Source organism: Lithobates pipiens, unplaced genomic scaffold (assembly GCF_037356315.1).
Source record: "Lithobates pipiens isolate NorthernLeopardFrog02 unplaced genomic scaffold, aLitPip1_a1.2 Scaffold_87, whole genome shotgun sequence".
Taxonomy (NCBI): domain Eukaryota; kingdom Metazoa; phylum Chordata; class Amphibia; order Anura; family Ranidae; genus Lithobates; species Lithobates pipiens.
In genome coordinates, this window is record NW_027507911.1 from 886264 (window position 1) to 958352 (window position 72089).

A 72089-nucleotide genomic window follows, 5' to 3' on the forward strand; every position below is an offset into this window, starting at 1 on the left:
CTGTCCAGAAAAGACACCGTCCTTGCTGAGGAGGAGGGCCTGGAGTTGGTGCGTGCGATTGTATACTTACCCAGAGCGTTTTCAGACTTATGTTGGACCATAATCTGGGGCCTGTTATCCGTCACTGGTGTATGCAAGCTAGTTGGTTGCAGGAGGAATATGTCAAGATAAAATGTACACAGGCTATCAGTCTCTTTTGGGTTGAAAATTGGGCCACTGAGTCTACTCTCCTTCAGTGGAGGCTTTTAAAGTGTGTGTAAACCCTTACAACCAACATTGACCTACAGGTAAACCTAGATTAAGGCTTACCTGTAGGTCCAAGAAATATCTCCTAAACCTACACGGTTTAGGAGATATTTGCTGAAAGACAGGCACTACTGTCTACGGCGCATGCACCGTAGACAGCGGCGCGCAGGCGCACTGAGCGTGTTGCGGTCAATGGCGATATGCCGCGAGTGGTGGCTCCCGCACGCATGCCATCGGCGGAGCAGCGAGACCCACTGAGAAGATGGATGCGCCGGACTACAGGGGACAGCGGTGACTTCACGGGCTCCTGTGTCAGGTAAGTGACACATAATGGACTACTATGCGATGCGATGCATAGTAGTCCATTATGCTTTACCTTTGCAGGGAATGAAAGAGGAAGTAAACTCATCAGGGTTTACTTCCTCTTTAAAGCTACTTTGAGAGAGTGTTTATGTCAGAGGTCAGTGGGTTCAAAAGGCAGCTGCCCTCTTTGGTGAAGGACAAGGAGACAGAGTTGTCTTTGGCAAGGGCAGCATATGTTAGGGATCCGACTCTGGATGGACTACTGCCATTGCAGGAGAAAACTCGGGGCTACCGCTCTATTTTGACTGACCAGACTACTAAACTTAGGCTTGCACAAAGGAGACATATATCTGAGTTTGGTGATAAGAATAGCCGGATTCTGGTATATTTTGGCCAGGCTGGAATATGTCACTGTGTATATAAAGAGTATCTATAACAAGTACAACACTGAGGTTACTGACTCGGTGGAAATATATCAAGTCTTTACTCGGTTTTATAGCGAGCTTTGTGCCTCTAAGTCATCCCTTTTTCCCATAGATTAAAATGTGATAGTTTCTGAAGATTGCCCCATTCCATTGTCTGGCTCTTTCAGTTATTTTGAGATACTAGAGCAGCTTCCCATTTCTACGTTTTTGGGGGTTAATTTGGCACCGATCATAGGGTCCTTTCGGGAAAAGATACAAAAATGTCAGACTCTACCACTCACGGTGATGTGTCCAATAGACATGTGCACACTGAAATATTTTGTTTCGGAATTTTGTTTTTCGTCCGAAAAATACATTTATTTAGTTACTCCCGAAATTCATTTTTATTTATTTTGTTTTTCGTTAAAAAATGCATTCGTCCGAAAAATCCAAATGAATTCAGGTCGAATCTGTCATTGAAGGCTTATGGTGTCTGTCGAATGTTCAAAGAAGAACAAAAAATGTGTTGCACTAAGGCTTGTGACAACCATATAGATCAGAAGATGAACAATACAGTGTAATGTGCAAATGAAAGTCCAATGACTAGTAAAAACTAGAAAATGTAAGTCAATGTGAGGAACTGGATCAAGATGTGAATCAACTGTGGTGTCTCAGAAGAGATAACTGCACAAGGGAGTGGTGCAAATGACACGGAGAACATCAATATTGTGGATACTTAATGAGGTACTCTTACCAGCAGAGGCGGAAAGAACATGGAGAAGAAATACCACTGAGGAAAACCACTTTAACTACAAAGGTCTCACAGAGAAATATCGGAAAGCAATCTTCAAAGCCAAAAAGGACCACTTCTCATATACAATCTCAACGGCCGCAAACCAACCACGGGAACTGTTTAAACTGGTTAATCAATCAATAAATCCGGTGTGCCTAGAACCCCCAGAAAGTGAATCCCAGGATTACTGTGACAGACTGTCGGATTTTTTCATCGATAAAGTCAAAACCATCAGGGAAACAATTTGTCAGAAGAAAACATCCGACCTCAGCCAGCAAATACATAAAGAGGATGTCTGCACCAACATTCCGCAACCGCCAAAATTTTCACTATCCCCAATTACCGTAGACACCGCAAAAAACATCATTAATAAACTGCGTGACAGTACCTCACCTATTGACATCATCCCCACAAAACTACTGAAAGAATGCTCCGACATCGTGGCTCCAACCATAACCCACCTCATAAACCGATCATTCATCGAAGGGATTGTTCCCAGCATCCTCAAACAAGGCATCGTCAAACCTCTACTGAAGAAACCAAACCTGGACCCTCAGGATCCAAACAACCGTAGGCCAATTACAAGCCTCAACACCATTTCAAAGATCATGGAGAAAGCTGTAGTACATCAGCTACAACTCCACCTGGATACTCACAAACTCCTGGACCCGCTGCAATCAGGCTTCCGCCCGGGTCATGGAACAAAAACAGCTCTCCTCAAGATTTGGGACGACGCCCTCGAAGCAGCAGATGACGGAGAGCCGTGTCACCTCGTACTGCTAGACCTAAGTGCAGCGTTTGATACAGTAGATCACAATACTCTACTCGTCCGCCTCACAGAAGTAGCCGGAGTCCAAGACATAGATCTCCAATGGTTCGCATCCTTCCTAGGAAATCGGTCACAGACAGTGAAACTAGGAAAATTCCTCTCCGAAACTCGGGCAGTCACCTGTGGAGTCCCTCAAGGCTCTCCTTTGTCACCCGTTCTCTTCAAAACTTACATTCGCCCACTCCTTCAAATCATCAGATTCTCAGATCTCTGCTTCCACTCTTACGCTGACGACACGCAACTTTATTTCCGGATGAATGGAAAAAAAGAACACCAACAACAACTTGAAAACTGCCTCAAATCAATAGAGGACTGGATGACCACCAACTCCCTCCAACTCAACGAATCAAAGACAGAGCTTCTTATCTTACACCCAGATCATAAACCCGCAACCAAAACCTCCTGGTCTCCACCCACCGTCTTTGGGCAGACTATCTCCCCAAAGACCAAAGCCAAGAGTCTCGGGGTTATTTTAGACGCACAAATGTCAATGGATGCGCAAATAGGAGCAGTAGTCAGTGGATCTCACCATCTGATGCGCATGCTTTGCAGACTCATCCCTTTTTTCCCAAAGAATGAGAAAGCAGTGGTAGTTGGAACAATCATTAATTCACGACTGGACTACGCAAACTCGCTTTACATAGGATTACCACAATATCAACTTGCACGACTACAACTGATCCAAAACACGGTGGCAAGGCTGATAACAGGGAAAAAACTGGGAATCCATCTCCTTTGCTGAGGAGCTTACATTGGCTAACCGTAAAAAATCGGATCACGTTCAAGACCCTTTGCCTCGCCCACAAATGCGTGCATAGAGAAGCTCCGCAATACCTAATGGAGAAAATAAATCATTACACACCAAACCGCAGTCTTCCATCAGCCAACAAAAACCTCCTCCTCGTGCCCAAAGCCCGGTATAAATCCAACGGGGATCGGAGATTCGCTGTCCAAGGGCCTCGGCTATGGAATGCTCTACCAATCAACATCCGCCTGGAAGAAAATCACCTGGCTTTTAGGAAAAAAACTCAAGACTTTCCTCTTCTAGCTGATGATTGAAGCTCGCCACAGCGCCTAGAGGCGATTCAGTTCGCATTGTGCGCTATACAAGTATTTAATTCATTCATGAGCACAGTCATAATAACATAGCCACCAATATCCTGTCTATAATCATCCCATCAGATAGATGATCTATATTTACCAATATCAGCTTTTTATAATAACACAGAATGAGTTGTATTCCCTGAAATGTAGAAATAATAAAGCGGACTCATCATACACACATACCTGGACAGCGGGGGGATTTGGGGTGTCTCTGTCTGGTCTCGGTTGGGATTACATTGAAGTAGACGTTCTGCTCAGCCATGGCGTCAGTGTGTCAGTTGGTTGCTTCTTATTCAGTGTTGGAACTCCAGGGTTCTTTCTCTTCTGTAAGTAGGTTGGCTATGAGCCAGTTCTGAGACAAACCAAAGACAGATCTGTATAGTTTAAGCCGGATGACCTTTTACCACTAACCACAGTATGTAGATGGAGGACGTCCGAGGGCTGCTAAGATGAGCTTTCTGTAAGATGCTCACACGCAATGCTGGACCTTAAATGGTGACTCTGTAGGTAACTAACTAAAAATTGAGTTCATGTACACAGTAATGTGGCTCTAACCCCAGGGCTACAAGCCACCCTTTAGCAATTACTGTGTGATCCTTTGGGCCCTTACCTGTTTTTAGTGCTTACTCAAGCCAGAGAAAGAAATTATTCTTTAGCCCTAAGTGCCATTTTAAGTTAAAGGGTTGAGTATTGAGGTAAGGAGTTAAAATATATCTAAAGCCAACATTTCAGATTAGCGTTGTAGCCCTTTAACTACCATGGTGAGCACAGGTTTAATACAAGCTCACAGCCGCTATTACACCCAGAACTTATTTTTAAAATCAAACTGCAGGGCTGTGGGCTTTGATGTAGAAGTAATCTGGGTGGTTGAACTATCTGATCCCTTCCACAGCCCCCAAATGGTGCTTCTCAGATTCTTCTGCTTCTGTTTTAGAGCTCAGGATCACTACTAACCATGTCAGGATGCAGAGGCGTAGCTTGCAGCTTGTGGGCCCCCGGTGCAAAAGTTGACCTGTCTGTCCCCCCACTACCACCTGCCAGGATCCTGCGTGCCAGAACACTCCAAGTGCCTAATGTTATCATCAAATCAAATAAGTGCAATGCAGCAAAAAAAGATGAATGAATAAAAAAAAAAAAAAAAAACACATACATACAGCACAAAGATTCAATGTATAAAAAGGATGAATAACCCTCCTGGGTTGGGTGCCCAGATCAACAGTGCTGTAACAAAAGAAAAAAAGTAACGTGTCAATAATTAATCAATAAATGGTTAATAGAAAAACACAGAAAAAAGGCAAGTAATTAAATCAATGAAGGCAGCAATAAAATATCAATAAGACATAAAAATAAATAACCCTACTGGGTAGTAAAACCCAGATCCCTGGTGCTACAAAACAAAAAAATAAAATGTGCTTAACACACTAACAAAAATTGTGCAAACAAGCAAGATATAAATACCAATTTCATATATTATATGGACACTTATCTGTCTAGGGGTCCCGCAATGGCAGCACCCCAGCTGAATTTTTCCATTGGCTGCCGGGTGCTGCCGTTGCTACTGCTTCTAATGCCCTGTACAACAAACAAAATCCATGGGATTTTTTCCGAAGGATGTCGGTTCAAAATGTCTTGTTGCATACACGCGGTCACACAAATGTTGTCGGTAATTCCTAACGTCGAGAACACGGATGAGGTACAACGCACACGACGAGCCGAAAAAAAATTAAGTTCAATAGCCAGTGCGGCTCTTCTGCTTGATTCCGAGCGTGTGTGGCACTTTGTGCGTCGGAATTGTGTGCACACGATCGGAATTTACTAGGATGGATTTTGTTGTCGGAAAATTTGAGATCCAGCTCTCAAACTTTGTGTGTCGGAAATTCCGATGGAAAATGTCCGATGGAGCCCCCACACGGTCGGAATTTCCAACAGCAAGCTTCCATCGAACATTTGTTGTCAGAAATTCCGACCGTGTGTACGTGGCATAAGAAAAACTGTCAGTTAAACCCTATGGCTTCACAGCTGGTTCCCTACTGCGCATGTGCTCCCAAAAGGTTGAAAATGTGTCAGCGGATTGGGGGGGGGGGGTTAAGCGGAGCTTCCACTTTTGGGTGGAACTCCGCTTTAATAGAAGACCATAAAGGTCTGACAGTGCCTGTATTAAAAAAAAAACACTGCTCACAGCGATTCCACGGATCTCATGCACAGGATAGGGGAGATCTCACAGCACTTGATATCCAGTAATTCCTTCCAATAGATCTTTAGATATCCTCCTCTCATCAATGGTCATATGCAATAAGAACAATCCTCCTGGCGTAGTATGATATGGTAAAGACTGGAAGCTTCAGGTTTGTAGTGCCCCATTGTGATCTTCCTATGCCATTTTACATCTACTTATATGTAAGTTATTGATTATGAAAAAAAATGTTACTGCAAAGCCTGCAGAAGGATCCTCGTATTCTTCGGATCAAGGAAAGGGACCATTACTGGCTGGCCACTCTCCTTGATCCACGGTACAAGAGTATGGTTGCGGACCTTATCTTGCCATCGCAGAGGGAGCAGAGGATGAGACATCTCCGGGAGGCCTTGCAGAAAGGTCTGTGCAACGTGTTCCCAGAGACTGGGAGGTTACAAACTCCTGGTCCTGGACAACGTGTTGCTGAGGCTTGACCGATGCATTCAGACAATTTTTTAGTCCGCAGCCCCAAGGTATGATCGGTTCCAGCAACCATCGCCAGCGTTTAATTTACATGGTGCAGGAATACCTAGGGCAAGGTCAGACTTGGACACCTTTCCCACGGAAAATCCTCTGGTTTACTGGGTCTTGAGGATGGATCACTGGCCAGAGCTTGCACAGTATGCAATTGAGCTACTGGTCCATCCTGCATCCAGCGTTCTTTCGGAACGCGCCTTCAGTGCTGCTGGAGGCTTTGTAACCGATCATAGGGTGCGTCTGTCCACCAACTCAGTTGATCGACTGACCTTCATAAAGATGAATCAGTCTTGGATCACCACCAGCTACCAAGCACCTGAAGCTGATGCAACCGAATATTTTTCTTTTAAATGTCACATCCCTTCAAGACTGCCTATGCTGATGCGTGAGTGACTGTCCTGTTATGTTGACTGACTATCCTCTTCCTCCTCAATGATTCTGTTGATAGCTTGGAGGAACATTTTTGGTTCTGGGTGATGCCACCAGTGGCTAAGGCTCAATTTTTCAGCCCCTGTTTAACAGGGACACGTAATTACAATTTTTGATGCAATTCTTTGCAGCAGGGCTCATTCCTGCGCTCCAACTAGAGTATCTGGGAGAGGTTGCAGTGTCCTGGCACCAGCACCAGTGCCTAAGGCCCAATTTTTCAGCCCCTGTTTAACAGGGGCATGCAATTAGAATTTTTGATGCAATGCTTTGCAGCAGGGCTCATTCCTGCACTCCAACAAGAGTATCTGGGAGAGGTTGCAGTGTCGTGGCACCAGCACCAGTGCTTAAGGCCCAATTACTCAGCCCCTGTTTAACAGGGGCGTTTAATTACAATTCTTGATATAATATTTCAGAGAAGGGCCCGTTCCTGCGCCCACCGAGAGTAACTGTGAGGACTTATAGTGTTGTGGCACCAGCACCACAACCACCATTTTTCTACCACTGTTCAACAATGGCATGTAATTACAATTCTTGATATAATCATTTACAGCAGGGCGCTCCAGCGCCCACCAAGACTCACTTTGAGGGCTTACAGTGTTGTGGCAACACCAACACCTTAGGCCCACATTTCTGCAGAGCATATAGGGCAGGCCCCTACTTTCAAACATCCAACTTACAAACGTCTCCTACTTGCAGGGCCGCACCAAGGGGTTGGCGAGACCGGCGCATGCCGGGGGCGCAGGCGGGGGAGGGGCTCAAGTGGGCAGTGTTCTACTGGTGCCACACTAGTCCCAACTCCCGCAGAGGCTCCTGCATAGGCCGCCCGCTGCACTGGCTCCTAACTCTCAGCCAGTTGCGTAATGCATGGGTAGCTGGTGGGCTCGAGAGGTACAGAAATCGGTGCCATGCTGCCCTCTCCAGAACACCAGTGGTTCCATCCACCTGCTCCTCTTCTCCCCCATGCCCCTCCCTGGTCTCAGTGTGCAGACAGTGAGGTGACAGGCTGCTCACTAAATGTAGCTGTCCTGTAAGCTGGAAAGAGATGATCCCCACAGGTCTCTTTCCACTTCCAGCAGCAGTATCCCTTCTTATCCCGCCCCCCCCTCTCCCTGTCTGTGTGCTGCATTTGTCGGAACGTGGGGGCGGGAAGATTAAACAAGCCGTCAGCCACGAGAGAAACCTCTGACTGAGAGCATCCAAGTGAGTGAGCACTGTGACCAGACCCTGTCCCTGACTCCTCTCTCTCTCTTCTTTCTCTCTCTCTCTCCCCCTCTCCCTCCTCTCTCTCTCTCTCTCTCCCCCCTTTCTTTCTCTCCCCCCCCCTCTCTCTCTCTCTCTCTCCCTCTCTTCCCCCTCTCTCTCCCCCTCTCTCACTCTCTCCCCCCCTCTCTCTCTCCCCCCCCCTCTCTCTCTCCCCCCTCTCTCTCTCTCCCCCCTCTCTCTCTCTCTCTCCCCCTCTCTTCCCCCTCCCCCTCTCTCTCTCTCTCTTCCCCTCTCTCCCCCCTCTCTCTCTCTTCCCCTCTCTCTGTCTCTCTGCTCTCCCTCCTCTCTCTCTATCTATATCGCTCTCTCTTCTTTCTCTCTGCGCTCTCTCTTCCTCCCCCTCTGCTCTCTCTCTCTCTCCCCCTCTCTCCCCCTCTCTTCCCACTCCCCCCTCTCTCTCTCTCTCTTCCCCTCTCTCCCCCCTCTCTCTCTCTTTTCCCCTCTCTTCCCCTCTCTTTGTCTCTCTGCTCTCTCCCCTCTCTCTTTATCTATATCCCTCTCTCTTATTTCTCTCTGCGCTCTCTCTTCCTCCCCCTCTGCTCTCTCTCTGCTCTCTATCAATATAGCTCTCTCTTATCCCCCTCCCCCCTCTGCGCCCTCTCTCTCCCCCTCTGCGCTCTCTCCCTCCCCCTCTGCGCTCTCTCCCTCTCACTCAATCTGTATCGCTCTCTGCTCTCTCTCTCTGCGCTCTCTCCCCCTCCCCCTCTCTATATCTCTCTCTCTTTGTGCTCTCTCTCTCTCTCTCTTTCCCTCTCTCCCCCCCCCCTCTCTCTCTCCCTCCCCCTTCTCTCTCTCCCTCCCCCCTCTCTCTCTCTGTCTGTTTCTCTCTCTCTCTCCCCCCTCTCTCTCCCTCCCCTCTCTCTCTCTCCCTCCCCCCTCTCTCTCTCCCTCCCCTCTCTCTCTCTCTCTCTCTCTCTCTACCTCCCCCCTCTCTCTCTGTCTCTCTCTAGTCTCTCACTCTAGTCTCTTTCTCTCTCTCTGCCCCTCACTCTCTCTCTACCCCCACCTCCAAAGCAAACATTTATTTTATTGCAGCTTTACAAAGTTTAGATGTGGTGGCCGCACTTGTGTGTTTTTTTTTTTTCGATTTTTTATTTTTTCACCTGCTTATCCTGCTAAAATTTCTGATGACTGCCCTGCTCATTGGCGTAGGGAGGGGGGCCGTGGGGCCAGGCTCAACTTTTGGGGGGGGGGGGGCGACATTCCGCACCAGTGAGTGTCTCCACCCGGCTCTGTCCTCCTAATTTTGATCTGTGTCCCGCACTTTGGCCACCATGTTTAATTTCAGGCCGGTCATTGGGAGTCGTGTTGCTGGCCCAGGGGATTGAACATGGTGAGAGGGAGCAGTCAGTAAGTCTGGTCAATGTGTAGTGATCAGTGTGTGGTGGTCTGGTCAGTGTGTGGGGTGGTCTGGTCAGTGTGTGGGGTGGTGAGGTCAGTGTGTGTGGTGGTCTGGTCACTGTGTGGGGTGGTCTGGTCAGTGTGTGTGGTGGTCTGGTCAGTGTGTGTGGTGGTCTGGTCAGTGTGTGGGGTGGTCTGGTCAGTGTGTGTGGTGGTCTGGCCAGTGTGTGTGGTGGTCTGGTCAGTGTGTGGGGTGGTCTGGTCAGTGTGTGTGGTGGTCTGGTCAGTGTGTGGGGTGGGCTGGTCAGTGTGTGGGGTGGGCTGGTCAGTGTGCATTCATTGTAGCCGTGAGTAGTTTTAAATGCCTTTTTTTCCTTTAGAAATTTAATTTTGCTGTCAGACTGTTCTAAATACGGGAAACATGCGCCCCCTTTACATGCATACTATAGACACCCCCCAGGTATGAAATTTAAAGGAATATTACACTTTTATTGTTTAACTTTAATCATTATTAAAATCACTGCTCCCGAAATAACGTCCGTTTAAAAAAAACATTTTTTGCATTGATACATGTCCCCTGGGGCAGGACCCGGGTCCCCGAACACTTTTTATGACAATACAATACATATAAGCCTTTAAAATTAGCACTTTTGATTTTTCATGTTCGTGTCCCATAGACTTTAACGGTGTTTGCGTGATGTAACAAATTTTTGGCCTGTTCGCATGTTTTGGATGCGAACCCAATGGAGGGTGTTTGGCTCATCCCTAGAGTCCACATGGGAGCAGTCTCAGATACATAGGGGGGATGCTGTAGGGTAGAATTTAGTCAGCCTTGTAGGAACTAAATACCACCGTGTATAACCTTGAGGTCTGCTTTGATTAATGAAACATTTAAGATTCCTCAATAGGCCCTAGAGGTCGCCGTGTACCATTCCTCTATGGTCCATTCTTGTGAGAGGTCCCTCTCCCATTCTGTCATATAGTTGCGTTTAAAAATAACCCCAGCAAGCGACTCATAGATCACGAGATCCCCCCTCTCTGCTCCATGGCTTGAGCACACCCGTGTTCATAGGGAGTAATGTTGGAAGGGGATGGTCTTGTCTTCCTTAAAACGGAGGTCCACCCTAAAGTGGACCTTCCGCTCATTGGAATCCTCCCCCCCCTCCGGCGCCACAATTGGCACCTTTCAGGGGGGAGGGGGGTGCAGGTACCTGTACAGTACAGGTATCTGCACCCACTTCCGGCGTAGATTCTGCAGAAGGTACGCCCCCTTCTGCAGAATCTATGCCCCTTTCCGAAGGTCCCCCGCTGCCTGCTGGGAAACACACGGATCCCAGAGACAGCGGGGACCATCCTTATTGCGCAGCGCGACTCGCGCATGCGCAGTAGGGAACCAGGAGATGAAGCCGAAAGGCTCCACTTCCTGATTCCCATACCCAAGATGGTGGCGGCAGCACCCGAGAGAAGATCGAGAGATCGGCTTCGGGTGCCGACATCGCGGGCGCGCTGGGCGGGTAAGTGTCACTATTTTAAAAGTCAGCAGCTGCAGTATTTGTAGCTGCTGGCTTTTAAAAAAAATAAAAAAAGGCATACTCCCGGCGGACTCCCGCTTTAATGAGTAAAGGAAGTTGGAAATTTGGAGGAATCTAAATCTCTCAGAGGTGGGCATTTCTAGTTTGATTGTGCAATATTTAAGGGTGAGTGGTCCAGAGATATTGAAAAAGTATCCAATTCTGTACACCCCCTTGTCCAACCACCAATGAAACTCTTTAATGTTCATTGCTGGGGGTAATTGGGAGTTGTGGAAAATTAGGGCGAGAGTACGAATCTTAGAGATTAATTCCATGTGGCCTTTTAGGCCATCCCATAATGAGTGAGGAAGCTTTGGAGCCATGATTGGCTGACGAGTTTTAGGAGGGCACCACGGGAGGTAATTCAGAGTTAAGTGAGGTACTGCCTGGCATTCCATTTGCACCCAATCTGGTTTCATAGCTCTTGGGTATATTACAGACATCTGGGCCAAATGGGCTTTCTGATAGTACCAAAGAAGGTTGGGTAATACAAAACCTCATTTGTTTCAAGCTCTATGGATCACCCCTTTAGAACAACAATGTCCCTTTGAGCCCCATACAAAGGAGATCATTTTGGTTTGAAAACGCCTTAAATGATTCTTGTTAACGGGTATCGGTAGAGATCAGAAAATATACAGAATTTGTGGGATTAGAGTCATCTTGTTTGAGTGGATCCGCCCTAGCCATGAGAGATTGAGCTCAAACCAATGACTAAGGTCAGACTCCAATTTTTTTAATTTGTGGAAGGTAGTTAGCTAAATACCTGTTTAATTGGCGGCACTGGTGGCCACTGATAGGCGGCATGGATATGCGGTACTGATGGGTACTGATGGGCATTGATGGGTGGCACTGAAGGGTATTGATGGGCAGCACTGATAAGCGGCACTGATTGCCAGCACTGACTGGCATCACTAATGGCCACTGATTGGTCCCAGAGCGAGAGCCACATTTCTTCGCCGTCATTTGACGGTGGGCGGACGGCCACCAGTTTAAGGGGTTGTAAAAGTTCAGTTTAAAAAAAAAAAACAAGAAAAAAATATGTCGTACTTACCTCCACTTCGGTGGTGGATGGTGGAGATCGTTATGAAGAGTTACTTTCACATCACTTGTGGACTGATTTTCATCATTTCTTTTCACATTGATGTCACATTATTTGTGGAGTGTTCGAATCATCCCATGTGTTTTTATATATGATTGAATAGCATGACCTATATATATTTTATGTTTCATGATCTATTCAGTGACATCCGTGTGTATGACTGTGGTTGGAGATACCGAAAAGTGACTGATGTCATTACTCGAAAGATTTAGATACAATGATACAGCCAGTGTTGAGTCATTAAAATATCTCTATTATGAAACCCCCTTAAACAGTTTGCTGTCTTATTCTTCATCAATTCTAAAAATATGTAATTTAAGAAAAACAGGAAAGAAGAAGAATTACTACCACAGTTCAACATTTTTTTTACTTCTTTCGTTTTATTTAGGACTAGACTTTATAGAAATGACAGAACATGTCTCTTAGCAGTCAATCTATAAAAGATCCAATGATATACTCTATGTTACCAAAAGTATTGGGGCACCTGCCTTTACAGGCACATGCACTTTAATGGCATCCCAGTCTTAGTCCGTAGAGTTCAATATTGAGTTGGCCCCACCCGTTGCAGCTATAACAGCTTCAACTCTTCTGGGAAGGCCATCCACAAGGTTTAGGAGGGTGTCTATGGGAATGTTTGAGCATTCTTCCAGAAGTGCATTTGTGAGGTCAGGCACTGATGTTGGATGAAAAGGCATGGCTTGCAGTCTCTAATTCATCCCAAAGGTGTTCTATGGGGGGTTGAGGTAGGCCAGTCACGTTACTCCACCACAAACTCACTCATCCATGTCTTTATGGACCTTACTTGGTCTAAATAATTTGGTGGAGGGGGGATTATGGCATCAGGTTTTTTTTTTTTTTTTTTTTTCAGGGGTTGGGCTTGGCCTCATAGTTCCAGTTAAGGGAACTCTTAAGGCGTAAGCATACCAAGACATTTTGGACAATTTTCATGCTCCCAAGTTTGTGGGAACAGTTTGGGGACGGCCCCTTCCTGTTCCAACATGACTGCCCACCAGTGCACAAAGCAAGGTCCATAAAGACATGGATGAGCGAGTTTGTGGTGGAGGAACTTGACTGTCCTGACCTCAACCCGATAGAACACAAATTAGAGTGAATTAGAGCGGAGACTGCGAGCCAGGCCTTCTCATGCAACATTGGTGCCTGACCTCACAAATGTGCTTCTGGAAAAATGGTCAAATATTCCCAGAGACACACTCCTAAACCTTGTGGACGGCCTTCCTAGAAGAGTGGAAGCTGTTATAGCTGCAAAGGGTGGGTAATCTTAATATTGAACCCTACGGACTAAGACTGGGATGCCATTAGTGTGTAATGGCAGGCGTCCCAATATTTTTGGTAAGATAGTGAATGTTTATTACAACTTTATGGGTTGAAAATGTAATAATATAAAAAATAAAACAAATTGGAAAACAATCCTGATCAGAAATGAAAGCCAGCAAGCTCACTGTGCAAATTTTCCTGGACACATTCTTGTTTAGCAGTCCTTGGCTCTTATCAGTATGTTGGATTTCTTGAGTCTTAACTCACAGATCCAGGGATTTTGTTCTTTGCATGAGGATGAGGTCAGTTGAAGTTGTTGATCCAGTTTGGCGCAATGCCCAGGCTGAGCATCCGGGACAAACATCCTGGAGAACACACCACACCTCTATTAATATTAAAGGAAACACCAAGGTACGCCTTAACTATCTCCTAAATCAAAGAAGCTTAAACTAAAAAAAATATGCTCAATAAAGTGTAGAACTGACAATAAGGGCCTGATGGTAAAATAATAAAGCAATGGAGGCAGAACAAGGTGCTCCTGACTAGTGATGGGCTTCGGCTCAAGACAAACATGAGATACACATTAATTTTATAAACAAATCCAAATTGCATAAATAATACCGCTTTTTCAACATGTTTTGCTCATTTGAGCTTCTTCAGGAGACACTTTCAATGTGGCATCTAGTATACTATAAGTCATAAAGATATATACTGGTTATTGAAAACTCATGCTATATAAATTCAAATTAATCTAAAGTAGATATTTCATACATGATTCAAAATATAAATATCAAAAACAAACTATATATATATATATATATATATATATATATATATATATATATATATATATATATATATATATATATATATATATATATATATACATACACACGTAAATGTTATCAAAATAAATATTTTATTCGTGAAAAAAAAACATTTGTCAAAAATTCTTACCCAAGAACATGTATCTCAAATACATCTAAAATCCAAATGGAAATCCTCAAAGTGCATTAAAAATGACATTTATTATCGGCTCATCCCTTTTCAGGGTATATATAATTAAAAAATATATAGAGGGCGTGGCCTAACCTCGGGACGGAATGGACGCTTGAGAGCTGAGCTCCCGCCGCGATCAGGTCCTCTAGCTGTTAAGGAAGCTTAACTGAGCTCTTAAAAACCTTGGAGATTATGGGAACTGCTTCGAGAACATCGTCCGCCTCTCGTTCACGATCCCCGAGGCGACAGCGCGGCAGCATTAGCCAAACTCTTCCGGAGCTGTTCCGCTCACAGAGAGACAATATGGCGTCTTCCCGCCACACTCCATCACAGGCCCCAGCCTCCACACAACCAACCGCGCCATCCAGTGTAGCCGTTCCAGACCAGGAGGTTTTACTTCACGCCCTCCAACAACACCGGAGTCTTATGGACTTAAGATCGGTGGCGACAGACATCAAGGAGACCCTGACTGCCGCTATAGCGGATCTCCGGCTGGATTTGCGCGCCATTGCCGACAGAGTGGTGGACGTGGAGCACCGCACGACACACCATGAAGCGGTCCTTCGCAAGGTTACCCATAAAATAGACACTCACACGCTACAATTGAGGGATCTCCAGCGTCACCAGGAAGATCTGGACAACAGAGGGAGACGCCACAATATTCGGGTACGAGGCCTCCCTGAGTCGGTAGATTCAGACCAACTTGAGACGACAGTCATGGATCTATTTAACGATCTTTTGGACAGACCGGCTCGTACGCCGGTGGCCTTCGAAAGAATACACAGAGCACTGAGACCTAAGGGCCGCGAAACAGATCCCCCACGGGATGTTGTCTGTTGCCTGGTGGACTATAGGCTGAAAGAGGAAATACTACGCAAGGCCAGAAACAGGATTCAAATCTCTCTAGGGAGCGCTACGATTCACATCTATCAAGATTTGTCGGGCATTACTCTACAACATCGCAGGGACCTGCGACCACTTCTCGATGTACTATGGGCGAAAGGCATTCCATACAAATGGAAGTTCCCGTTCGGATTGGCGGCTACCTATCGTGGCCGAACTGCCTTGCTACGAGTCCCGGAGGAACTTCCTTCTTTCTGTGACGCCCTGGAGATCCCATTGGTAGATGCACCTAACTGGTACGCCGCTTTTCGCACTTACCGCCAACCCAGCAGGGAAAGGGACCGAGCAGAACCGATGGATACTCAACGCAGTAGGCACCGACGGCGTAGATCTGAGTCAAGAAGTCAATCCCACCGCTCCAGGAGAGACTCCCGTCCCGGACGCAGTCCTACGGATTCCCCGCGATCTGGCCGCGCCAGACGAGATGCTGATCCTCACCGGGATCGTTCCCCAAGAGTGAGACTTTTCAGTTAAGTTAAGTTCTTTTGGGTAAGATACCCCTTCTTCGGAGACTTAAGCCTTCGGCCTTTTGCCCTTACAGGTTGACTAGCTTATGCCACCCCAGATCTGACCCGACCCTTTACCATGCAGTCAGCGTCGGATTTGGAGATGGCCCCCGAAGTTTAACGGTTTGAAGTTCAGCATGGACAGTTCTCTTCGTTAGCCACGAGTTTATTGAAGGTTATTTTAGAATGTAGGTTTACGCATGTAGTTAGTAATATGCTGAGGATAGATTTGCTACCTCCCTAAAGCTAAGACATAACTGGGTAAACTGAACTGCTGAACCCTGTCTTCTCTATGTTGAATGTTGTGTTTATGCTGATTACAAGGTTTAAGTTGCATGATACACGGAGGGAGGGTTGTCGCTCACACTGTCACACTTTTTATATCTATCATAATGCTGGGTAGGTGTCCGTCCGACTAGTTCGTGTTGATCACAATTTTGTGGACCAGTAAGAGTTTTGGGTCGCAGGGATCGCTGGCCTTGTCCTGCTCGTCTCCCCGGGCGTGCCAACTCAATCGAGGGGCTCACTCGGGAAGACAGGGCGGACGTACGCCTCTGTGTGCTCTTGCCCCTTGCGCGCCTCGGTAGGTTCTCTTCTCTGCATCAGGCTCGGGCTCGAATCTCCTATGTTAAGATCCTTAGACGGGGTATGTGCACTGGGTGTTTTCTGACAATAGGACGCTAATACGAATGCTGTTTCTTATAGGATCCTCCTGTTCATCTCTATCCCTTCGTGTACACTCTTTGTAATGATGGTAGATTACAACTAATATGGTAGTCCTCCCTGCACTGCAATCATTTTGTACCTCCTTCCAGCATGCTGGGCGAGAAAGGCTATATAATCTAGACTGTTTTCTCTTGAACGGAGATGAGATTAAGCTAGCTCACTTCCTTTGACAATGTCTTTATATGTCTTTTATCACTGGACCGGATCGTGGTCACATCTGAAATATATCGTATCCACTCTTACCGAGAGAATTGGTACAACCCCACCACTGCTGTTTGTACGGAGGTGTCTTGTTGTAAACCGGACACTATCTGTACGAACACCGTATACTTCCAGGACGTCTTCACTCTGGGGGAGAGGCTGGTCCTCCACCCTCAAGGCGAACGCCTAAGGGTTTAGCCCGGTATCCCTATTTACACACCTCGCACTTTCCCTCCCCTTTCCTTTCCTCCTACTCGGACACCCCTTACTTTACGACCTGCAATACGTTCATTTGTGATTCGGTACAAGGGTAACTTTGCACCATACACAAACAGCACTCTCTTATCCCAAATTCTCAGGTTAAACTGTATTCGCTTAATGTAAAAGGCCTTAACACACCAGAAAAAAGATCGCAACTATTTCGTCTTTTACGTAAAACTAAGGCGGATATTGTGTTTCTACAGGAAACCCATTTTAGATCTGACAAAATACCTAAGGCCGCGTACACACGGGCGGACTGTTCGCCCAACTTTGTCCACTGAACAGTGTTTGGGCGGACAGTCCGCTCGTGTGTGGGCTTTCAGCGGACAGTTTCAGCGGACAGTTTGACGGACAAGGTTTTTCGGAATTTCCTAAAAACTGTCCGCTGAAACCTTGTTTCAGCGAACAGTCCGCTCGTGTGTAGGCTTGTTCGTCAAACAAAGTTGCGCGCATGCTCAGAAAGGATTTTCACGCCGAAAGTTATAATGCAGTGTATAGGACGTCGTATTTTTTGTCCCGTCGTACGTGCCGTTCACGTCATCGCGCACGGTTTCAGCAAACTGTTTGTGTGTGGCCATGTCCGTCCATGCTAAGTTTGAGCGGACTGTTTGCCGAAACTGTTTGACGGACAAAGTTGGGCGAACAGTCCCCGCGTGTGTACGCGGCCTAACTTGCGGTCCTCCCTTTATCCAACAGTGTTTCATGCTACTAACACATCAGAAAAATCAAAGGGAGTGTCGATTCTTTTCTCTAAGAATTGCCCCTTTCAGGTGCAGGACTCGTTGTTGGATACAGAGGCACGCTATGTTTTTCTGAGGGGAGAATTATTTCGCAAAACAATCACATTAGCTAACATTTACGCTCCCAACCAGCATCATGTCCCGTTCTTCAATTCCACGATGTTGCAACTCCTTTTATCAGGGCACTCTGGTGGTCGGAGGAGACTTTAATGTAGCTTTGACCCCCACCTTAGACTCCTCGAACGGTACTTCCTCCTTAAAATACAGCGCGCTGCGGGCTATAAAATCTCAACTGACCACACTGACACTTCACGATACATGGCGAACGTTATATCCAACCGACAGGGACTTCACCTACTATTCACCCCCTCATAACAAATATTCGAGGACCGACTACTTTTTCCTCTCTCAGGCAGACTTAGACTGTTTGCTTGTAGCTTCCATTGAACCCATGGTGCTCTCCGATCATAATCCAGTCTCGATCACCCTGTCCTTCCCAATCGGAACAGTCAAACCATATATTTGGCGACTGGATAATTCTTTGCTCAGCGATCCGGAAGTGGTACGTTCTATTTCTACTAGCTTAAAGAACTACTTTGCGGATAACGCCTCCACTGAAATTCACCCTCTAACAAGATGGGCAGCTCATAAATGCGTGATTCGGGGAGAATTGATCTCCCTTGCGGCAAAGAGACGGAAGGATAGGGAGACCAGACTCGAAAAACTGTCGAAGACCATCCACTCGCTAGAAATGTTGCACAAACGAACACTAGCGGAAAGCACGCTCCACACATTACAACAGGCTAGACTAGATCTCCTGGAGGAACTTAACATTCCAATCAGGAGGAAGTATATCCTTATGCAACGCAACTATTACGAATTTGGTAACAAATCAGGGAAACTGTTAGCCAGAGAAATCCAAATACGAAAAGCCATGTCCACGATTCACCACATACTTGATCCGCAAGGTCAAAAGATTACATCCCCATCTGGCATAGTGGAACAATTTAAAAAATTCTACTCAAATCTTTATAATCTCCCTAGTCATTCCTCGACTGGCACACAACACGACAGAATCCAACAGATGACGGAATTTCTAGACGAGAATTGCCCGGGGACTATCTCCGACGATATGGCCACAGACTTGGAGAAACCAATTTCGTCCGCAGAAATAATGACCGCCCTATAAACAGCTAAAACCGGGTAAAAGCCCCAGCCCAGATGGCTTCCCCACATTATATTATAAAACCTTTTCGGATTTACTTATTCCGCATGTTACTGAACTATTTAATAAACTTCCTGACTCCCCGTCGCTTCACGCAGAACTCCATGAAGCACACGTTACAATGATTCCGAAACCAGGAAAAGACGGCGCTTTGGTCCCTAATTATAGAACGATTTCGCTAATAAACGTAGACATGAAGCTCTACGCAAAAGTCATTGTGAATCGCATTCTCCCCTTCTTGCCCTCCCTGGTTTCCTTGGACCAGGTAGGTTTCGTTCCGGGTCGGGAAGCGCGCGACAACACGCTGAAAGCAATCAATGTCCATAAGTGGCTCTCTGCTTCCCACAGTCCGGGCTTCTTTTTATCGTTGGACGCGGAGAAGGCGTTTGACCGAGTGGCTTGGGATTACATGCTGGCCACCCTTAGAAAAATGGGCTTCAAAGAACGTACCTTGCAATATATTTTGGCACTGTACTCTTCCCCCACAGCCAGAATTAAGGTTAATGGGCATATGTCGGACGCCTTCTCCCTGTCCAACGGCACGAGGCAGGGTTGCCCACTATCTCCGATTTTGTTCATTTTAACGATTGAACCCCTGCTCCACAGACTCCACACGAACACTAATATTAAGGGAATCCGAATTCGGGATGAGACTTATAAAATAGCAGCGTACGCGGATGATATCCTTTTATTTCTAACAGACCCACTAATCACCTTACCCAATTTACTCAAAGACTTTGCTCAATTTAAGACGAAAGCGAATCTCCAAATTAACTTCCATAAATCCAAGGCCCTCAACATTACCCTACCCGATGACGTACTAACACAATGCCAGACGAACTTCCCCTTTAGTTGGGAAAAGCATGCCATCACGTATTTGGGAATTCAACTACCGACTAAGCTAACAGACTTGTATCCCCGCAATTATTTACCACTACTTAACTCCATTCGGACAGATTTGCTAAACTGGAAAACACCTACTATCTCGTGGTTTGGGAGAGCAGCGATTCTTAAAATGAACATTCTCCCACGTTTCTTATATCTTTTACAAACGATTCCAATCACCCTTCCCTCCACGTTTTTCGCAACGTTCAAAACTCTCTGCTCCCAATTCGTCTGGGCTAACAAAAAAGCTTGCATTAAGTGGGAGACCCTGACTCTTCCCAAATTACGTGGGGGTCTGGGAATCCCGGACATACGCAAATATCATTGGGCATGCCAACTGACCAGGATCATAGACTGGCACATACACAGACGGAACAAAGCTTGGGTGGCGATTGAAGAGGCATTTGTTCAAACACCGTTACACTTACTCCCTTGGACAGGCACTGCCTCCGTACCGACAACGATCTCAGCGCACCTTTTGATTAGCACCACACTTAATACATGGAAAACTGTTTGCCGGCACACCAAAATCTCCTCCACATATGGCCCGCTCACCTCATTAGAGTACAATTCGGAATTCACCCCTGGTATTCAAGCACCATTTACCACTGCCGACATAACTAGAGACTACGTTCGCGCAGGGTCCTTCTTCGACAAAGGTAGAATGCTTACATTCCAATCTCTAATAACTAGATTCTCGGACAGAAAGATACCCTTCTTTAATTTCCTGCAAATCAGACATTTTTTACTCCAGAAGTCTCCAGCTACTACGTGGTGCAGGGAACTGACCCCGTTTGAACAACTTTGCACTAAAAAAACCCCACAGAGGCATCTTGTTTCTGAACTCTACACTACCTTCTTTCCTACTACAAACGACTCAGTAAAATCGCTGCGTACAAAATGGGCGACAGACACGGGCCTGGACCTAACACACGAAGACTGGGAACGAATACTAATAAATATTCACAAGGGTTCTAGGAATGTTTCAGTACAGGAAAATGGTTTTAAACTCTACTCCCGATGGTATAGGACCCCTGATATCCTGCACACTTACTACCCTTCGGTACCTTCGGTTTGCTGGAGATGTGGTGAAGCTATAGGAACCATCTTGCACATCTGGTGGGAATGTGCAGCACTTCGTTCGTACTGGCAAACAATCCACCAACTTATCTCTACCATAACGACTTTCACACTAGACTTCACGCCGGCCCAATACTTACTTCATCATACGACCTTGTCTCAGCACCATTACAGAAAATCCGTTATAATACACTTAGTTAATGCAGCCAAAATGTGCATTCCGGTTTATTGGAAATCTACTACGACTCCCTGTGTCAAGGATTGGCTACGTAGAGTAAACAGAATAATGGAAATGGAAGAACTCACGCATCGAATCCTTGACACCTCACCCACATTCACTAACACATGGGCATGTTGGAAACACTTCCAAACAACGGAAGACTATAAGCGGTATATGATCGATTAAAGGTTTAGCCTGAGGGTCGTCCTCATCTGATGTTTTAGTGGTCGCCACAGACCATGATCGTGCCAGGCAATGTTCTTAGCACGTAAACTTGTACCTACCCTCCCCTTTCCTTTTCTACCCTCCCCTCCTTCCCCCTATATAATGATGCTGGTCATCATATGTTGGACTTAGAATTATAGTTTTATACTGTAGCTCACACTATAATTGCAGCGAACAATTAGTGGAACTGTAGAGGTATTCTACCAACTCATTCGCATCAAGATGTAAGGAACACTCCGGTCGCAAACTTCTCATATCTGTATACAGGTTCAACGGAGTTAGGTATTGAAACTTTTGTATTTCCAAAGAGAAGAAATATGTTAGAGCCTCTTTAACAATTCGTTATTTTGTTTTAATAGATATTTGTACTGCTATTGAGATGGCTTGTTTGTAACAAATGCTACGTACCTACTGCTTCTGCTGTATGTTATGATTTTCCCAATAAACAGATTTTTCAAAAAAAAAAATATATATATATATATATATGTATTCTGACATTATTTCATATGTTCAATAAAATTACTACTGATGATCTTGTACAAAAGAAAAATTACCTGCCATGATTAATTTAGTAGAATCAATATAATTCATCGAGGTTGATCCTTAGTGATAGGAGAACAATTCACTTTAAGAATAAGGATGTGCACTGTTGGGGAGGATATACACCGCCCATCATAGGGTTAATATGATCTCAGTTTAAAGCGGGATTCCGCTCTTTTTTTTTTTTTTCTTACCTGTGTTACAGGTGGGCGACTGCTACCTTCGCTTAGCATCCACGTCTGGCGTTTTTTTCTGGCGCGACGATTCTTTTCCTCGGGATGACTTTTAAAAAAGTGCTCTGGCGTTTTCCATTTTAAGTGTGGGCGTCTGAAGCCCACAGGCATTTACTTCCTGTGTATCGGTGACGCTCAGCTCCCAGCATGCTCCGCTCCATCTCGCACATGCTCAGTGTGCAATGGTGGTAATGGCAGATACAGCTGCCTGCCCACATTAAAAATGGCAAATTCGGACACGCCCTCGTCACGTGACTGGCGTCCTAACGAAATCTCACGAGATTTCGCAATTTCATTGTCCCCCCATGGATTCTTGGGAAATAGCTTAGAAATTTCCCTGGGACCATTGCGAGGACGATAACCACGCCTACTCCCACGGGAGGACAACCCGGAAGTCAGCAGAAACATCTGAAATAAAAGGTAAGTAAAGAATATTTTTTTTTTCAGGGTTCATTTAGGTAAGTATTCTATCTTGTGATTTTAATAATATGAAGTTTAATTTTTAGGTACCAAACCGCTTTAAGTAAAGTGAGGCCAGATTAAAGAAAGCCGTGTGCTTAGGATTTTCCAAATGAGGAAAAAACACCTACAAAGCCACAAACAAAGAACGATCATCAGAAAAGATACATGCTATTTGCATAAGGTTTAGCCCAGACCTTGAATAAAGGCAACTGGGGGGTGTGATTAAATAATAAGGAATCCATCTAACTACCAAGTGTAAGGAGCATCAACAAACCGGCAGGAGATTTACCAGCACCGTCTGATCTGAGGGTAGCCGTCAGAGAAATAACGGGGAAAATTCCCATATTCCCATTTTTTGGCGTGGCAGAGACGTCAGACGTGGACATAAACAAGTGCCATTGTGCTTGCGCCATTATTGTAATAGCGGCTCAGTGAATGACGCACATGCATATGATTCCACGGCGGCCATCTTAAGTATTCCTATGCCCGCAGAAACGGAAAAAGGAACCAAGCCACGCTGCCTGGCATGATACCAGGATGAATATATCCAACCCGGTCATGACAAAACCGAGTGGAAATAGAGGGCTGACAAAAAAAAAAGAACAAAAATTAGCAATAACAAATGGTTCACTAGGCCCCATTCACACCTGAGCGTTTTGTAGCTTGAAGCCTGAAGCTACAAAACGCTAGAGGGGAAAAAAAATCTATTATTCTCAATGGAGATGGTTCACATCTCCACTCCATGTCACCTGAAGCCGAACGCCTGAAGCTCAAACAGGTTCCAAACCCTTTTTTGTCACTCGAATCGAGCAGATTTGGGCGTTTTTCTTCTTTTAACATTGGTGACCTTTTGCTCTGCACAAAATCGCGGCAAATGGCGGTAAAAAAAACGCAGCGAATTGCGGTAAAAAACGCTGAAAAAACGCTGCAAAATCGCACGATTTTCTGCTTGAAAACGCTACACTCAGGTGTGAATGCAGCCTAAATTAAGGGCACAAATAAATTGGACCATTGATTAGGAACCAAAAATACAAGTGCCCTATGTGTCCGTGCAAATGTAGATGAAAAGACCCGAAAGGGAAAAGGAGAGCCACGACCATTATAAAGAATAATTGTACATTTATATAATAGATGAAATATACATAATGAAAATCATTCATCATAAATTGAAAATTCATAAATATAATATATATACATACATATATATATATATATATACATATATATATATACATATATATATATATATATATATACACATATATACATATATATATATATATATATATATATATATATATATATATATATATATATATATATATTTTTTTTTCCCCTTATAGAAAAGGCTTATAACTGAGAGCATTGTTTAGACCAGGATATTGTAGGGCAGATAGGTCCGAGATCCATCTGGCCTCCCTTTGCAATAAAATGTTATCATAATTTCCTTCTCTCTCAGGGGGTACATATTCAAGGGCAACTAAATGCATCAACATGTGATCAAAGTTGTGATAGAGGCCCATGTGCCGGCTTATGGGCGTCTCCATTTTCTTTTTTAACACTAAGGAGACATGATCCCTAATGCGGTGAAACAAGGGATGTTTAGTCTTTCCTCATCCACACGTCATCAGATAAACAACCCCAATAGATTGGCAAGTGGCCGCAAATTTTGGAAAATACATATGTCCATTTGGAAGTGCAATATTCCGTGAAGCATGAATATATCTGCAAGGCTTTGTCCTTTTATTACTGGTTGCTGTAGATTGGGGAGCATAGTGACTATGCACTATTTGATCCCTAATAGAACGTGATCTTCTATAGGTTATTTCTGGATAGTTTTTCAAATGTTTGGAAACACTGGGATCCCCCATCAAGAGGCAACAGTTTCTGTAATAAATCACGTACCTGTCCCGAAAATCTGGTGATAAGTCTTAATCCAGGGTCGGATTTGGGAATTGTCGGGCCGTGGATTAAGGCCGGTCGATCCTGTCCCTTAGCTTTTGCATAGGCTCTCTTTAAGCATTTATTGCTGTAGCCCAGCAATTTCAAACGATTTTGCAAGGCCTTAGCTTCTTGTTCAAGGAGAGCATTTTCACTACAGTTTCTCCTCAAGCGGAGATATTGGCCATAAGGCACATTCGCTATTAAGGTGGTGGGGTGAGAGCTTTTAGCATGTAAAAGAGAATTTCAAGCTGAGGGCTTACGAAATAAAGTTGTTCTATCAGTATTAATGAAAATTTGGATATCCAATAAGGTCAGCTTCTGTTGGCTGGTCTCCATGGTAAATGCCAGATTGTACCGAATTGCCTTCAGACTATCAAAAAAGAGGGATAAATCCTGCCTACTCCCTGTCCAGATAAAAAATATATCATCGATATATTGCATCCAGATTGGTATTTGTTCAAAGAAGATTTGCATGTCCTCCCTGAAGAGTAAGTCCTTCTCCCACCCCCCCAGATACAGGTTCGCATATGAGGGAGCACATTTGATCCCCATAGCTACTCCCTGCATCTGGAGGTAGTGGGAGCGTCCAAATACAATTTTTTTTTTTATCTAATAACACTGAGAATCGTCAAATTTCTAAACCTTCTCTACAATACCATTAAAGTCCCGAGGTCTATTACCTCAAGCCCCCTATTGCTTTTATGAATATTAGGATGTGGTGTTTTTGTTTTGACTCAGTTTTTCCACTTTTTTGATATAAATAAAGACACTCAAACGTTTTACAAGTCCTTTATTAAAAAAAAAATCCCAAAAGTGTCCCTCATAAATCCATCATCAATCACAATGCCTGTCATCTATCGACCCGCTGAAAAAAAAAAAACATAATGACCTGGCACATGTGACCAATACTGATGGTAACACGATCTGAATGACAGATAGTGGTGACATCATTGCCCGAATTTGGTCAGTGTCCATTATTGGGCAGTGATGTCACTGATCTCCCCAACCATTTGTTTAGGAGGAATGGGGATTACCCGTGACATCAGTGGTTCATAGGGATGCTGCAGCTGCAAGCACCCATGGATTCCTTAGGTACCAGTAACAGAGGGTAACTGGCTTTTATAGAAGCAGTAGAAACACGGCTTTTTTATATTATTTCTGGCTCTTGCCAAACAGGAGTCCGAACAGGCGTTCATCCAGATGACTGAACCTGCAGCCTCTGGTGAAGTCTTTTCTTGCTGAGCTACCTTTGATGCTGGACAGATCTTTGCCTTGAACCTCGTTTCTCTTGAACCCTTTGCTTCCACGATGAACTTCCTATTTAAGCCATGCCTTCCTGCTTGCCAGATTATTGTGCTCTCTCTAGCCGATATCTCACTCTTGTTACTCCTGCTGCCGTTTGTATCTTCACTACCACACTACCACTAGTTACCGATCTTTGGCTTGTTCCTTAGCTTACATTCTGCCTGATTCCCAGCCTGCAACCACTTGTTACTTGTTGGCTTGTTTACTGACTACACTTCTGCTTGATCCCTAACTGCTATATCTGCTACTGGACCCCAGCTTGCTAAGCTCCTAGAGGGGTGATCCTGAGGACTAGAGATGATTCGCCCGGCGGTCGGTTCGTGGCAAATTTTGGTCGTTCTTGATTTGCTACAATTTACAACTTATAACACTACTAATACATACAATACATGCCCACCAAACAACTAAAATTATATTTACAAAAAAAAATAAAAAATGCTTCTGCTTGATCCCTACCTGCTACTGGACCATGGCTTGCTCATCTCCTGGTGGGACAATCCTGAGGACTGCATCAACATGCAGCAAAACCCATCTCCACCATCTGGAGCTCTGGTGAACACCGGTTAGTGCTTACACCCCGCACCTCGGTTGGGCCTGTATCATCCACCAGAGTGACCTACTTGAGTACTTATCCAGCTAGTGGATGGGAGCTTCTCTACTGCTATAGCTACTGGTCTCCAAGCCTGACCACTGACCTTGACATACAGTTCAGTCTGAACCTAGGTGAACTGCTGTCTCATCCTTAGTTAGGAGGGTTAAAGGCAGAGAGCTCCTAACATCTAACATGCATTTTGGACAGACAGGTTTAGCGCTGGACTTCTTGTGAACCAACTAAAAGCTGACAAGTCTCTGCAAATTGCCTAATCTGGGTCTAGTGTGTAACCTCGCAAATCTTTTTTACTTGTCTTTATTTGCAACAAGGAGACAAGGATCCAACCGACTTACCCTTCTGTACCGTCAGCCCAGACCCATTGAATATTTGTGTCTCCATATCTTTTCAACCCCGTCTTCTGCTGTAATCCAATCCAGAATGCTCTGCTCAGATTCTGTATGTAACACTAAAATGATATACAGTGGTGTGAAAAAGTGTTTGCCCCCTTCCTCATTTCCTGTTCCTTTGCATGTTTGTCACACTTAAGTGTTTCGGAACATCAAACCAATTTAAACAATAGTCAAGGACAACACAAGTAAACACAAAATGCAATTTGTAAATGAAGGTGTTTATTATTAAAGGTGAAAAAAAATCCAAACCATCATGGCCCTGTGTGAAAAAGTGATTGCCCCCCTTGTTAAAACATACTATAACTGTGGTTGTCCACACCTGAGTTCAATTTCTCTAGCCACACCCAGGCCTGATTATTGCCACACCTGTTCACAATCAAGGCATCACTTAAATAGGAGCTGCTTGACACAGTAAGGTCCACCAGAAGATCCTTAAAAGCTACACATCATGCCGAGACCCAAAGAAATTCAGGAACAATTGAGAAAGAAAGTAATTGAGATCTATCAGTCTGGAAAGGGTTATAAAGCCATTTCCAAAGCTTTGGGAATCCAGCGAACCACAGTGAGAGCCATTATCCACAAATGGCGAAGACATGGAACAGTGGTGAACCTTCCCAGGAGTGGCCGGCCGCCCAAAATTACCCCAAGAGCACAGCGACGACTCATCCAAGAGGTCACAAAAGACCCTACAACAACGTCCAAGGAACTGCAGGCCTCACTTGCCTCAGTTAAGGTCAGCGTTCATGCCTCCACCATCAGGAAAAGACTGGGCAAAAATGGCCTGCATGGCAGAGTTCCAAGGAGAAAACCACTGCTGAGCAAAAAGAACATCAAAGCTCGTCTCAATTTCTCCACAACACATCTTGATGATCCCCAAGACTTTTGGGACAACATTCTGTGGACCGATGAGACAAAAGTGGAACTCTTTGGAAGGTGTGTGTCCAAGTATATCTGGTGTAGAAGGAACACTGCATTTCATAAAAAGAACATTATACCAACAGTAAAATATGGTGGTGGTAGTGTCATGGTCTGGGGCTGTTTTGCTGCTTCAGGACCTGGAAGACTTGCCGTGATAAAAGGAACTATGAATTCTGCTGTCTACCAAGAGATCCTGAAGAAGAATGTCCGACCATCTGTTCGTGTACTCAAGCTGAAACGAACTTGGGTTCTGCAGCAGGACAATGATCCTAAACACACCAGCAAGTCCACCACCGAATGGCTGAAGAAAAACAAAATGAAGACTTTGGAGTGGCCTTGCCAAAGTCCTGACCTGAATCCTATTGAGATGTTGTGGTATGACCTTAAAAAGGCAGTTCATGCTCGAAAACCCTCTAATGTAACTGAATTAGGACAATTCTGCAAAGATGAGTGGGCCAAAATTCCTCCAGGACTCTGTAAAAGCCTCATTGCACATTATCGCAAACGCTTGGTTGCAGTTGTTGCTGCTAAGAGTGGCCCAACCAGTTATTAGGTTTAGGGGGCAATCACTTTTTCACACAGGGCCATGATGGTTTGGATTTTTTTTCACCTTTAATAATAAACACCTTCATTTACAAATTGTATTTTGTGTTTACTTGTGTTGTCCTTGACTATTGTTTAAATTGGTTTCATGTTCCGAAACACTTAAGTGTGACAAACATGCAAAGGAACAGGAAATGAGGAAGGGGGCAAACACTTTTTCACACCACTGTAAAAACATTTAAACATACAAAATACAATAGAAAATAAAAGGAAATAGTTCATATTTGATGTATCCTACAGAAAACGTTACAAACTTACAACTATATCTTAGCAAAACCAGCCTATACTGTATACAATGTTATCAGCCTTGCCGAATGGGATGAGGGAGTCACCAGTACGGTATTTGTATATTGTGGAGTCACCAGTACGGTATTTGTATATTGTGGAGTCACCAGTACGGTATTTATATATTGTGGAGTCACCAGTATGGTATTTATATATTGTGGAGTCACCAGTACGGCATTTATATATTGTGGAGTCAGCAGTACGGTATTTGTATATTGTGGGATCACCAGTACGGTATTTATATAATGAAATCATATCCCCTCTTAAGCGTCTCTTCTCCAGAGAGAATAAGTTCAGGTTGTGGCTCTTGTCTCTATCCACATAGGAATGAGGGGAGGGGGGTTACTACCCTTGCAGGGTATAGCCCCGCAATGTTCGGATGGATGTGGGGGTCTCTAGTGAGACATATAAGAACCGGGAAGCCCCTTTTACAATAGGGGGGGGCCCTCAGATATCCTGATATCCCACCTAAGTAAGCGAGTAAGGGGTAGCTGGATTGGAGTTATGGGTAGGTGGGAAAACTGGCCAAGTGTGACCGGTTTTGCAAACACGCTCAGTTCAGGTGGAACTCATGCTCAACCCCAAGCAGGAGCCCAGTCCTACTGGTTATTCTCGACCTGTATATTGTGCAACGAAGCTCCCATATTATGATACAAACTGTTCTAAATAAACACACGTAATGACTATGGATCAGGACATCAGAATATATTACCTTCAGCATTAAGTCTGTAGGCCCAACCGTGGCCAGCACAGCCCCGTTCTCTGCACAGTCCTTCTCACTGTCCTCTCTTGTCTTCCTTTCATTAGACAAGAAATAACATTTCTGATTCAACAACATCCACCCCCGGGGGCACAGATTACCTGCAGTGGGAAGAGAACCGAGGGTACCCCTTACAATACAAAGTTACATAGTTACAGTAGTTTCATAGTTGGTCTGGTTGAAAAATGACACACGGCAATTCAGTTCAACCGAATATGTTTCTGGTGCTCCAGGTTTTTTTATAGAAGCAGCTGGACCTGTCATAGGCCCTTATCAAGGGCTTATTGAGATTTTTTTTTTAACCAAAGACATGTAGAAGAATGCAAAGACATAAGTTTGACCTGGGACTTTATATGAGGTGTAACACACACAACCAAGTACAAAGTAAACATGGTTAATAAATTTACTGATGAATAAATACTTTGGCGTCAATTCCCCCACAAGGTGGCGGATGCGAGCCCTGGCATGGTCCTCCCTCCCCCTTAACTGCCCTAAATGGCATTCGAGGGGGGGAGGACTGGTGATGCCCCTTTTGGGGTATAAATAGATGGCTTTTTTATTGCTTCCTTTTTTCACATGAAGGAGCCATCTCTGGTTTTCCAGCTCCAATATATATTTATGCAACTACTCTTGAAATGGGTGGACATTTTTATTCTACACATGCTGTATCCACCTTCTATTTGTCCCCCCCCCCCTTGGGTCCTTGTGGGTCCCATTTCTACAGCTCCTGGGCCCGATGTTCTTTACCACCACCAACTGGAAATGCCACCATATTATTCAAGCTTAGCCGATTTACATTTTGTGTGCACTTACTCCTTGAGGAGGTGAACAGTGACTCATGAAACGCGTGGAGTTTTTAGGATGCATTTTTCTAATCATGTAATGACATCTGAAACTTAATCAGGTACGACATATATTGGAACCACCATCAATCGGCTTGATATTACTTTTTTTTTTACATGGAGTAGAATAAATTAATTTATTCATAATAAAAGTAATGAAGAAATTAGATTTTAATTATTTTACTGGATATTTTTTTTTAGCAGAAAGTAAAAAATATATTTATTTTTTTCATTTTTGCAAAAAATAAAAAAAACAGAGGTGTCAGGGGTGGCTTAGCACTTCCTCCTCTGGGCTGGCCTCTCAGCTGTCGGCTAATTGCCAGCTCTCTTCTCTTTCCACAGTTACAAGCTGTTCCCAATGATGCTTGTCTGGCCTGCCTATTTAAAGTCTTCCAGCTCACTCTTTCCTTTGCCTTCGCCATGGTCACATCACAAGGAACTATCTCCTGCTGTTTGTTTCAAGACTGGATTGCTGACATCCCTCCTGGCTTCTTATCCTGCTTGCAGTTGCTCTCCTTGGATCCCCGACTTCTGGACTGACTTTTTTCTATTTACTTTTTTATTTTTATTAATAAACAAGTGTGATTTGATTGTACTTCTGTCTCAGTCTGTTTCATGGTTTCTGACAAGAGGTGATCAAATACCACCAAAAGAAATCTCTATTTGTGTGAAAAAAATGCTATTTATTTGTGTACAGCGTTGCAAGACCGTGCAATTACCAGATAGAGCAGCGCAAAAAAAAAAAAAAATGGCCTGGTCATGAAGGGAGTAAAACCTTCCGGAGGGCAAGTGGATAAGCAAACATACCTTCCTCCATAATGAGTCTTCTTAGACATTCCCCCCTCTGATTGGCATCTGCCAGCATCTGGGTCAGGTTCTGTTGGTTCTCCAGACTTCTGTTGGCTTCCAGGCTCAGCACGCAGGAGGAATCTCTGGCTAGAACTGAAATACAGGAAACATCCAGGAGAGTAGATGCATTTATCACTCGGGACAAGGTCATCCAGCGCCAAAGGCAAAGGTGCCAAACTGTGCCCCCCTTCCCTTAGGGTTAGCATTGATGTCACTGTCAGCCTTGTAACAGGAGAAACTGGCACAGGGGCCCCCATTTCTGCAATAAACCATTACGTCCAGGGCAGCAACCCCTCTTGCCCCCTCCCTTGTCCCGCCCCTGGTGGTGATGGTGACAAAGCTGTGATCAGCAAGCTTAAAGGGCTTTCTAATTATTTGGACAGACCCCCCCACCCACTCCTCTGGCCTAGTTTTCACAGCATCTTTTAACACACATATGGGACAGCCAGAAGGTGTGGAAGGCGTCAACCTGAGTATTGGTGAAAAGAGTTGGGTTTGTGGTCTTACCTTGCATTCCCAGCCACACTGAGACACACAACAGACCGATACAAGTCAGGAGGAGGAGGCCGGATATGTATGGAGAATTCCAGAAATTGTGACCTGGGAAGACAGGAAACAGCCACAACTTTCATTGTGTAATTTCCATCAAACAATATGACATCCTTTTGTTTCTGACACTTTACCCCATCCATACCAGTGTAGATATCCAACATGAGATTTTTTTCCCCATTGAGATCTCATGTATTTTCAAAGTGTTCCTTCAATTTTTTTTTGAGCAGTGCATATATATATATATATATATACATATATATATATATATATATATATATATATACATATATATATATATATATATATATATATATATATATATATATATATATATATAATAAAAAAGGAAGGAAAAAAAAGAAAACAAATATTTAGCCACCAGATCTAAACATTAGTAAACTGCAACATAAACAATCTTTGTTTTCTGGGATAATATTGCTTTATATTCTGGAATATTTATGAGGACCTCAGCCAATACCCAGTAAAAAGGGGTGGCAGGGGGCAAGGCTTACCTCATAAATAGGCATAAGCCGGTCAAAATATATTAATGCATTAAAGTGTTTGTTCACCAAAGCCAGAAGTCTGCCAAGCAAATAGGTGAGTTGGAAGCTCTGGCGCATCAGGAGAGCTATGAGGTAATCGGTATTGCTGAAACTTGGCTTCATTCCTCACATGACTGTGCTATTAATATTCCTGGCTATGCACACTTTCGGAAAGACAGAGTAAAAAGGAAAGGTGGAGGGGTCTGTCTGTATGTGAGAAGTGATCTCAAAGCGAGTGAGAAAGAGGATCTGGTGGGTGGAGAGTGTGATGAGTCTGAAGCATTATGGGTGGAACTGCATATAGATGTGCGTAGTTCAAAGTTAATCTTTGGAGTTTGTTATAGACCACCCAATGTTAATGATAAGGTGTTGACTCAGCACTGGGAGATAATATTGGCATCAATGGGCACAAAACAGAAATGGGAATTCTTCAAAAAGACTGTATGTGGATCATTACAAAGTAGATTCCCATGGGCAATAATTTTGAAAGGCTAAAAATAAAACCTGTGTGGCTTATGGGCAAAGTTAAAAAACCTATAAACTATAAGAAATGAAGGAACACTAGTGCCATTTAAATGTTACAAAGAATATAACAGAATATGTAAAAAGGAAATCAAGGATGCAAAAATTCAAAATGTAAGACAAATTGCAAAAGATAGTAGCACAAACCCCCCAAAAATTCTTCAAATATATTTGTAGCGCCGGCTCCTGAAGAGCATGCGCTATGAGTTTTTCAAATTTAAGGTTACACCTGAACTGCAGTTTGGTTTGGGTACAATTGTCTAAATTTGGACTTCAGCATCAGTCTGACTGGACTATGAAATGTTCAGTCTGACCACAGGGGGCACTCTCTCTTCTGGCAGGCATGGAACTATGGTCTGGTCGGGTGCTTAAGTTACTCTCTCTCAGAGCCCGCCCAGTGGGAGTGGCACTCTTGCTGTGCTTTCTGGGAAAGGGTATTTAAGATGCGGATGTCACGTGGTTCAGGGTTCCGGCCCAGAAGGATGTACTGACTTCATGGTCCTGGTCCTCCTGACCAGCCCCCAGGAAAGCTTTGACCTGGGGTGTGGATCCACCCCGATCTTGTTGTCTCAGGGCTGGCTAGCCCGAGGCAAGGAAACTAAAGGAGGATTCTGAGGTGTTTGGGTGCCGTCTCCGGTTTGGGAGAGACCCAGTGACTTCATGCTATCCAGGGGAGGACACTTCAGAAGAAGGCCACGTACGGGTTGGTTTCTTAGCAAAAGTACCCAAGAGAATCCGGTCTCGTGGATATCGCCAAGCTGGCTGAAAGATCCAGGTATCACACGAGTGTTCTACAAGTTTAGTTTTCCTATGTGTTCTACAACAACGTCTGTGGCAGAGACTTATCCTTGTATGTTCTACAACAACATCTGTGGCAGAGACTTGTTCCTGAGTAAGCACCTTGTTGGCTGCAAGGCCTTGTGAGAGAGGGACTGTCCAACTTGAGTGAACATCCAGTTGCGAATGGCTATTCTCTGGATGCAGTCAAAGTAAGCAAGTTCTTTAATATTGACTTTGACACTAAGAGTACCTGAGCTTCCTATACAACCCTCTGATCCCATTTTAAGAGACTGTTAATTGTCTATGGTTTTTGCAAATAAAATGCATTTAAGTGGATCTGTCGTCAGTCTCTCAAGTTACTGGGCCATCTACCATGGGACATCCCTAGACGTGAAGTGAGGAGAAAGAAGGCAACGGTAAGCCCAATCTAACCAGCAGCTCCTTTGGGGGTTAGTGCTGCATATTAATAGTAAAAAGGTCAGGTCTGAGCATGTAGGCCCTTTACGAAATAATCTGGAGTGGGTGACTGAGGACAAAGAGAAGGCTAATTTACTAAATACTTTCTTCAGCTCTGTGTATACAAAGGAGCATGGGGGAGCTCATGTCCATAATGGGGGTGGTACTGACACAGCCACAAATCCACAATGGCTCAAAAGTGATATTGTCCAGAAATATTTAGACAGAATAAAGGTGGATAAAGCACCTGGACCTGATGGCATCCACCCACGGATCTTAAAAGAATTGAGCTCTGTAATTTCAAAGCCACTGTATCTAATTTTTAGGGACTCCTTAATAACAGGAATAGTAGAGCCAATGTGGTGCCTATATTTAAAAAGGGAACAAAGTCTTTACCAACTAACTATAGTTGGGAAGATACTGGAGAGATTAATAAAAGACCACACAGACGAGTTCTTGCATGAAAAAAATATTTTAAGCAACAGACAGCATGGATTCATGAAAGACAGAAGTTGTCAGACAAACCTGATTTCTTTTTATGAGGAGGTAAGTAAAACCTTGGACAGAGGGGTGGCGGTGGACGTGCTATACTTGGACAGAGGGGTGGTGGTGGACGTGGTATACTTGGACAGAGGGGTGGCTGTGGACGTGGTATACTTGGACAGAGGGGTGGCTGTGGATATGGTATACTTGGACAGAGGGGTGGCGGTGGACATGGTATACTTGGACAGAGGGGTGGTTGTGGACGTGGTATACTTGGACAGAGGGGTGGCAGTGGACGTGGTATACTTGGACAGAGGGGTGGTTGTGGACGTGGTTTATTTGGACAGAGGGGTGGCGGTGGACGTGCTATACTTGGACAGAGGGGTGGTGGTGGACGTGGTATACTTGGACAGAGGGATGGTGGTGGACGTGGTATACTTGGACAGAGGGGTAGCTGTGGACGTGGTATACTTGGACAGAGGGGTGGCGGTGGACGTGGTATACTTGGACAGAGGGGTGGCGGTGGACGTGGTATACTTGGACAGAGGGGTGACAGTGGATGTGGTATACTTGGACAGAGGGGTGGCTGTGGACGTGGTATACTTGGACAGAGGGGTGGCTGTGGATGTGGTATACTTGGACAGAGGGGTGGCGGTGGATGTGGTATACTTGGATTTTGCAAAAGTGTTCGATACAGTTCCGCACACACGGCTCATGTGTAAGGTAAAGTCTACAGGTTTGGAAATATCAGTTTGTAGATGGATAGAAAATTGGCTAAAAGACAGAATTCAGAGAGTCGTGGTTAATGATTCTTACTCTGAATGGTGTAAGGTTATCAGTGGTGTACACCAAGGTTCAGTGCTGGGACCCTTACTTTTTAATATCTTTATAAATGATATCGGGTCTGGGATCAAAAGTAACATTTCCATCTTTGCAGATGACACCGAGCTATGCAGTGGAATAACGTCCTTACAGGATGTCTCCAATTTACAAGCCGACCTCAATGCTCTGTCTAATTGGACGACTTTGTGGCAGATGAGGTTTAATGTTGAGAAATGTAAAGTTCTGCAGTTGGGGGGATAAGAATATACATTTATCATACATACTAGGGAGAGTACAACTGGGGGGATCCATAGTGGAGAAGGATCTGGGGAATCCATGGTGGAGAAGGATCTGGGGAATCCATGGTGGAGAAGGATCTGGGGAATCCATGGTGGAGAAGGATCTGGGGGGGTCCATAGTGGTGAAGGATCTGGGGGGATACATAGTGGAGAGGGATCTGGGGGGATCCATAGTGGTGAAGGATCTGGGGGTTTTGGTAGATCATAAGCTCAATAATAACATGCAATGCCAAGCTGTGATTTCCAAAGTGAGCAAAGTCCTTTCCTGTATTAAGAGAGGTATGGACTCCAGAGAGAGAGATATCATCTGTTCAAATCATTAGTAAGACCTCATCTGGAATAGACATGTGCATTTCGTTTTGTCCGATTCGAAATTCGGACGAATTTTCATTATTCGGGCATTCAAATGCATCCAAATTACCGAATTACAATGCTAACGAATTCAACCGAATTCGGCCGAAATTCGACTTAAATTCGGAAAAAATCGAATTCGAAAACAATTAAAATCGGATTTGAAAACAAATTTGAATAAAAATCGAAAAAATATAAATCGATTTCTAAAAAAGAATACAGTAAAATATAATATAAAATAATAACACAATAGAATGAATATATATATATATATATATATATATATATATATATATATATATATATATATATATATATATATATATACCATCTTCCAAAATTTGAATTTCCTATAGAATGAATTAGAATAGAAAAGATTTGAATACAAAAGAATAGACTAGAAAAACAAGAACAGAATAGTATAAAATATTATTTTTCTATTTATTTTTATTCTATCACTGAGTCCAAGCCTTATTCTTCAAGGGGAAACCCTAACCCCAACCCTAACCCTAAACCTAACCCAAACTCCAAGTTGGGGATTATCCACTTGCTACATCATCTGCCACAAGTTGTGTATTGTCCACTTGCCACGACACCTGCCACAAGTGCCATGACACCTGCCACGAGTGCCACTTGACTGGCCACGGGTGCCGCGTGACCTGCCATGGGTGCCACTTGACCGGCCACGGGTGCCACGTGACCGGCCATGAGTGCCTCGTGACCTGCCACGGGTGCCACGTGACGCCACTTGACCGGCCACGAATGCCACATGACCTGCCACGAGTGCCACGTGACCAAGTTGTGGACTGTCCACTTGCCACATCACCTACCAAAAGTTATGGGGTCCCTAGCACCAAGTGACCCCAAGATATGTATCTCGGGGGCCACTTACAGCTAGAGTGTGGCCCCTGAGATATGTGGCCCCAAATTCGGGTCGCAAAATGTCATTCTCTGATATGGACAATATGTCAAGCACTTTTCTGTAGCAGAGAATGACATTTTGTGACCCGAATTTGGGGCCACATATCTCAGGGTCACTTGGTGCTAGAAACCCCAAATTTGGTGATTTGGTGAAATCATTATATACTAAATTCGAATTTCGGAAGATGGTGGTTTTATAATATATATATATTTCTTTCCAACATTCGAATTTCATATAGAATGAATTCGAATTTGAATAAAAAAGATGAGAATGGAAAAAGAGAATAGACTAGAAAAACGATAGAACAGAATAGAATATATTATATTTTATTCTGTTCTGTTCTATTGTTTTTCTAGTCTATTCTTTTATATTCTATCAAAATCTTTTCTATTCAAATTCGAATGCATTCTATAAGAAATTCAAATGTCGAAAAAAATTATTATATATATATATATATATATATATATATATATATATATATATATATATATATATATATATATATATATATATATTTTTTTTTTTTTTTAGACATTCGAATTTCATATAGAATGAATTCGAATTTGAATAGAAAAGATTTCGAATAAGTCTATTCTTTTATATTCTATTAAAATCTTTTCTATTCAAATTCGAATTAATTCTATACAAAATTCGAATGTCGAAAAAAAATATAATTATATATATATATATATATATATATATATATAAATATATTTATATATATATTTATATATATATATATAAATTTTTTTAGACATTCAAATTTCGTATAGAATGAATTCGAATTTGAATAAAAAAGATTTTAACAGAATATAAAAGAATAGGCTAGAAAAACAATAGAAAAGAACAGAATAAAATATAATATATTCTATTCTATTGTTTTCTAGTCAACTTTCTATTTTATTATAATCTTTTCTATCCAAATTTAAAATTAATTAATTCATTTTAATTAATTCTATTTGAAATTCGAATGTCATAAGATGGTTGTATATTCTTTCTATTGTATTCTATTAAATTATATTTTTTTTTAATCTTTTCTATTTGAATTAGAAATTTTGGAAGATGGATAGTTACTTACTTATATATATCTGTCACATCAATTTCTCATACTTGCAGTGTACCAGTGAAAAAAAAACCCACACATCTTATTTCATTTATATTTATCACATCAATGAAGTTGTCAGCATGCCTGATTGAATAAGTCACAGATGTAGATCTTAAGGCAAGTACATATGCTGTATGTCATTGTCCACTTGCCACGTCACCTGCCACAAGTTGTGTATTGTCCACTTGCCACAACACCTGCCACAAGTGCCACGTGATCAGCCATGAGTGCTAAGTGACCGGCCATGAGTGACACTTGTCCGGTCATGAGTGCCACGTGACCAGCCATGGGTGCCACGTGACCTGCCAGGGGTGCCACGTAACCTGCCAGGGTGCCACGTGACCTGCCACGGATGCCACGTTACCGGCCATGGGTGCTACTTGACTGGCCACAGGTGCCACGTGACCTGCCACGGGTGCCACTTGACCGGCCATGGGTGCCACTTGACCGGCCACGGGTGCCACGGGACTGGCCACGGGTGCCACATGACCGGCCACGGGTGCCACGGGACCAGCCACGAGTGCCAAGTGACCTGCCACGGGTGCCACGTTACCGGCCACGGGTGCCACTTGACCGGCCACAGGTGCCACGTGACCTGCCATGGGTGCCACTTGACCGGCCACGGGTGCCACTTGACCGGCCACAGGTGCCACGGGACTGGCCACAAGTGCCACGTGACCTGCCACGGGTGCCACTTGACCGGCCATGGGTGCCACTTGACCGGCCACGGGTGCCACTTGACCCGCCACGGGTGCCACGTGACCAGCCACGAGTGCCATGAGTGACCAAGTTGTGGTCATCACCTGGCAAAAGTTATGGGGTTCCTAGCACCAAGTGACCCCGAGATACGTATCTCGGGGGCCACTTACAGCTAGAATGTGGCCCCCAAGATATGTGGCCCCAAATTCAGGTTGCAAAATGTCATTCTCTGATATGGACAATATGTCAAGCACTTTTCTGCAGCAGAGAATGACATTTTGCGACCCGAATTTGGGGCCACATATCTCAGGGTCACTTGGTGCTAGAATTTGGTGATTTGGTGAAATCATTATATATTAAATTCGAATTTCGGAAGATGGTGGTTTTATAATATATATATTTCTTTCCGACATTCGAATTTCATATAGAATGATTTAGAATTTGAATAGAAAAGATTAGAATGGAAAAAGAGAATATACTAGAAAAACAACAGAACAGAATAGAATATATTATATTTTATTCTATTCTGTTCTTTTTTTTTCTAGTCTATTCTTTTATATTGTATTGAAATCTTTTCTATTCAAATTCATTCTATACGAAATTCGAATGTCAAAAAACATATTATATATATATATATATATATATATATATATATATATATATATATATATATATATATATATATATATATATATATATATATATATATATATATATATATATTTTTTTATTTTTTTTTAGACATTTGAATTTTGTATAGAATGAATACGAATTGAATAGAAAAGATTTTAATAGAATATAAAAGAATAGACTAGAAAAACAATAGAACAGAAAAGAACAGAATAAAATATAATATATTCTATTGTTTTCTAGTCAATTTTCTATTTCTATTTCTGGGCCTGCTTATTATGAGGGGCTCACACCATCCCTGTGCTGTGCTGACTTCCTCCTGGGGCTGCTTATTATGAGGGGCTCCCACCATCCCTGTGCTATGCTGACATCCTCCTGGGGCTGCTTATTATGAGGGGCTCCCACCATCCCTGTGCTGTGCTGACATCCTCCTGGGGCTGCTTATTATGAGGGGCTCCCACCATCCCTGTGCTATGCTGACATCCTCCTGGGGCTGCTTATTATGAGGGGCTCACACCATCCCTGTGCTGTGCTGACTTCCTCCTGGGGCTGCTTATTATGAGGGGCTCCCACCATCCCTGTGCTGTGCTGACTTCCTCCTGGGGCTGCTTATTATGAGGGGCTCCCACCATCCCTGTGCTATGCTGACATCCTCCTGGGGCTGCTTATTATGAGGGGCTCCCACCTTCCCTGTGCTGTGCTGACTTGCTCCTGGGGCTGTACCTCTGCTGTGCTCATTATGAGGGATGGTGGGAGCCCCTCATAATAAGCAGCCCCAGGAGGAAGTGGGCATAGCACAGGGATGGTGGGAGCCCCTCATAATGAGCATAATGGCTGAGCCATCGAAGCGACGACAACTGATCCGAAATCCGAAATTCGTAAACAAAAGTTTGTATTGCGTACAGAATTCGGACGCATGGCATTCGTATTTCGGATCCTCCTGAACATACGAATTTTGGGAAATTCATACGAAACAAATCGCACATGTCTAATAGTTTCTAATGCAGTTGAAATCATTTCAAATCCGGTTGAAATAGTTTCAAATGCGACCGATTTTTCAAATTCGGTCAAAAATGAAACGAAATCCGAAAACGAATTTAATGAATCTAACTAAACAAAATTAATTACTTAAAGAGGGATTTCACTGTGGAAAAAAATATTAAAAGCCAGCAGCTATAAATATTGCAGCTGCTGACTTTTAATAAATGGACACTCACCAGTCCCGGGGTCCAGCGATGCCGGCAGCCGAGGCCGATCGATTGTTCGGCTCTCGGCTGCTGCCACCACCATTCTAGGTGAGGGAATCAGGAAGTGAAGCGCTGCGGCTTCACTTCCCAGTTCCCTACTGCGCATGCGCGAGTCGCGCAGCGTAATAGGAATTGTCCGCGCTGTCTCTGGGACCCGTGTGTGTCCCAGCAGACAGCGCGCAGGGACAGGAAGAGGCATAGACTCCTGTGGAAGTCTATGCCCGGAAGTCAGTGTAAATACCTGTCTTTGACAGGTATCTGCACCCCCCTCCCCCCTGCAAGGTGCCAATTGTGACACCGGAGGGGGGAGGGTTCCGATGAGCGGAAGTTCCACTTTAGGGTGGAACCCCGCTTTAATGAATTAAAACTAAACACATTTTTGCCTTTTGCACGTCACGGATTTCATTCGCAAGGCAAATACATATGCTATATATCATTGTCCATTTTGCCAAGTCACCTGCCCCAAGTGCCGCAAGTGCCACGTGACCGGCCGCAAGTGCCACGTGACCTGCCACGAGTACCACGTGACCTGCCACGAGTACCATGTAACCTGCCACGGGTGCCACGTGACTTGCCACGGGTGCCACATGACTTGCCACGGGTGCCATGTGACCTGCCACGGGTGCCACTTTACCGGCCACGAGTGCCACGTGACCAGCCACGAGTGCCACGTGACCTGCCATGGGTGCCACTTGACCTGCCAGGGGTGCCACGTGACCTGCCACGGGTGCCACATTACCTGCCACAGGTGCCACTTGACCGGTCACGGATGCCACATGACCTGCCACGGGTGCCACGTGACCTACCACGGGTGCCACGTGACCTGCCAGGGGTGCCATGTGACTTGTCATGAGTTTCATGTGAACAGCCACGAGTGCCACGTGACCTGCCACAAGTGTTACATGACCTGCCACATGACCAAGTTGTGGATTGGCCACTTGCCACAAGTTGGGGTTCCTAGCACCAAGTGACCCAAAGATATAGGCAATATGTCAAGTACTTTTCTAGCACCAAGTGACCCCGAGTTATGGGGCCCCAAATTTGGGTCACAAAATGTCAAGCACTTTTCTGCAGCAGAGAATGACATTTTGCGACCCGATTTTGGGGCCACATATCTCGGGGTCACTTATAGCTAGAAACCCCAAATTTGGTATTCAAACACATCATTTTGAATCTGGTAGAAATATTTTCGAATGTGGCCGATTTTTCGAATTTGGTAGAAAACTAAACGAAATCCGAAAACGAATTTAAGGAAGTTAACGAATAGAACTAAACGAAATTAATGAATTAACTAATTAAAACGGAACGAAACTAAACACATTTTTTCCTTTTGCACATGTCTAATCTGGAATATGCCGTTCAGTTTTGGGCACTAGTTCTCAAAAAAGGATATCGGGTAACTGGAGAAAGTGCAGAGAAGGGCAACCAAACTGATAAGAGGCATGGAGGAGCTCAGCTATGAGGAAAGATTAGAGGAACTGAATTTATTCTCTCTTGATAAGAGAAGTCTAAGGGGGATATGATCACCATGTACAAATATATAACGGGTCCATATAGTGATCTTGGTGTTGAGTTATTCACTTTACAGTCAACACAGAGGACGAGGGGGCACTCTTTACATCTAGAGGAAAAGAGATTTCATCTCCAAATACGGAAAGGTTTCTTCACAGTAAGAGCTGTGAAAATGTGGAATAGACTCCCTGCAGAGGTGGTTGTGGCCAGCCAATCAGTAGATTGCTAGAAAAAAGAAAGTCCTGGATTATTTCATAAATTTACATAATATAACGGGGTACTAACATTCATAGGTAAAGTTGATCCGGGGAAAATCCAATTGCCTCTTGGGGGATCAGGAAGGAATTTTTTCCCCCTGCTGTAGCAAATTGAAAATTTGGTGTGCCTGGCTGTGCAGAAGTGGGGGATCCCTTTAAACTGCAGCTCCTATGTGGGGTTTGCTACATACAAATAAAAACACAAACATAATCAAACCAAATATAAAAACGGCTGCACCAAAAGTAATGCAAAAATTGATATATCTTTTCTATGAATTATATATATAGAGAGTTTTTTAATGGGATTTTTGCCGGTGCCTTGTACAAATAGTACCAAAAAAAGTTTCTTTAAAACGTAATACATTTTGTTTGTACATCATTAAAAAATATGTATGATACAATAAAGTTTATCATTTTATCACGCCATGAAGAACATTTTCAAACTATGTGAAGTTTTTTAACCCAACATGTTTCGCCCAAAAAGGGCTTCCTCATGGGATTAGTTAAAAGATCACCAAGTGAAGTCTCCCAGTAACGCCAACCCAGAGCTGCCTGGAATGCCACAGAGGATACAGTGTAAGCCGTGCAGCCATAGAGGGCACACCAAGACCAAGAGAATAAACTGCCAACATAAGGTTAAGCGAGGGTGCCACAGATAAAACAAGACAAACGTTGTTGAAACCAACCAGTGGTAGGCTTGGCTGAGTTGTAAAATATGATGGTCACCCTCAAGTTCCCTGTGTTTTTTTTTTATATTAACCAAAACCCGAACTATTCACCACTTCCGGAACGGTTTGACGTTAAATTCTGGGGTTATGGCAGCAGAAAGCTGCCATAACCCCGGAGTTATCTTCAACGGCGGGCGGTCCACTTTAGGATAAAAGTGGTCTCCGCGTCAGATTCTCCGCAAGGTTACTTTTATCAGCGGTGTGAGAGGTGGTCCACCCCCCCTCCCACCGCATCCCGTTCGTCTCTGCCATTTACTGGATCCATCGGTAGCAGCGGAGACGATCCTATGCTTTCCCCTGAGAGGCAGGAAGTCGAGTGAGGAAATGATGTCCCCCACTCAACTCTATGCCATTGGATGACGGGAGCGACGTCAAACGTCACTTCCACCCAATGACCTTAAAAGGCCAATTTTTTTATTGAAAAAAATATATATGTATATATATATATATATATATATATATATATATATATATATATATATATATATATATATATATATTTTTTTTTTTTTTTTATTGCTTTTAAGTGTAAATATGAGATGTGAGGTCTTTCTGACCCCAAATCTCACATTAACCACCTCAATACAGTGCAGTTACACCCCCTTCCTGACCAAACCAATTTTCAGCTTTCAGTGCTCTCACAGTTTGAATGACAATTACTCAGTCATGCAATACTGTATCCATATGAAACTTGCGTCCTTTTTTCCACACAAATAGAGCTTTCTTTTAGTGGTATTTAATCACTAGTGGGTTTTTTATTTTTTGTGCTATAAATAAAATAAAACGTAAATTTTGTGAAAAAAATGCCTTTTTCTTTGTTTCTGTCATAAATTTTTGCTAATTAGTAATTTTTCTTCATACATTTTGGCCAACATTTATACTGCTACATATCTTTGGTAAAAATAACCCACATTAGTATATATTATTTGGTCTTTGTGAAAGTTATAGAGTCTACAAACTATGGTGCCAATCACTGAAAATGTATCACATCTGATCAGGCCTTCAGTACATCAGGTGCATCTAATTTCTTGAGACACTAAGGGTCCTTTCACACGGGGCGGATCAGTTCTGATCCGCCCCGTGGATATCCGTTTGCTCAGCGGGGATCACTCCGCCGATCCCCGCTGAGCAGGGAGATGACAGCTCCGTCTCTGCACACTGCGCAGGGACGGACCTGTCACAGCGCCGCTCTCCCCTATGGGAGATCGGATGACGACGGACCGCAGTGCCCGTCGTCACCCGATCCGATCCGCAGACGGATGGAAAAATAGCTTTTTCCTCCGTTACACTTTTTCGGATCGGAGCGGGTCGGATGTCAGCGGACATGTCACCGCTGACATCCGACGCTCCATAGAGCTCTATGGAGCACCCGTTCAGGTCCGCCTGAAAAACTGACAGGCGGGCCTGAACGGGACGTCAGTGTGAAAGGGGCCTAACAAGTCAGGAAAGTACAAATACCCCCCAAATGACCCCTTTTTACAAAGTAGACATTCCAAGGTATTAAGGAAGTAGCATGATGAGTTTTTTTAAGTTGTCATTTTTTCCCACAATTCTTTGCAAAATGAAGATTTTTTTTTATTATTATTATTTTTTTTTTACAAAATTATCATATTATCAGGTTATTTCTCACACACAACAAATGCATACAACAAATTACACCCCAAAATACATTCTGCTACTCTTCCCGAGTACGACGATACCACATGTGTGAGACTTTTACACAACCTGGCCACATACAAAGGCCCAACATTGATGTAGTACCTTCAGACGTTCTACGAGCAAAATTGTCAATTTATAAGATATTTCTAACACATAGCATGTATATAGCAAAAATTACAACCCAAAATACATTCTGCTACTCCTACCGAGTATGGCGATACTACATGTGTAGGACTTTTACACAGCCTGGCCACATAGAGAGGCCGAACATTGAAGTAGTACCTTCAGGCGTTCTAGGAGCATAAATGACACATCTCATTTCATTCCTACCCATCACACTTTTGAAGGTCCTGGGGCACCAAGACAGTAAAATTACCCACAAAATGACCCCATTTTGGAAAGCAAACACCCCAACGTATATTCTATGAGACATGGGCTGCAAATAGGTACTGGGGTACTCTGATGGGCTGGAGATAGGTACTTGGGTACTCTGATGGCCTGGTGACAGGTACTCGGGTACTCTGATGGCCTGGTGACAGGTACTCGGGTACTCTGATGGCCTGGTGACAGGTACTCGGGGTACTCTGATGGCCTGGTGACAGGTACTCTGATGGCTTGGTGACTGGTATTTGGGTACTCTGAAGGGCGGTGACAGGTACTCATATGGACTGTGACAGGTACTCGGGTACTGAGATGAACTGTGACAGGTACTCAGATGAACTGTGACAGGTGCTCGGGTACTCAGATGAACTGTGACAGGTACTCGGGTACTCAGATGAACTGTGACAGGTACTCAGGTACTCAGATGGACTGTGACAGGTACTCAGGTACTCAGATGGACTGGGACAGGTACTCGGGTACTCAGGTGGACTGGGACAGGTACTCGGGTACTCTGATGGACCGTGACAAGTACTCGGGTACTCCGATGGGCCGTGACAGTTACTCGGGTACTCAGATGGACTGGTACAGGTACTCGGGTACTCAGATGGACTGGGACAGGTACTCGGGTACTCAGATAAACTGTGACAGGTACTTGGGTACTCAGATGAACTGTGACAGGTACTCGGGTACTCAGATGAACTGTGACAGGTACTCAGGTACTCAGATGGACTGTGACAGGTACTCAGGTACTCAGATGGACTGGGACAGGTACTCGGGTACTCAGATGGACTGGGACAGGTACTCGGGTACTCTGATGGACCGTGACAAGTACTTGGGTACTCCGATGGGCCGTGACAGTTACTCGGGTACTCAGATGGACTGGTACAGGTACTCGGGTACTCAGATGGACTGGGACAGGTACTCGGGTACTCAGATGAACTGTGACAGGTACTCGGGTACTCAGATGAACTGTGACAGGTACTCGGGTACTCAGATGAACTGTGACAGGTACTCAGGTACTCAGATGGACTGTGACAGGTACTCGGGTACTCAGATGGACTGTGACAGGTACTCGGGTACTCAGATGGACTGGGACAGGTACTCGGGTACTCTGATGGACCGTGACAAGTACTCGGGTACTCCGATGGGCCGTGACACGTACTCGGGTACTCAGATGGACTGGTACAGGTACTCGGGTACTCAGATGGACTGGGACAGGTACTCGGGTACTCTGATTGGCTGTGACAGGTACTCAAATACTCTGATGGACTGTGACAGGTACCCTGATAGACTGTGATTGACAGGTACTATGAGGGGTGGTGACAGGTCCTCTTTATTGGGGGGGGGGGGGGCAATCAGTGTGATTGGTGTACACTAGGCGGTAATGAGATGTTACCGCAATGATCGGCTGTGAAAGGATCACAGCCGATCACGTGGGTAAACAGCCGACCAATGGCTGTTTACCAGCGTCGGTGACGAGCAGTGTTCCCGGGGAACACGCCGCCACGGAAGTGCACGCGCAGCGCGCATGCGCCGTGCACAGCCGGGGTGTGACCATCTGTGATCGGCCGTGACTTCATCACGGCCGATCACGTGGTAAACAGCCATAACCAATGGCTGTTTACCCCCTTCGGTGGCGAGCAGTGTCTCCGTGACACGCCGCCACTGAAGAAACAGGGATGCGCGTGCATGATCGCGCGCATTCCCTGTTTAAACGGGAGGCCGTCATATGACGGCCTCCCACCACAATAAGTGCGCCGCCTGGCCATCATTTGACGGCCGGTGGTCAGCATCTAGTTAAAGAGGTCCTGTCATGCTTTTTTTCTATTACAAGGGATGTTTACATTTCTTGTAATAGGAATAAAAGTGATCCAATATTTTTTATTTTTTTTAAGGGGCAGTGTAAAAAAAAAAAAAAAAGTAAAATAAATAAGAAAAAATAAAAAGTAAAGTGTCCCGTCCCACCGAGTTTGCACTCAGTAGTGAAAGCATATATGTAAGTCATGCAAACATATGAAGACGGTGTTCAAACCACACATGTGAGGTATTGCCGTGATTGTTAGAGCGAGAGCAATAAGTGTATCTCTAGACCTCCTCTGTAATTCAAAACATGCAACCTGTAGAACATTTTTAAACATACCTATGGAGATTTTTAAGTGCCAACGTTTGTCGCCATCCAATAGGATCGCCTGGCTCTTTGGTCAATTGGGAAACAGGCCTCACTGACCTGCCTCCTGATTGGTGGGGAGTAACTGTAGTGTGAAAATAGCGAACGTTCATTCACTATGGTCACACAATTGGGTGGGGTGGGTGCCCACCTTATTTTGAAGCCTATTAGAGCCTCTGGCACTAATCAGCTGCTTTAAACCACCCTCGCTATAGGAATTCATGTGCCCTGTGTCCTGAAAGGGGCCAGGCACATGGATAGGGAGGGCAGCGTAGGTGTTGGGGGGGCAGCGCCCATGCGCCTACAATACACGGGCCACCACTGTGAAAAAAAAACCTACACAGCTTAAGGTTAATCCGATTCTCCTCCAAATCTCATTGTGTGGCCCCGTGTCCTCTTACACCCCTTGAGATTAAATTTTTCCTACGCTGGGATCACCATTGAGGTATTGGTATATCGCTTTCATATCTCCTCTCAAGCATCTTTCTCCAGTGAGAATAAATTTAGTGTTTGTAGTCGCTTCTCGTATTTGAGGTCCTCCAGTCCCCAGATTCATTTTGTTGCTCTTCTTTGGACTCTCTCCAGTTTCAGCGCATTTCTTCTGAGGACTGGTGACCAGAACTGGACAGAGTACTCCAGATGTGGTCTAACCAGCATTTTATAAAGTGGGAGAATTATTGTTTTATCTCTGGAATATATCCATGCCAATATTGTGCCGGCTTTGGTAGCTGCAGCTTGGCATTGCATGCTATTGCTCAGTCTGCCATCTACTAGGACCCCCAGACCTTTCTCCATCCTTGACTACCCCAGAGGTTCTCCCCCCTTTTCCTTCTCAAAACAAACACCAAAATGAAACCTCTCATTTCCACTTCTAATAAAATGATCAATCCATTCTATAATTTCTATTTTTAAAGAGCTTAAAGTAAAATTGATAACCTGAACAAAATAATTTGCCATGTTAGTTTTCTTCCTTGTCTTAAAAATTCCGGTCTCTGGCACAATCACATGGTCTTATAACGGTTCTCCCCACATAATGGATCTCAAATGTTATATACTGTAGGTTCAAACATGCAGGGGAGGACTGACAACTCATGGGGCCCCCGGGCAATAGGAGATTATGGGGCCCCCAGGCAATCAGAGATTATGGGGCCACACAGTATACATACACACAGTATACAATCACACAGTATACACAGACATGTTTCTATTGGCTGAGAAGGTACTGGAGAGGTGGGGCAGCTATAATCTCGGGATTTTTAGACCAAAAGGATGTCGTTATCGGGCAATAGGAGATTATGGGGCCCCCAGGCAATCAAAGATTATGGAGCCACATAGTATACACACACACACACACACACAGTATACAATCACACAGGATACACATGCATGTTTCTATTGGCTGAGAAGGTACTGGAGAGGTGGGCCAGCTATTATCTCTGGATTTTTAGACCAAAAGGATGTCCTTAAGGGACATTTCAGAGACAGATATAAAAAAAAAACACAGATATTTATATACTGTCCCTGGTTTTACTGAGGCTGGCAACCCTGATGGGGCCCCCTAGTGGCCCGGGGGCCCTCGGGCAGTGCCCAAGTGGCCAAATGGTCAGTCCGCCCCTGAACATAAGTAACATATTTAGTGTTGTAGTCGGCAAGTTGTTTTATTGGAAAATACTTCTATGTACTACAAGAGCTAATCAGCCACGAGTCTCCCAAAAACTGACAACTTCAACACCCAGTTGTGTTACATCTAATCAAACCCAATTCCTCCACGATGTCCTCAGTGATATTACAATATGGCAGCCCTTGGACGAAGACATCTCCACTGTGTCAAAATGTTGTTTTTTTTTTTTATTTTGTTGATTATAATATTAATTGTATGATGTTGCCAGAAAATCTACAACCTGGTAAACGTATTATAAAAAAAAAAAGAAAAAAAAAAAAAAATATATATATATATATATATATATATATATATATATTTATTTATATATATATATATATATATATATATATATATATATATATATATATATATATATTCGGCAGATAAAAACACATACATCGGGGGGCGTGGCTTGCCGTGAGGGAAGATGGATGCTTAGTTCTACAGCTCTGCCAAATCTAAGCCTTCCCTCAGCACACAGAGGATTTATTCACCATATTTAATTTCCCAGAGGATGGGGACAGCTTCTAGAGGAACTTCTACCTCAAGATCCCGCTCCCCGAGAGAAACCCATAACCGGAGGACCCAGAATATTTCTGAAGTGATTACGGCACAGAGGGCCAACATGGCCGCCTCAGAATCCTCTCAGAGTTCAGGCGGGATTGTGTTAACTCCAACCACCTTATCTCCCGCAACACTTCAACCAACACAAACGGCTCACCAACAACCGAGTTTAACAGACCTATGGACGGTTGCAGCGGACATTAAAGATACTCTTTTCGCCGCTATCACAGATCTCCGTCACGAGATTCAGGCCATTGCGGGTAGAGTTCAAGATGTCGAGAAGTGCAACAAACAGTTATTACAAAGATACACCGAACCATGGACTCACATACGCTGCAGCTCCGGGATATCCAGAGACATGTCGAAGACCTTGACAACCGGGGGAGAAGACACAACCTCCGGATAAGAGGAATCCCCGAGAGTGTTGTTCCAGATCAAATTCTAACTACCATCACGGATCTCTTCAATCAACTCCTAGAAAAACCTGCTCACTCTCAAATCGATATGGAACGTTTCCATAGGGCACTCAGACCCAGAGGGAAAGACTCTGATCCACCGCGGGATATAGTTTGTTGCCTGACTGATTATAAAGTGAAGGAAGAGATTCTGAAGCGTGCCAGGCTTAAACAGCAACTGAATTACAATGGCCATGTTATTCACATCTTCCAAGACCTTTCTGCCATTACTCTTCGGAATAGAAGGGATCTGCGTCCCCTTCTAGAAGTACTGAAAAGTGAAGGAATTTTATACCGCTGGAAATTTCCCTTTGGATTATCTGCTTCTAATAATGGGAAAACAGCCCTGCTCAGAGTTCCTGAAGAGCTGGAAGGATTCTGCCATACGCTAGATATACCTTACGTGGAAGTACCTCACTGGTACTCTGAATTTAACACGTCTCTCAAATCTAATTCAATCCCAAAAAGCCTTACCGAAGACCTGATGGAAACACAGCAAACTCACTTTCGAAGGCGCCGCTCTCCCTCACTAACAAAATCAACGCGTACACCGCCTTCACAACCCCAGCTTCATAGCCCTACATCTGCCCCACTGTCTCGCAGAGCTCGCCGTGATCGCTGAATTATCACAAATCCTCTAACAAATACAGATAAGTACTCACCAATTCTGCTCTCCTTCATCTCTCTCCGTATTTTTATTTATTTATTTATTTATTTATTTTTCTCCCTTTATTCCACTTTTTCTGCCACTTCCCGCTCTGACTTTTAAATACAATCCGACATGCTAAAAGCTTCTGCATGCTTCCGACAATTTTGCTACAATTTGATCTCGTAACAGATACTTTTTCACCCTTCTGTCACACTGCTGAATAGATCTGATAAAACATTCTATGTTAAGACTGCATGCCACCTAGTGAAAGTATAGACTATGGCTCTATAGTTTTTTTTTCTTTTTTTTTCTCTCTCACCCTTATCCCTCACTATACTTCCTGCTGTAATGCTTGCATCGCTTCTACTGGGCTATATACTTACACAGTATCGATATCGCTGCTTTGCTAAGAACTGTTTAGCTTTCCTCTCCTATAAATGCTTCCATACCTTTTCTAATGTGCTTTGTTCCACATAAGATATGCAGATCGGAGAAGACACCTATGATTCATTCCTTCGGAGATAAACTGCTCTCCTAACTTGGAAAATAATATTCCAATATGTCATTCAATAATATAACTTTTACCGATGCTCTCCGTAATTCGGAGTCTTTTTGCAGAAGATGTTTGCAGATAATATGCATGGACATTTTTTTTTTTTTTTTTTTTTTTTTTTTTAAAACACAGCTCGGAGACTAATCAAATATCTATTTTTGTTTTATGTGTGATAAGGTTCAGATGCAATTGTATAGAGGTGGACACTCTTCAGGTCATCGCGTGACTTTCCTATACGTTTCTTTAATTTACTTATTCAAATCTCCTGACGTGATTTACGTACTGGATCATATTATAAAATATTTGATATTAAACGTGAAGCTAGGATAATATACCCGTGCGATATGCCCTAAATATCTAAGGTTATGGGGGTGGCCGGACAGAGTGTCTACCTCGCTTTAACGATAGAGTTGATAGACTAGTTTTTTTTTTTCTTTTTTTTTTATTTTTTTTCTTCTTCTCTCACTCCTATGTTTTCAGTGTTATATAAAAGTTATATATGTTTAAGAATATATATGTTTTAGAACATCCCGACCTTTCACATGATCCTCACATCGCTTAGACCCATCCACATTCAGTCCATGCTAAAGACAGATTACTAACTGTGTCTATAACGACTTATACATGACGCCCGATATTCCAAGATAACTATACACGCAATGTTAGCATTTCGATCAATACTCTAATCCACATTTACATAAATTCCAACCCGTTTACTTCATTAACCTAGGACATTTGTCATAACATTCACAAACTTTCCTTTTATATAAGGTTTTTATTTTTAATTTTTTTTATTGTTACCTCATCCTCTCGGTATATATTACATTCCTCTGCAGATATTTACACTTTCAATACAACAGGCTAACGATTTGGCCTTGGACCTGGATATCCAGCTCTTCTCACCAAGACCACCTCCTATAAAGTGGTGTCAATCACTGTCCTATTTTTTCTTCTTTTATCAAAATTTATTAGACACATTCACCACTCACCACTCCGGCTCTGTTAATACCCCTGAAACAGGAGAGCAGGACTCACCTGTTACCGGATATTCCCCACTTCCCAGACTTTATCGAGTGTACCTTACTGTCTTTTAACCCCCCTCTATAATAGGGTCGAACAGACATACTTGACTAAAGGTATCAGATATCTATTATCACTTATAACACTTACGGTAATCCTTCTATACTCGTCAAACTTACCCAATACCAGAGTTTTCTTCTAGACATCTGTACTCATTATCACAACATGCCTGCCAATTCACCGAATACCGGAATAGATCGCTTTAAGATAGTATCACTCAATGTCAAGGGCTTGAATATCCCTGAAAAGAGAACTCAATTACTGCTAACTATGCAAAAATGGAAAGTAGACATTTTATTATTACAAGAAACCCATTTTAAGACGGCTATGATTCCAAAATTGCAAAACAAATACTTCCCGACGGTTTTCCATTCTACAAACAATGTTTCCAAATCGAAGGGAGTTTCTGTTTTATTTTCAAAACATTGCCCTTTTCACGTCACTGAAACTCTTGTTGATGACAATGGTAGATATATTTTCCTGAAATTTTCTTATAATGGAAAAACATTCACACTAGCAAATTTATATGCCCCTAACGATAAGCAAGTATCCTTTTTTCGAGACACGTTCCAACATTTAACTGACTTTCAAACAGGTACTTTAATAGTAGGTGGAGACTTTAATGTCCCCCTAAATCCTACACTTGACACATCTACCTCCACCTCATCCCTCCCTTATACAGCACTCAAAGCAATCAAAACTCAATTCCATTCCCTTTTGTTACATGACACATGGCGCACTTTAAACCCAGATACTAAAGACTACACGTTCTTCTCTGCACCATATAATAAGTACTCTAGAATTGATTACCTTTTCATTTCACAAGCTGACCTCCCTGCAATATCCCATGCAACCATAGAACCCCTATTTCTCTCCGATCATCATCCAATATCATTAACTTTAACGTTCCCCACATCCTCCCCACATTAGAATACATGGAAACTTGACCCCTCCCTCCTTACAGATTCAACGATAGTTACGGATGTAGAAAAAGGCATTAACATTTTTTTCCTGGAAAACAAAGCTTCTGATACCTCGCCCCTGATTAATTGGGAAGCCCACAAATGCGTAATAAGAGGCATTCTTATTGCAGCTGCTGCCAAACGCAGGAAAGAAGCCCAGAAAAAATTCTTTGAACTGAATGATAAAATTAGACAACTTGAAAAAGCACATAAAGCCACAAGGGCCTCCGCCACTATGCTTACATTAACCAATGCTAGGAAAGAAATGTTAGAGCTTCTTGGTAAGCAAACTCGACGCAGATATATTCTCTCCCAAAAAACGTTTTATGAATATGGAAACAAAACTAGCAAATTTTTAGCAAGAGCCCTTCAATCCAAGAAAGCATCTCATACTGTTCATTCGCTTACGGATCCACTAGGCCGCAAAATTAATTTAACTCAGGATATAGCTCAACAATTTGTAGATTACTATTCTAAATTATATAATTTATCAGAAACTACCTCCCCCCAAATCTCCTCTAAGAGGAAGCAATTGATTACCGACTTTTTACGATGTTATAGTCCCACCCCAATCTCTGATTCCGCTTATCAAACAATGGACTCACCTATAACAATAGATGAAGCTACATCTGCCTTGAAACTACTGAAATCGGGTAAAAGCCCAGGTCCAGATGGACTAACTGTTGGGTATTATAAAATGTTTGCACACCTATTGACCCCTTGCTTCGTAGCTTCCTTTGAAAATATAACTTCACACACCACTCCACCCAGAGACCTCCTTACAGCACACATCGCGGTGATCCCTAAGCAAGGCAAAGACACCTCACAAGTAACGAATTATAGACCCATTTCACTATTAAACGTTGACCTAAAATGGTATGCCAAAATTTTGGCGAACAGAATTCTCCCCTTACTTCCTGACCTGATCCATCCCGACCAAGTAGGCTTTATACCTGGCAGAGAAGCAAGAGATAATACCCTTAAAGCAATCAATATTCATCACTGGATTACTTCCCAAAAACACAATGGCTTTCTATTATCATTAGATGACGAGAAGGCATTCGATAGAGTGAATTGGGACTACATGATGGAAACGCTACACATGATTAGACTCCCCCCCCCGGATGATAAATTATATCAATCTATTATATTCCAACCCAACAGCCAAGGTGCAGGTAAATGGTCATCTATCGAATGCCTTCTCCATTACGAACGGTACACGTCAGGGCTGTCCACTATCCCCTCTGATCTTTGTGCTCACTCTTGAACCTCTCTTACGCAATATTAGAGATAACCCCGACATAAAGGGCATAGAGATCAAGGGTACCACGTTTAAAACAGCAGCATTTGCTGATGATATACTTCTGTTTCTATCTGAACCCTTGACGTCTATCCCTAATTTGCTTAAAACTTTGGAATATTTTAAAAAATTATCAAATCTCCAGATAAACTTCTCTAAATCTAATGCCCTAAATATTTCATTACCCACAAAATTATATAAGCTATGTCAAACTAACTTTCCCTTTAAATGGACACGTAACAGTCTCACATATCTGGGTATACAATTACCTACATCACTGACAAACTTATATTCTGAGAATTACTTGCCTCTTTTACATAACATTAAACTTGACCTCACCAAGTGGTCCACCGGAGTCTTTTCCTGGTTTGGCAGAGCTGCTATTATGAAGATGAACATCTTACCTAGAATATTATACCTTTTTCAAACGATTCCAATTAAATTACCAAACTCATTTTTTTCTACCTATCGCAAATTGTGCTCAGATTTTATTTGAGGAACAACGAAACCTAGATTAAATTATGAGAGACTTACCACCCCCAAACTCAAGGGGGGTTTGGGTATGCCAGATATTAAAAAATACTACCAGGCATGTCAACTGACTAGAATTATAGATTGGAATGTTCATTCTGCACAAAAAACATGGGTTAAAGTTGAAGATTTGCTTTCCTCGATACCGATAGCCCAATCTCCTTGGTTACTCAGGAAACACATCCCTCCAGTATATGTAAATCATCCAATTATATCCCCGACATTGAACACCTTCCGACAACTCTGTGACAAATTCAACCTTTCCTCTATCATGGGACCCTTGACTCCGCTTAAGATGAATCCTGCATTCGTACCCGGTACTCAACCCTCTTTTTTACCAGATTGGCCACACAACACGATCCGGGCTGAACATTTTTTTGACACCAACCGCCTGCTTTCTTATGCTACCCTTTTGCTTAAGCTAAACGCTTCTAATTTTTCATCACAGACATATCAACAAATTAGACATTTTCTAAACATAAACGGCCAAAACCTATGAATGGACGAGACCTAAAACCCCCTTTGAAGTAATGTGCCTGAAAAACGAACCACAAAGACACTTAATTTCTTTCTCATATAATCTTCTATTCCCCACCAAAACCAGTCCTGAGAATTGGGTCTTAGATAAATGGCAAAAAGACCTTTCCATTAAGATTACGGAGAAAGATTGGACGCATATCTATACAGTGGTACATAAAGGTTCTCTGAATGTTTATGCTCAAGAGAATGCATTCAAATTATTATCTCGATGGTATAGAACACCATCTAAATTGCATCACATGTACCCAACCACTTCCCCACTCTGCTGGAGATGCAATATAGAGGTTGGATCTTTAATTCACATATGGTGGTCGTGTCCCAAAATCCAACCATTTTGGAAGGAAGTACATAACATCACCCAAGAAGTAACTAAATTTTCTCTTGAATACTCCCCGGCACAAATGTTATTACACTTCCCATCTCCCACACGATCATACCTCAGATCCTTGCCCATGCACATGATCATGGCAGCGAATATGTGTATACCCAACAGATGGAAATCCACTGAACCACCATCCCTCAAAGAATGGTTCATACACATAAATAAAACGGCTGAAATGGAGGAACTTATCCACCAGCCGAAAGAAACACAACCTAAATTCACGCAAACCTGGACCTGCTGGTTACATTTCCGTACAACAGTGACATATAGTAGGATCCTCACATGAATTTTCAATATGATATCTTGATAACATACAGATGCCTTTTAATTGACCTTAATTCCCTTTTTCTTTTCTTTTATAAACACACAAGCTAATCTCGACCCTACCTACTTTCTCCCCCTTCTATTTCCCAAATTTACCTTATGTACATGTTATTATGCCTTTATATTTTTTTTAAAAACCAATATAAATTTATTTATATAATTTCCTCATGAATTCCTTAGCAACATGTTCGAATTTTGAGCTATCTTTTAGCCGTATTTAAACTATTGCTCTCCATATCCTTTTAGTATTCTATAATTTGATTACTTATACTACTTTTTTTTTTTAGCTATATGATCTTTGCATCCACAGAAACTTATATAGTTTATGATAGTAACATAAACAGACATATTGTGCTCATTTCAACATTATATATTGTTTATTATATTTCTTAACTGTGTCTTATAACAAATGGATGTATCTGCAACTGTTGATCTTTTCTCTGTTATGTATTTTCAAAAATTTCAATAAAATATTATTAAAAAAAAAACACATACATCTGTAAACATAATACTTACATACAAAATATTTTAGAAAAAAAAAAAGAATGATCACAAGAACGTACCTGGATTTTTTGGAGTCTTGGTTTTTGCCACCCGGGTTGGCTTTGGGTCACTGAAGTTCACTTTGGCATAGACGATCTCTTCAGCCATTGTTCTCGCGTCTTTATTATATGAGATGGTGTAGAGGTGAGATGGTGGTCTCAGTTGTGTGTCTTACGTGGCTTCAAGTTATATATATAAAACCAAAAGGAAAGACAAAATGTTCAGCCCTTTGTGGGTGAAGCGGACGTGAGAGCATCACGAGACCATCATTCTCATCATTAACCTCTGGCCAGGTGCAAGACTTTGGCCCATGATGGTTTTTGTATAAAGTTGCAGCCCACGCACTATAAAAAAATTGCAGGCAGAGAGAGATGGCAGCTAAGCCACTACACCTATTCAGTGCTGTATACAGTACTATATTCTGTGCTGTATATTGTCAATTATACTTTGCAGTGAATGGACTGTAAGTCCAACTGCTTTCATTGTGATTTCATAAAACCCAACAGTACTTTTTAGGACTACTTTGTAGTATTTACACAACAACATTTGTTGCTGTGTTGCTCACCCAAGTACCAAATCCCCTATATTTACAGTAGTCCTTGCTAATAAAGGTAAGGAATAAGCCCCATGTTCAACAGCAACATCATGTCCTACAGGGAGAGACAAAAGTGGTTTCCATGCAGCTATCAGGAGGCAAGCAGCATCCATATCCAAATGCCAAGATGGTGGTTGGGGTGCAGCATCTAGAGCAGGGGTCTAAAACTGGTGGCCCTCCAGCTGTTCCCCAACTACAAGCCCCATCATACCTCTGCCTTTGGGAGTCATGCTTGTAACTGTGAGCCTTGCAATGCCTCATGGGACTTGTAGTTTCACAACACCTGGAGGGCCGCTGGTTTGGGACCCCTGATCTGGAGGCAGGTCATGTGTGTCTCTATTTTTCTAGTATCTGAAGAAGGTGGTGAAATAGTAGGTGGGGTGCAGCGTGTCCTAGAGACGATAATTCACACAGGCAGGTGCAATGGAACCTGTATTGAAGTAATGCAGCAACTGTTCACAACCCGAAAAGGACAGCCACTCAGCCGGTAGAGTTCTGCAAACGGTTCAGCCCGAGAAAGAGTTAGGGCGAAACATTGGCCGTTTGCCCTGTTCAGGGAACACACGAAATTGCAGGGTGTTTGCCCTGCTGAACACCCTGCAAGGCACTGCTCGCTGTACAGTGCATTCTGCAGCCTGATTGGGCAAAGCTTTGCCCAATCAGGGTGCAGTAAAAGCTGGTTGGTAAGGAGCGGGGCCAGGAAGCCGGCTGTGGTTGTAGGGGGCTTATTGTAATCTGTAAGCCCCTTTTACCCCAGATCCTGCCCCCCCCTTGTGTATGGGTATCAGGTACATAGTACCCCTAAACCATTCACCAAAAAAGTTTAAAAAAGTGATAAAAACACAGACACAGTTTTTGACAATTCCTTTATTAAAAATTTTTTTTGATGTAAATCCATCGTCAATCACTCTGCCCGCCTCACCCAAAAAAGAAAAAAAATCTCTCTGCACTCCTTGATGGCCGAATGTCAAATGCCTCCTCCACAGTTTGACAGTTCTTATATAGGTAAGACATCGCCCCCTTATGACATCACAAACCGGTGCATGCTGGGTCGGTGACATCAAAACGGGGCAGTGCCGTCAGGTGATGTGGCCCAGTGGCCCCACTCTTACCTATATAAGAGCTGTCAAACGGCAAGGAGGCTGTCACATCCCTTACAGCAGAGTCCAAAATGATGAGGGTGGCCTCTTGCACGGTCCTGGTCCTAGCACCCCTGGAGGTGGAGACAGGAACTGCTAGGGCAGCGGAAGGGTGCAGGTGCCTGAAGACAAGCAGATAGCAGGTCAAAGGTCAAGCAGGAGTTGGCAACGGGCTGGCAGAGAGGTACACAGATGGCAGACAGGCTCGTGCTCGGGGACAGGTAGAGGTCAGCAACAGGACTGGCAGCGGTGTACAGAATCAGCAGACAAAGCTGAAGTCAGAGGTTCAAGCCGGGGTCGGTGCAGGTAAGCAAGGCAGACAAGGTTGCAAGGGTATTCCAAGAGGGTGGTCAGGAAGAGCCGGGTGTTCAAGATCCAGGGAAGTCAGACAAAGTAGGAGCAGGTATACAGGAATGAGCTGAGACAATCCAGCACTGATGCTAAGGGGCTGCCCATTTACATAGGTACAAGAACGTGCACATTGCGCATGTCCGTTCCACAAAAATGCGCGGGTGCGCACATCCGTGCGCCGATGTGCATATCTGTTACATATGATGCACTGACACGCACATATGTTCAGAAAAGGTGCGCAAATGCGCATATTGGATCCGGGATTCACCTGCTTGGTGCGGAGGTTCCCTGACAGAGGCATTCAGCCGTCAATGAATGCTGACCGATTTTTTTTGGGTGTCGGTAGATTTATATCGGGGACGCCGTTTTTGAATTTTTTCTTTTTTAATAAAAGAATTGTCAAAAACTGTGTTTTTAATGCTCTTTAACACTTTTTTTGGTGAATGGCTGGGGGGGGGGGGGGGGGTGGTCGGGATCATCAACATGTGGACAAGGTGTTTTGGTGTGGGGGGGAAAGGCAGAGCCCCCCTGCCCCAAACACCTACCCCCCATTTTGAGGGCATGTGGCCTAGTATGGTTCGGGAGGAGGGGGGTGCTCGCTCATCCATACCCTGATCTGCCAGGCTGCATGCAGACTATTGGGGGCTTTTTTCTGTCCGAGAAACTGACTGAGACCTTATGATAAGCTGTGTGACACCTGCCTTGATGCTGAGGTTAACTGTGGTCAGGGGTGGACTGACAACTCATGCTGCCCCCTGGGCAATAGGAGATTATTGGGCCCCCGGGGCAATATATTGTTTTTTTTTTAAAAAACACAGATTTTTACATACTTTCCCTGGGTTTTATTGAGGCTGGCAACCCTGATGGGGCCCCTTAGTGGCATGGGGCCCTTGGGCAGTGCCCGAGTGCCCGAATGGTCAGTCCGCCCCTGACTGTGGTATATCTATCCGTGCCTGATATATCCATCCCTCTGGTGAGTGTGAACCCCTAAGGGGAGTGTGGTACACGGACCTCGGTGTGGGGTGATTAACTGTGCGACATAGCAAGACTACCATCTGAGGTTCCTGGGAATTTTTCACACCATCTGTCAACAGCTCTTCTCCTTGTGTGTTGTGTACACATGGAAGCTGATCATAGACTTTATGATAGTAGCGCTGCTATAACAATTATAGGCACCTGAGCCGGTCTTGTGCTAATTTTACTATCGTTATCTTTTTATAATGTATTCCAACACCCCCACTCAACACCTACTCCTTATATTAGTCCCACTTCTGATCTCAGTTCCATAAATCTGCTTCTTGTAAGCCACCCACCATATAAATCCTTGGAGCGAAAAAAACCAAAACATATTCCAAGTGTTAAATATACATAAAATCCAAAACCACATTTAAATAGTCAAATAGAGATTGGAATGTACATATACGTGAAAAAATATATAAGTGAATGATGATCATTAACAAATAGTAATCAGAAAAAAAGTGCTTGTGCCAAATAAGTCCCAAACTGTGAAGTCCAATGGTAAATTTGTAGGAAGATCAGCTTTCCCAAAAACTACTTTCAAAGACAATGCGCGCTCTTCTTACACGCAGCACCGCCACCAACGTGAGAATGGGGGAGGCTTGCCAGAGGACTTGGACTTAGTAAGGCATATGCCTTCCAAGTCTTGTAGGCTTTGTGTATGGAATCTACCCGATGGGTGTGGATATTCCTTGGACTCAGCTTGTACCACCACGTCAGATAGGCAAGAAATTCGTTATTGTCCAATGAGAGATGGAGTAGTGGTCTCGGACATGGAACCATAGAACCAAAAGCCCGAAATAGCGTAATATTGTCACAAAGAAATTGTAATAGTTAGGAATAAAAAAGACTCACATTTTGATGATGTCAAAAAACGGCATGTACATGAATAATGAGATAGCGATGTCTGCAGAGGAGTCCACCCAATGCGTTTCGACTACGGAGTCGTCATCTGGGGTGTTATTAGTTTCACACTTACTGTACATATATGTATATAATTTGGTTCATCTTCTATGCTAAGAAAGGTTGTGCTCTGAGCTTTTTCATCTTTCTCTATCCACTCGTCTGAAGGGTGTACCGCATGGACCTTTCAATTAAATTAAACGTGGCAGTCCTGGGAAAGGAGGCCGATAAAATACAAGTTCAAAACCACCCTGATCCCATCGTTTATCATCATATTACCGAAGATTCTACTTCTAGGCGTTTGTTGTTCTATAGGTTTGTTTAGACGTGTGGGGGGAGATTTACTAAAACTGGGGCACTCAGAATCTGGTGCAGCTGTGCATCGTAACCATCTTCTATCTTCAGCCTGTTCAATTAACCACTTGCCGCCCGCCATATAGCAAAATGACGGTGGCAAAGTGGTTTTAATATCCTGACCGGACGTCATATGACGTGATCAGGATATTAAGCCGCTGCGCGCCCCCGGGGGCACGCATCGCGGTGATCGTTGTTGCGGGGAGTCAATCTGACACACCGCAACTATGATCTCGGTAAAGAGTCTCCGACGGAGACTCTTTACCACGTGATCGGCCGTGTCCAATCACGTCTGATCACAGTGTAATTAGGAAGAGCCGGTGATTGGCTTTTCCTCACTCGCGTCTGTCAGACGTGAGTAGAGGAGAGCCGATCGGCTGCTCCTCTGACAGGGGGGGTCTGTGCTGATCGATTATCAGCACAGCCCCCCCACGGATGCCCACACTGGACCACCAGCGACGCCACCAGACCACCAGGGGATGCCCAGCACCAGGTATGCCCCCCTAGACCACCAGGGATGCCAGCCATGCCAATCAGTGCCCATAATGGATTCCAATCAGTGCCCACAATGGGCATCACTGATTGGCATGCATTATTGTTTGGCACTGATTGGCATCCATCCCTACAATACTTTAAATTACAATGCCGCCAAAATCAGAGCCCATCCATGCCACCTATCAGTGCCCATCCTAGCCACCTATCAGTGCCCATCCATGCCCATCCGTTCCGCCTATCCATGCCCATCCGTGCCGCCCATCCTTGCCGCCTATCCATGCCCATCTGTGCCGCCTATTCATGCCCATTTGTGCCACCTATCCATGCTGCCCATCCATGACAATCCGTGCCACCTATCAGTGCCTATTTGTGCCACCTATCAGTGTCTATCTGTGTCGCATATTAGTGCCACCTATCAGTGCCGCCTATCAGTGCCACTTCATTGGTACCACCTCATCGGTGCCCATCAGTGCCCGTCACTGCAGCCCTGTCAGTGCCCATCAGTGAAGGAGAAAACTTACTTATTTACAAAGTTTTGTAACTGAAACAAAAAACGTTTTTTTTTCTCCATGATTTTCTGTCTTTTTTTATTTGTTTAGCAGAAAATAAAAATCCCAGAGGTGATCAAATACCACCAAAAGAAAGCTCTATTTGTGGGAACAAAATGATAAAAATGTAGTTTGGGTACAGTGTAGCATGACCGCGCAATTGTCATTCAAAGTGCGACAGCGCTGAAAGCTCATAATTGGTCTGGGCAGGAAGGTGTATAAGTGCCCGGTATTGAAGTGGTTAAGCTTTGCCAATAAAACCTGGCTGGAAGGTGATTGGTTACTGTGCACAGATGCACCAGAGTCTGTGTGCCCCAGCTTTAGCAAACCTCCCCTTCTAAAGTTGCCTTCTAAAGAGTGATCCTGTTCAGGTCGCTCCTCAGAGAACATTTGATAGGTGGTTGGGAAGCATTAGACCCCCTCCTTACCACCTGCCTCACCTGTTGAACCCTGAATCGGCACACTTCAATTTGCATGCATTGCACACTGTTATGGGGCGCCCCCATTAGCTGAACTGGGGTGGCATTTGATGTGTGGTAATGCCCGCCAAACACAACAGCAGGGATCATTTTTGCTGCACCGTGATGCAAATCATACATACTCCCCCATCTGCTGCCTTTACAGCCTAATGTACTGTGAGCTGTAAGATATATTCATTATTAGCAGACGTGAGCACTAGTTCAAGGGTTCCTCCATGTTAAATAGACATGTAAGGGCAGCTCTGTTGGGTCCCCCTACTGGCACTGACCGACTATGACACCAATATAATATAGACACAATGTACTTTATTGTCTCTTAATAGCTCACAGTCATAAAAGGAAACATCCATTGGGGTTAAATTACTAAAGAATTACTTTGTAGAATATTTGCTGAGCTTAGTGAATACCATGAAGCTGCAATCATTATATATGCAGAGGAATAAAAAAGAAGATGTTTGCACATGGTTGGCTAAATACAGTAAAATAGAAATGTCATCCATCAATAACATAATAGTTGATTTTGTTTCCTGTAAAAAAAAAAGTAAAAAAAAAAAATCCTCTATATTATTTGCACATTGTAGATCATGGCGGTCAGTGTCCTGTGCATCAGTTCTTCCTTCCACCACTAGCAGGCGCTGGCTTTGTCCAGTAAGCTGGCTTTGTTGGGGTTTCTCTCACAGATCCAGGGGAGGAGATCAGTACATGTTGATAACAGGATAGTTTGCCCCATTTTCGCACAATGTATAGATGGAATGTTTGCCAGAGAGGACCTGGGGAGAAGAAGGAACACCATCAATTGTTCTATGGGAATTTTGATAGAAAAGCTTCTTACACTGTAGGAGCAGGTGAAAACCATGTGTCATTTCACTAGCCACCTACAACACCTGTGCAAACATGTCTGGTTGAGTTTCTCACTGCTAGAACCAGGATCTGAACCCATGGCATCTGCAGAATCTGGTAGCAGCTCTCCTTGCTGAGCCATATGAGATGCTGGACAGCTCCCTGAACCCTTGGGTAACCTTGCCTTCTACCTTGTTTCTGGTGAACCTTTAACTTCCTGTTTAAAGGGGTTGTAAAGCTTTGTTTTTTATTTTTTTTTAAATAGGTTCCTTTAAGCTAGTGCATGGTTGGTTCACTTACCTTTTCCTTCGATTTCCCTTCTAAATGTTTTTTTTTTTTCTTTGTCTGACTTTCTCACTTCCTGTTTCTCCTCAGTAAACTTCACACCATCATTCGAGCGGTGTTTAGTCAGCCAGAATAGCTTACTGAGGAGGAACAGGAAGTGAGAAATTCAGACAAAGAAAAAAAAAACATTTAGAAGGGAAATCGAAGGAAAAGGTAAGTGAACCAACAATGAACTAGCTTAAAGAAACCTATTTAGAAAATAAAAAACAAACCTTTACAACTCCTTTAAGCCATGTCTCTGCACTTCCTGTTTGCTGGATTATTGTGCTCTCTCCAGCCAATATCTTGCTCCTTTGCAAACCTGCATCTGTCCTTATCTCCACTACAACTCATTACCAACCTTCTGACTAGCTTACGGTTGATCCCAACCTACCACTTGTTACTGACCTTTGCTTTGTTTACTGACTACGCTTCTGCTTGATCCCAACCTGCAACCACTTGTTATCAACTTTTGGCTTGTTTACTGACTACGCTTCTGCTTGATCCCAACCTGCAACCGCTTGTTATCAACTTTTGGCTTGTTTACTGACTACGCTTCTGCTTGATCCCTACCTGCAACCACTTGTTACCAACTTTTGGCTTGTTTTCTGACTATGCTTCTGCTTGATCCCAACCTGCAACCACTTGTTACCAACTTTTGGCTTTACAACCCCTTTAAGCCATGTCTCTGCACTTCCTGTTTGCTGGATTATTGTGCTCTCTCCAGCCAATATCTTGCTCCTTTGCAAACCTGCATCTGTCCTTATCTCCACTACAACTCATTACAGACCTTTGGACTATGCTTCTGGTTGATCCCAACCTACCACTTGTTACTGACCTTTGGTTTGTTTACTGACTATGCTTCTGCTTGATCCCAACCTGCAACCGCTTGTTACCAACTTTTGGCTTGTTTACTGACTACGCTTCTGCTTGATCCCAACCTGCAACCACTTGATACCAACTTTTGGCTTGTGTACTGACTACGATCCTGCTTGATCCCAATCTGCAACCACTTGTTACCAACTTTTGGCTTGTTTACTGACTACGCTTCTGCTTGATCCCAACCTGCAACCGCTTGTTACCAACTTTTGGCTTGTTTACTGACTACGCTTCTGCTTGATCCCAACCTGCAACCTTTTGTTACCAACTTTTGGCTTGTTTACTGACTACCCTTCTGCTTGATCCTTACCTTCTATATTGCTACTGGACCCCGGCTTGCTAAGCTCCTGGTGGGGTGATCCTGAGGATCGTGACTTGATACCAATACACAATAAAACCAATCCCCACCATCAGGAGCTCTGGTGAATTCCAGTAAGTACTTAGACCCCGCACCTCGGTTAAGCCAGCTTCATCCTCCAGGGTGACCTGCTGCTGTACTTATCCAGCTGGTCAGTGGGAGCCTCTCTTCTGCTATAGCTACTGGTCTCCGAGTCTGACCCCTGACACTCATGCTTTGATCCATTATATTTATTCAATTGGAACTGTGGCACGTTAGTCCAACTTCCACATGTCCACACTTAGGTTAAACATTTTAAGTTTGTCTGTTATGTTGAGTTTAAAGAGTGGTTTGCCATGACATAACTGGTGTATTTCCATATGCCTCACACAGATTCCCTTCAGGTTCTTAAATGGAATGTGTCAGCACCAGGAGGTCTTGACAAGTTAATGCCAGGCCCAAACAGTTTGATACATTTTGGGAAGTCCAATTTTGAAAATGTAGGCTTTGGCAAATTTTTTTTCCGCATCCGCGTTAGCTTGAATAAATCAGCCCCTCTATGTCAGTGGATGGGATAGAGAGGCAGGCGGTGCCAGGGCAGTTCCAGGGCAGATTTTTTTTACCACCTGATCCCCACCACAGCCATATTAGGGTGAAGCGCTTACAGGACATCGAGAAGAGAAAAATGTGGGCAACTCTGTTGTATATTATGAGAGGAGGACCGTATGGTACAGAAGCCCCTAACATTGTGTGATGCTTCCACAAATCTTGGAAAATATTTGCTACCGGGACTTCTGTTCTCTAAAATGTTAGTTATTGATTTAACTGGTTTCCTTTTTCTGGCCATCTGATCTGAGTTTGGGACCGCTTTTGCACATTTACCATTTACCAAGCACAACACTCTGCAATATGACATCTTAGCAGCCGTATATATAAGTCTAATGTCTGTACATCATGAGGATGTCAAGGAGGATACTAACTCCATTGTGTTATCAGACCAGATCCATTGGGTCACTGCAATGTCTCCAGTCCATGTAATCCTCTTCTGTAATCCAACCCAGAACTCCACATTCTGACTCTGCATGTGACACTGAAACACATCATAAAAAAATAATCATTTTTAAGTGTTATTAGAAAATGGGCTCCCATCCTTGGATAGAAAATTGGTGACAAGGCAGAAACCACGGGGAGCCCATAAGTCAGAGGAAATAGATTGGAGTGCAGTTTGGTGTGAACAGGATAGAACATGATCAGTGTTATTGTGAATGGAGGGGAGAAAGTGCACTGCAAACAAACAGTGAGGAGAGAGAGCTGCCAGAGAGCATAGTGCAGGAGGTGGTGGGAGAACTGCATGGAGGTATACTGCATTTCTTTTTTTTCTTTTTGTGATACATGTTTTTATATACATTTATGTATAGCCATGATTAAGGCCTGATGGCCAAAATGCGTTGGCTTTTTGACTCTTATTCACAAGCTATAATAAAACAATGTTTTAACCCGCTTCCATTATGTGAGAGTATAGTGCAGGAGGTGGAGGAGAGCTCCTGGAGAGTATAGTGCAGGAGGTGGGGGAGAGCTTCTGGAGAGTATAGTGCAGGAGGTGGGGGAGAGCTTCTGGAGAGTATAGTGCAGGAGGTGGGGGAGAGCTCCTGAAGTGTATAGTACATGAGGAGGTGGGGGAGAGCTCCTGGAGAGTATAGTGCAAGAGGTGGGGAGAAATGCTGCAAGGTATCATGCAGGAGGTGGGGAGAGATCTTGAGGGGAGTATAGTGAGTATAGTGCAGGAGGTGGGGGAGAGCACCTGGAGAGTATAGTGCAGGAGGAGGTGGGGAAGAGCTCCTGGAGAGTATAGTGCAGGAGGAGGTGGGGGAGAGCTCCTGGAGAGTATAGTGCAGGAGGTGGAGGAGAGCTCCTGGGGAGTACAGTGCAGGAGGTGGGGAAGAGCTCCTTGAGAGTATAGTGCAGGAGGTGGGGGAGAGCTCCTGGAGAGTATAGTGCAGGAGGAGGTGGGGGAGAGCTCTTGGATAGTATAGTGCAGGACGTGGTGGGAAGAGCTCCTGGAGAGTATAGTGCAGGATTTGGTGGGAAGAGTTCCTGGAAAGTATAGTGCAGGAGGTGGGGGGAGAGCTTCTGGAGAGTATAGTGCATGAGGTGGGGAGAGCTCCTGGAGAGTATAGTTCAGGAGGTGGTGGGGAGAGATGGTGCAGGGTATAGAGCAGGAGGTGGGGGATAGATCTTGAGGAGTGTATAGTGCAGGAGGAGGTGAAAAGCTGCAGGAGAGTATACTGTATGTGGTGGAAGAGAGCTGCAGGAGAGCATAGTGCAAGCTGTGAGGGGTGAGCTGCAAGAGAGCATAGTGCAAGCTGTGAGGGGTGAGCTGCAAGAGAGCATAGTGCAGGTGTTGGTGGGGGGAGCTGCAGGAGAGCATTTTACAGAATGTTGGGTAGAAGTTGCAGGAGAGTATAGTGAAGGAGGTGGGGGAGAGCTGCAGGAGAGCATAGTGCAAGCTGTGAGGGGTGAGCTGCAAGAGAGCATAGTGCAAGCTGTGAGGGGTGAGCTGCAAGAGAGCATAGTGCAAGCTGTGAGGGGTGAGCTGCAAGAGAGCATAGTGCAGGTGTTGGTGGGGGGAGCTGCAGGAGAGCATTTTACAGAATGTTGGGTAGAAGTTGCAGGAGAGTATAGTGAATGAGGTGGGGAGAGAGCTGCAGGAGAGTATAGTGCAGGAGGTGGGGAGTGTAAATGAGGTCGTTATCACTGGCTAGCAGTGCTGAGTGTTGGGGAATTTTTTGCACCCTCCTGATTAGCATATAGAATAAATGGGAAGACATGGGACATTATTATATTGAAAATAGAGAAGATTGCAGTAATGAAGGGCTGCACTGTTATATTATGTTTGTTGTTATTATACTCTTTCCTGTACAATATTCATAAGTCCCGCCCAGCCCAGAATCCTCTCTGGGGACAATACACCATCACATCGACCGACAGGAAGACTGAATTACCTTCAGTATGGAGTCTTTACTCCTCACCGTGACCAGAACAGATCCGTTCTCCACACAGAACCGCTCGCTGTCCTCTCTCGTCTTCTTATCAGTGGAGATGAAATAACATTTCTGATTGACTAATGTCCATCCCGGGGGACACTCGGTGGACTGATCTGGGGTACGATAAAAGAGAATACATATAAGAGAGGATGGCGGGTCGCTATCCGAGATGTTTGCTTGTAGGTCAGCTTATTTATTATTATCATCAGTGATCACATCAGAACTCCATCCGTCGGGTGTGTTGGAGAATCTGTGATTAGATCTCCACCCTAAAATAAATATTTCAACGTTGTCTCTTCCAGAAAGAAATAATCTTTGTATAAGTTGGCCGACCTGCCGCTGATATGGCTCCTCTCAGACACGTAGCTCTCTGATTGGCTTCTTGCAGCATCCGGGTCAGGTTCCTTTGGGTCTCCAGACTTCTGCTCAGCTTCTGTCTCCGCTCATCATCTGATATACTGTCTGCAGCTGAAATGTAAGGAAGATCCAGAGGATTATGTGGATTTCTCTAATACTCTACTATGATGATGGTCCTCCTGGCTCTTGTGGTAGTCCTCCTCATCTAGTTTAGCTTTCATCTGAACAGTTAGTACAGCTGGGGGGGGGGGGGGGTGAAAACACATCCATCTCAGGTGAACACAATGGCCGCATCATGAAAATTATATCATCCACATACTGTAAGTACACTGAGAAAAGAATAGTAGGGCACTTTTGGACCTTGCCATGCCGAGACACAGAGCAAAGTAATGCTAGTCAGGAAGAGGAAACCAAACACGTACGGAGAATTCCAGAAATGGTGACCTAGGAGGACAGAGAAAAGGCACACTCAGTGATCTGATCCATCCAATTAGGTACCTCCGACCCCCTTACATTACATCGTCCCCCTGCACCTTTGACCCCCCTTTCATTACACGGCTCCCTACACCTCTGACCCCGCCCCCTTACTTTACACCACCCTTGCACCTCTGAATCCCTCTTACATTACACAGCTCCCTGCACCTCTGACCCCCCTTACATTACAAACTCCCCCTGCACCTCTGACCCCCCTCCCCTTAAATTACATATCTCCCTGCGCCTCTGGCCCCTTTACATTACACAGCCACCTGCACCTCTGACCCCCCTTTATATTACACCATTCCCTGCACCTCTGATCCCCCTTACATTACACAGCTCCCTGCTCCTCTGTCCCCCATGCCCTTACATTACACATCTCCCTGCACCTCTGACCCCCCCTTACATTATACCCCCTGCACCTCTGACACCCCTTACATTACACAGCTCCCTGCACCTCTGGGCCCCTTTACATTACACAGCTCCCTGCACCTCTGACCCCCCCCCCCTTACATTACACAGCTCCCTGCACCTCTGGCCCCCTTTACATTACAAAGCTCCCTGCACCTCTGACCCCCCCCCCCTTACATTACACAGCTCCCTGCACCTCTGGCCCCCTTTACATTACACAGCTACCTGCACCTCTGACCCCCCATACATTATACCCCCTGCACCTCTGGCCCCCTTTACATTACACAGGCATCTGCACCGCTAATCCCCCTTACATTACACAGCCCCCTGCACCTCTGGCACCCTTTACATTACACAGCTCGCTGCACCTCTGAGCCCCCCTTACATTACACAACCACCTGCACCTCTTACCCCCATTACATTACTCATCCCCCTGCACCTCTGTCCCTCTTTACATTACACAGCCACCTGCAGCAATGACCCCCCCTTACATTACACAGCGTCCTGCACCTATGGCCCAGTTTACATTACACAGCTCCCTGCACCTCTGGCACCCTATACATTACACAGCCACCTGCACCTCTGACCCCCCTCCAATTACACTTCCCCCTGCACCTCTGGCCCCCTTTAGATTACACAGCCGCCTGCACTATTGCCCCCCTTTACATTATACTGCTCCCTGAACTTCTGACCTCCCTTACAGGCAGAGATGCAGGGGACTGTGTAATGTAAGGGGGTTACATTACACAGCCCCCTGCATCTCTGCCCCCTTACATTACACAGCTCCCTGAACCTCTGACACCCCTTATATTACACAGCCCCTGCACCCCTGACCCCCCTCTTACATTACACAGCCCCTGCACCCCTGACCCCCCTCTTACATTACACAGCCCCCTGCACCTCTGGCCCCCTACAATACACAGCCCCCTGCACATTACACATCCCCCTTCATATTATACAGTCCTCAGTCTTCTTTATATTACATGACCCATTGCAGCTATTCACCCTCCTTCGCATTAAACATCCCCCTCAACTCTGCCCCTTCTTACCTTACTTGGGCAAGCAAAGCGGTAGATACAACAGCGCTGGCCAGAGAGCGGGAGCTGCTGGAGGTAATTCTTCACCCTAACAAGCTGGTGATTAGTTTCTAGGACCACCTAGATCAGGGGTGCCCAACCTTTTAAATAACGAGGGCCACTTAAGCAACTTGGTAACCAGTTGTGGGCCACAATGAGCGGAGCGGACAGATGACAGGTCACGGCTACTCTATGGGCCCTATGATCCGATCCAGCCAGATGGAAGGGGATGAATTCCCTTCTATTTTTTTTTTTTTTTAGAGGATCGGATTGGAGGCAGGCCGCTCTGCAGAGGTGAATTGAGGGTCCAATTGGGTAGGGCTGATCATGTGAAAAGGGCTGCGGTTTACCCACCCCCCGGGTGCAGCGTGGTGCACCTGTGTCTATCCTGTGGGTTAACTGAACTTTGCCATAGACTCTGCCTGTGGCAAAAGCTGTAGCTGTACAGGAAGCATCGGCTTATGGGGCTCTGCTGTACAGCCACTTTCTTTCTCTAACACCAGCTTCATTCACAACACTTATGCTGTGGTATGACGGGTCTGCAACCTGCGATCTGGGCTTGCTAACCCACCATTCCAGAGAAGGAGGTCGCGGGCCACATCGAGGGCTCCGCGGGCCACATGTGGCCCTCCGGCCCACTGGTTGGCCACCCCTGACCTAGATACTGGACATGCTACACAAACCCCACAAAACTTCATTGAGGTGCACAGGGCATATGAAGTACATCCTATCTGTAAGGAAGGTTGGTATCTTGTCAGTAGAGGGAAGCCAGTGCAGACATATGCATGTCTGCATAACACTACACATACCTCTGGGCATAAAGGTAATGCCAGATGCACATTAGTATTGAGGTGTGTGCATGCTAGCATTCACATGCACAAACATTAACATGCATGCTCAGCACTGGTATTGTCACCCAGTGGCTTACATAAAATGAAGCACTGAAGAGGGAAGTTGCTAAGAGGTCTCTAGCTAGTCCTTGTTAACCTGAGACCTGACCTACTGATTCTTCTTTACCATGTATGACTTGGCTTGCCTCCTGACCTGCTTGTGGACTTTTGTCTTGTGCCTGACTGCTACTGACCCCAACTTTTTTCCTGGGCTCTTTCTCCTGATTCAGTGCTATGCTGCCTGGCTGTTCCTGACCAGAGTTTCTGCCAAAATGCTGCCTCTCTCTCATAATCTGGTACCACGTTGTTCCTAAGCCTGGTCCCTGTTCTGTGATCCTCAGCTTTCTTCTCTGTGCTCCTCGGCTTCCTGCTCTTTGCTCCTCAGCTTTCTGATCTGTGTGCCTCAGCTTCCTGCTCTGTGATCCTCATCTTCCTGCTCTGTGCTCCTCATTTCCCTGCTCTGTGCTCCTCATCTTCCTGCTCTGTGATCCTCAGCTTCCTGCTCTGTGCTCCCCAGCTTCCTGCTCTGTGCTCCCCAGCTTCTTGCTCTGTGATCCTCAGCTTCCTGCTCTGTGCTCCCCAGCTTCCTGCTCTGTGCTCCCCAGCTTCTTGCTCTGTGATCCTCAGCTTCCTGCTCTGTGCTCCCCAGCTTCCTGCTCTGTGCTCCCCAGCTTCTTGCTCTGTGATCCTCAGCTTCCTGCTCTGTGCTCCTCAGTTTTTTGTTCTGTGCTTCTCAGGTTCCTGCTCTGTGCTCCCAGCTTTCTGCTCTGTCCTCAGTTTCTGGCTCTGTGCTCCTCAGCTTCCTGCTCTGTGATCCTCAGCTTTTTGCTCTGTG